At 37.6% G+C, this 66,959-nt stretch overlaps 3 protein-coding genes across 16 annotated transcripts in view; all 3 read right to left on the minus strand.

The window, feature by feature from the left end:
• wnt2ba (wingless-type MMTV integration site family, member 2Ba) overlaps positions 1-2,698 on the minus strand; it is a 7,406-nt gene extending 4,708 nt beyond the window's left edge. The window contains exon 1 of one of the 2 annotated variants that reach the window (XM_083528632.1): positions 2,289-2,698. In XM_083528632.1, the coding sequence (XP_083384758.1) occupies positions 2,289-2,410 (122 nt within the window). In that variant the 5' untranslated portion in view covers positions 2,411-2,698. The remainder of the gene's footprint in view (positions 1-2,288) is intronic. The other variant, XM_083528631.1, reaches the window with a different exon arrangement.
• A 6,056-nt stretch (positions 2,699-8,754) lies between these two features.
• cttnbp2nla (CTTNBP2 N-terminal like a) lies at positions 8,755-29,188 on the minus strand. 3 transcript variants are annotated; one of them, XM_083530205.1, is made up of 5 exons: positions 29,057-29,188; positions 23,910-24,017; positions 15,644-15,907; positions 15,354-15,461; positions 8,755-11,147 (listed from the first exon to the last, which is right to left on the minus strand). In XM_083530205.1, the coding sequence occupies exons 1-5, from the start codon at positions 29,069-29,071 to the stop codon at positions 9,978-9,980; spliced, it is 1,665 nt and encodes a 554-aa protein (XP_083386331.1). In that variant the 5' UTR covers positions 29,072-29,188; the 3' UTR covers positions 8,755-9,977. The 3 variants fall into 3 exon arrangements, with proteins under 3 accessions (XP_083386331.1, XP_083386330.1, XP_083386332.1); XM_083530204.1 differs by lacking the exon at positions 29,057-29,188 and adding an exon at positions 27,970-28,141; XM_083530206.1 differs by lacking the exon at positions 29,057-29,188 and adding an exon at positions 27,943-28,036.
• A 2,975-nt stretch (positions 29,189-32,163) lies between these two features.
• phc2b (polyhomeotic homolog 2b) lies at positions 32,164-60,014 on the minus strand. 11 transcript variants are annotated; one of them, XM_083529433.1, is made up of 17 exons: positions 59,855-59,987; positions 59,651-59,726; positions 49,561-49,852; positions 46,173-46,331; positions 45,972-46,049; positions 45,662-45,823; positions 44,363-44,503; positions 43,242-43,521; positions 41,290-41,316; positions 40,645-40,988; positions 40,101-40,275; positions 38,424-38,581; positions 35,051-35,192; positions 34,669-34,795; positions 34,446-34,566; positions 33,322-33,598; positions 32,164-33,215 (listed from the first exon to the last, which is right to left on the minus strand). In XM_083529433.1, the coding sequence occupies exons 3-17, from the start codon at positions 49,789-49,791 to the stop codon at positions 33,061-33,063; spliced, it is 2,577 nt and encodes an 858-aa protein (XP_083385559.1). In that variant the 5' UTR covers positions 49,792-49,852; positions 59,651-59,726; positions 59,855-59,987; the 3' UTR covers positions 32,164-33,060. The 11 variants fall into 11 exon arrangements, with proteins under 11 accessions (XP_083385559.1, XP_083385561.1, XP_083385560.1 ...); XM_083529435.1 differs by having other exon boundaries at positions 59,861-59,971; XM_083529434.1 differs by having other exon boundaries at positions 59,851-59,963.
• Between the last annotated feature and the right edge of the window lie 6,945 nt (positions 60,015-66,959).

Raw genomic sequence — 66,959 nt, forward strand, 5'->3', positions numbered from 1 at the left:
AAAATCATAATTCAATTATTGTTGTGTTATTCTTTTTAAATAATTACTACAGAGTATTTGGTAGCCATTACCAGCTGTTAAAGACAATATACTAGCTTAAACCGCCTAGCTTTGTTTTGGTAGTTGGTCAGTCTTGCTACTGCTACTGCTAACCAACAACAAGCAATGGATTTATGGTTTATTTACCTTATCATTTTAGGTAGATTTGTTTTTAGTTTAATAAACCAAATTGAGAAAAGTAATGAAAAAGGATGATCTATCTCTCTAGTGTTGATAGCTTACTTAAGAAACAGTTTATGGGGTATGGATTATATAGAGCAGCTTTTAGTTTGACACCACTAATATAAAATAAAGGCACTTGTTCATCATACAAAAAGACTATTCTTTTAACAACTTGTCAAAGATAAAATCCTCCTGAATAAATAAAGATTCTGCCACAAAATCAAGCAAACTGCATTATATCACACACATCAAGACCTAAATGTTCAAAGAGTTTATCCTTTCATTCATTAACTCATTCATTCATCAATTCATTCATCAATTCATCAATTCATTCATTCATTCATTCATTCATTCATTCATTCATTCATTCATTCATCCATCCTTTTAATAACTGCTTTATCCTGGTCTGAGTCATGGAGGATATGGAGCCTATCCTGGGCGCATGGTGAGAATACACCCTGGAAAGACTACCAGTCCAACAAACATAGTAAGTTTGATAGGTTATACAGTGCTAAATTGCCCAGAGGTGTAAATGAGTGTACAGTTTTTTTTTTTTTTTAAGTAAGTGGAAGGAAACCCACACAGATGAGTGTAGAACATTCCTCAACTGCATCCAGTACACACACAGTAACTTGAGCTCGAAATCAAACTAGGGACCCACAACCCGCACAGCAGGATCTTTAACCACTGCACCAGTGTGCCAGCCAAACACTGTATTTTTCAACTTTGAATTATATTACTGCCTTCACATGATACTACCAAAAAGCCTGCTTTGACAGAATAAATATATAGTGTTAGTGACTTTATTAGTTTAAAAAAGATCATATTTAACATTTATATCAAAACCCCACAAGACCGTTTCTGTGTATAACATAACACCATGTCGCACCATCACCGGACATTGTAATTTCAAGACCATAGTCACGTATATATTAACATCCAGTTTTTTGCTTTAGTAAAGGTTATAAATTAATATGAAACTCGTGGTTATTAATGTATTATTAATGTAGAGGAGCGTAAGTAAGTTGCTTTGTTAAAAGACTTTCCAAACTTGATCAAATCAGATTTCATGCACTATGTTTGATCATTTTTTTAATCTTAGCAATTTTTTAAGCATTTTGAGAGTCACAGTAGTGTATTAAATTCTCCAATTTAAGAAAATGTACTTCTATCTGACACAAATTCATGTGCAGCACATTACAGTGAGAACAACCTTCTGATCACTGATATGATCTGATATATGATATGATACGCTCTAACATGATAACTTAATATTGAGATTATATATATATATATATATATATATATATATATATATATATATATATATACACATACATATATATATATATATATATATATATATATATATATATATATATATATATATATATATATATATATATATATATACATACAATATATACAGTATATATATATATATATATATATATATATATATATATATATATATATATATATATATATATATATATATATGTATATATATATATTATTGATGTGTATTTTTTTTTTTTTTACAGATGTTTTATTGGATATATATCCTGTACATTACACTATATGTCCCTATATATTCACCCTTTCATAAATAAAGGTATTAAAATATATTTGATAATAAATTGTTTGGATCTTTAATAGATTTAGTTTTTTTTATCTCCTTAAAATATAATTAAGCTATGTAAGTAAACTACGTACCTTAATAACCACGTATAATTAAATGCACACCACATGCATCTCAGCAGACAAAGAATCTATACAGTTACAAAAGATTTACCTACTTTTATTTTTGACAGCATATTTATTGTCTATTCGGTTCTAATCGTTTACACTATATTTAACGATGTATTTCTGTTTTCTAGTTAAATACACTTTCATACTTTTTATTTTTTTTAGATTGCTGTTTTGTTAAACAATTTCGATACTCTGAAACTTTTTTCTGAGTGACCTCATGGGTACTTCCACACGACAGAAACCCCTCTATAGCAAGTGCACTGACCTCTGTCTCTTGCTCAGATTTGGTGGATTGGAAATGAAAACGCGCTCACCACCAGGACGAATCCACTCTCGGAGTGAACATGAGCAGCAGGAGGATGAAGGGCAGGCAGATCCCCTGCGCTCTCTCAGGTCCGCTTCCTCCAGACCTCCCGAGTTTTCGCAGTTGCAGCATCTTAAGACAAACGGTTTTCCCTTGTCTCTTTGCAAAACACTAGTTCAGCAGTCCTGCGGTGGACTTTATCATATCTACTTTTCCATTCGTCGTGCGCTGTACCTACTCTTTATATCTGTTAGAGAGGAAATGAAGCGATCAAGCACCTAGATTTCAATCCAAAACTCGCAGTTACAGTCAATTTATCGTATTAATTGATATAATTCTGAGCTGAAAGTTGAAGCAGAGCAGCTCAGCTGTGGGAAGTGCAGTGTATCAGCTTCAGCATCCGATTGTCAGGGATAATAAGTGGATGTGGGCGGTGGGCGAGAGATCCACTCTGCTCCCACTCTCTCCCTTATTGGACGGGAGCAGTGGTTAGTGTCGATACTGATATTGCGTGCGTGCGTGTTTGTCTGTCTCTGTGTGAGGGAAACATTGACTTCAGCACATTTTAATTCATAATATCTTAATTATCATTCCACTAACACGCCGGTCCTCGCTACTTTGGACTGAAGACATGAACTGAGTTAAATAAGAACCTGTCGCGAGACCACGCTGGAAACCCCCCGCAGTTCTCGCGAGAGTTTGTGAGGCGTTCGCTTACCGAGTACCTGTAACAATAACAAACTCTCCACAAAAATTTATGATGTGTAGAACAATGAAATATTACATTATAAATCATTAATTAAACTTTTGATATTGAAGAACATTCAAAGTACTTTGTACTTTTACTCAAGTAGAAATGTAAAAAGGGGTTTGTACTCTTACTGTAATAAAATATTAGTAAATGGTCATATTTAAGCAGGATAGCCAGTGGTGTGTGTGTGTGTGTGTGTGTGTGTGTGTGTGTGTGTGTGTGTGTGCGCTTAACAAATTCTAATCACAAATAGGAATTTGTTTTCAATGACTATCTATTTTTCTATCTATCTATCTATCTATCTATCTATCTATCTATCTATCTATCTATCTATCTATCTATCTATCTATCTATCTATCTATCTATCTATCTATCTATTATGTGTTTTTAGCAACATTAGTTAATTCTTTTGAGTCAATAAACATGCAGTGTGTAACCTACATAGTATGGCTGCTCACATTACAAGCAAAACAATTTGTTTATGGGGTTAGACACATTTGAACCACCTTAAAAACCAACAAACAAAAAAACCCAATGAATCACCTCAATGCTCACATCAGCTCTGTCACAAACAAAAAACAAGCAAACAAATAACTACAAATAACAATAACAACATGATCAGCTTTACTGTGTTAGTAGTGAAAGCTTAGGAGTTCAGAATGTTATGTATTTATATCTGTCTGTCTGTCTGTCTGTCTGTCTGTCTGTCTGTCTGTCTTTAGGTCTGTATCTATGTATGTATCTATTTATTTAAAGAATCAATTAATATTAAAAAAAATTGCAAGCATTGAAGAAGTAAGGTCGCATAAGAGAAAAACTGCAAGTAACTCGTGCTAAACATAAAAACCTACGAGACATATTTCCATATATTATTTTTCATGCATGCAAATTAAATAAATGAAATATACATATTATGAAATGGACTAGCCTACATGTCCAGTCGTTGTAGTTTTAACATATTAACGTTAACAAAAAAAGGGAACAACAAAAAAAGAAAATTGATTTTTCTTCTTCAGATAGATAGATAGATAGCTATACTTTTATCAGTATGGGGGTGTCTTGATGGCATGATTTATGTTCCTTTTTACTCTATAGGGGAACAATAACCTGCAAAAAGATATAAAGTTTTTCTTACTGATCACCTTTATCCTATGTTAAAACATTTCTATCCTGGTGGGAGTTTCCTCTTCCAGGGTAATAATATTGTCATCCACAGGGCTTACTGAATGTGTACAGTTTATTTTTAAAGACCTGTATAATCTATACCAATGTCTTTTTCTGTAGTACAGTTTGTCAAGGTAGCAGCATCAGGCAGCTTATTCATGTCTATATTTAGTGCAGTGAACATATTCTCTAAAGAAGATGGTTGCCATTGCTCATTTATTTCAGGATGTGACTTGTTATGTCTGCCGGCGGAGTTCCTGTGTGCTTGTTAGCGTGTGACCCACTCTTATTTTGTCCGCATGTTAGGTTGTAGATTTTACTATGACATCTCAATGACAGCAACCTGGACTGGAACACGTTGGCTTATTAAAACCACGGTGGACTGTCCGCTATAGAAGTAACTACTGTTCTAGTGATTAAATTTTTTTGTTGTTGCTAATAATCAAAATGTCTTTTCTTTTTATATTTCGAACTGTTCGCATTAAGAATTCTGACCTCTCTTATTTTCCTTTGCTATGCCTAAAGGGCCAGTTTGTTTTAGTGGTTTGATGTGGTTGTGTCGTTGCCTTTAAACATGCCCAGACACGATTTCTGCATTATAATGTAGAGCTCAGTTATTTGGCTTTGTAATCACACTAATATAATTGTTCTCTCCTGGGATGGGGCAGAAACGAACAGACTGGCAGGCTTGTACTCTTCAAACAGCTCATTGGAGATCTGGGGTTTGTGGCTGGGACCAGTTTCAAATTATTTGCAGAATAATGACTGCTATGCTTGTCCACTGAGGCTGTGGTCTTGTTATTAGTGCAGCATTGCAAAAATGCTACTCCGGATCAATGGTGAGCCCTGCGAGATTTTGGTTTGATGATTGATAAACCCATTGGAAACCTTACTGTTTTGGATGAATATGTGCATGTTAGCCAAAGAAAGATTATATGGGAAAAGGGAACCCCAACTGGCAATTAGTATCATTCTGCATGTCTAGTAGCTTTGATTTCCAGGCAATGAAATTGCCCGGACAGGCAGCTCACTGCGGTGCAATATAAGGGAATAGGCAGCATTTTATCTACTTGTGACATGACTACGTTTGTAATAATTCAGTGTTGTGCCAGCTGGTTCAGATGTTGTTTCAAAAATTATGATCACGTCTAAGCTGGTCTTCATCACGTTATTCACATTGACGGTCTGTTCTTTTTAATTTGATGACCTTATCTTCCTCACTCATGCACAAACTGGTGTGTATAACAAGGGATTCCTGGAGGCCATGCACATGTCTTTGCTGGCCTATTAACCCCCAAACTTGTGTGCTTAACAGGAATGTTAATTGGTCATATCCAGCAGAGGTGTGATCACATGGAGAAAATCTATAACCTTATTTTCTCTTATTAACAATGGATGACCATTGGGCAGGCCATTTCTCCTCATTTCATAGCAATGCTCAATATATGCAGTCAGCTTTAGAATAATTATTCATGGTAAAATAAAATTAAATGATGAAATAAACGTGTGGTTAATTAGCCTTAATGAACATATAAAACATGAATTTGAACTTTATTTAATGTGTTCTAATTGAATTTTTTCAAAAAAATACGAAGCATCTACATATGAGACTGCACCTCAATTCAAATCTCTCCAAATGCTCCAGGTCATCGATGCACTCTTCTCTTCAGTTCTCCCTGCAGGATTACAGTCAGCTTTAACCCACAGCCTGGATGACCATGTCGATACGCTTGATTCTAAGGTCACTGAACCCTTCGGTGATTGGAATTAAACATATGTTTTAAATTGTTATCCTGCTGGCGGATCAAGTTGTAGCTTCTTGACTGATGCTGCCAGATTAGCATTTTAATCCCTTGGTACATCATGGAGTCCATGATGGCAAAGTTTGAAGGCCTTTGGAGGAAAACCAGCTACCATAGATCCTTCATCAGACTGAACATTGGGGATTCATCTGTCTTCTGTGTAACCATACTTCTTTCAATGTCAAGCCCACCTCAAATGTTTGTTGGCAAAACAGTTGTTTTGGTCTCATCTGTCCTTAAAACAGGCTTACAGTCATAGTTTGTGTAATGGCTAGCAAACTACCGGTGCTATGCATTTGTGGTTAGATGAAGGAAAGGGCTTTTTTTTGTGTACAACTTCCAAATAGTTTGTTGGCATTGAGATGACATTTTAAATTCAATTAGATTTAAATTCGATTCCATTTTATTTGCACTTTTAACTATATATAAAATTATCATTACAGAAATCCAGAATGCCATCATGTTGTGCAGATCTCCACCTCTGATCCATGGAGTGTTGTGTGCCTTTCTAACCACCTTCTTAACCATAAGCGGGGGGCAAAAAAAATTTCCTTTCAGGTTCAAACCAGCGCTAGCTGTTCTCAACAATAAATTAAGGCAATTAAAAGTTTTCTCAGTATCCAGTGATTTATATATAGGGCATACTGTCTCTCCTTATTTAGTATTCTCCGATATTCTGCATTGTAATGAATGACTGTGTAGATTGGGCATAGATCTTATTTTATACCCCAATGATATGGGAAGTGATGGATGAGTGCTTAAAGAGGTCCTTAACATTTATACTGTATTTTACTTCTTAAAATATCTACAGGTGCAAATAATGATAACTTTTGTAAGGAGTAGTTTTTCCATTTTCTTAGAATACATGTACTTTAATTATTTCTCTCACATCATTTTGAAATTGTGAATAAAAAAGGTTTTTACTCATCCTTACCAAAAGTTGCCAATAATTCTGGAGGTGACCTCTTTTTCTAATATCTACGAAGATTGAAAAACATGATGGATCTTATTTGTACTTCTTTCTGCAGAACATTGTTGAGCTCCTTTATATGTTTAGGCTTGTGCATGTGACTTCCCGCTTCAATTCGGACCACATGTTTTCAACAGGGTTCAAATCCAGGGACTGATTGTTGCATAACCTTGTTTTCTTGTGTCCCACAACCATTTCCATGTTGATCTGGATGCAATCAATAGGCCCAAACCAGATTTTCGGGTAAAATATCATGATGATTAGTGGAATCAATAATACCATAAATCTTCCCAAAAGCTTGTGAATCACTAAGAAAAACACTAATAAAAGATTTGTGGCTGTGGGTCCGGATCATATCCCAGGAACACAGAGCTTGAAGTGGCAGTTCACTCTGAACGGAACACCCATCCATTGTAGGGTCCCCTGTGCGCACACACACAACACACACACATATTCACACTAAGGGATAACTGAGCACAGCCAATCAATCTCCACATTTTTTGGAAAACCCAGAGGGAAACCATATGGACATGGGGAAAACATGCACAGACAGTAACTCCCAACTGGATCAACAGAACAGCGTTTGTCCTGTCATTGGGAGATTGCGAGTTAGAATCCCGATTCTAATAAAAGGCCACCGCCATTTGTAAACAAGAATAAAGAGACATGAGCCAATAGGAAGAACGCAGATAAGCACTCTCCTTCGAGTGTGTTACGCTACCCTCTGATGCAGCCCATGCAACAGTTTGCAAACATGTGATAAGTGTTACTGAGCAGTTAGTAATTGGGTGGGATTTTAAAAAACATTTTCAGATAGATAAAAATGAAAGAAAAATCCCTAAAATGTATAAATAATATTAATCCTAAAAAATTATTGAAGTGGGGACCCTGGAGTTGTGTGGCAACAGTGCTGCCCGCTGTGCTGCTCAGAAAACCAAGCAGGCTTAGTAAAAATGTCTTCGTGGAAATATTTATTTTTTACAATCATTTCTGCCCGTTTGCTGCTGTTAACTGTAGACCAGTCATTTTTTACACCTAGACATCATCTCTGTAATATAAATACTATTAACAAAAGTGATTTTTAAGTGAAAACAGAAACTGAGCCAGGCACATGAAGTTTTGTGCTGTAAAATTAATTCATGGTTTCGGTATTGTTCCACTCTCATATAAAAGAAATATATAATGGGTTTAGTCCTGAACAGAACATTAAAATAAAAAGGACAGTGCTGCATCTAAAAGCGAATACTTCATGGAAATATCTTCCATCTGTGGTATTTGGTTGTAAAAAGTTCTTCAGTTTAATTCCAAACTAAATACTGAGGGAGGTTTACACACGATTGGTCATTAGCAAGAGCTGTACAGCAGGGCAGCAGAGCAGCGCATACTTCATGCATGTTTGCTTCTCTGTCTCCCATGTCACACTCGCACATAGAGATATAACGAGGGGATTATGGATTTAGGGAGAGGCTCCTACTCTGTTAGTGTCACATGAATGCCTGTGAAGTTCACACAATTTTCACACACTTAGTTAGTTAATGGTGCCGCTTAAAATGTTTTTTTTAAGCCAATATTAAAATAGTTATTATAATAATAATAGGAATAATAATAACTACAAATATTACTGTAAAAATCCGTTGTTTTCTAAATGAATTTAGTCCGAATATGGATAAAATACAAATACAATATGTTGCACATTTCTCACTAGGAAAGAAATGAGTAAAGGACCGTTATGAGCTAATCAGTGACTTCCCTGATATCTTGATTCAAGAAAACACGATTAAAGGAACGATGTGTTTGATGCTATGACCATGCATATATTTAATACGCAAAGGAATACTATCCAAAATCATAGACAATAATAGTACATTATGTTATATAATACTGTTATGGAACACATATTGGATTGGGTAACTAACCAACGTAAAGAACAACATTTATTACACGTGTGTGACATAAAAATAATAAAACATGAACAAAATAAAGATGTTTTATGGTTGTGCTACTTCGTGTGATTTCTCACAGTTATAGCATTAAAGCAGAACTTTTAAAGTTAATAACTAATATAGAATATTTTATATACATATGAACACATTTCAAAAGCAACTCAAAACATGTTCGTCTGCTGCATACGAACTGTGACATACATACATTACAGTGTATAAACTAGAACATATCAGATACAAATATATGACAAACATCTGCATCAGAAGTGTAAAAATATAAAAACCTGGCTACTCAAAGAGGATTCATATATGAAAATTACATGCAATGATCCATCATAAACTGTAGTTGTACAAATTCCCAACTTGCTTCTGACAGAACTTTCTAAAAGTCCAAAAAACCCTTCAGTGTCTTTTTTGGAAAAAAAATTTTTTTAAATAATTTACAAACGATAATTTCAACAGCTCAATTGTGTTTTAATGCAGGAAGCATATGTATGAGTTACATATTTCTTGTTTCAAGATAAATGCTTACTTTTTTTTTGAGTAATATCACATTGCTTTAAAACTTATTCCGTATTTACAATGTGTATTGTTGGACAGGCAACAGAGCCTTAAACTATAAAACACTATTAAAACTATTGTTAGATACTGATTACTACTGAACATAATTCGAAAGCTCGAACATAAATGAGTTATGGTTTATATTAATAGTCTGAATCCATTGCTCATCCACTGAGAGTTACACTATAGGGGCAACGTTTATATGTTTTTTGCTGCTATACATGAAAACTCATTTGAAAGGGGAATCGAAATGTTATACCAACCAGGCTTTGGATTACTTTTGTATGAGAGCATGACCCACCTGGTGTGATTCTTGACGTATAGTATAACTATATACTATATAGTATAACTATATACTATATTACTTCGTATAATAACAGTGGTGATTAACGGTATTAATTAATAGCAGGTATAAACTTGATGATTTGGCAGCAAGAGATCTGGAATAATGAAAAAATAATAATCTAGCAATGACAGAACCCATGGCCAGTGGATTAAAATGTGCTTGTTAGCTACTAGAAGACAAGAGTAGATCTGTTTCTTTGCTGTTTTCTGTGCTTTTACGCCCAAATCCGGCTAAAATCTGCGCCACGTGGGCAGCTCGGAGGGTGGCGGGGGACGGAGGGGTTTCAGCCAGGCCCGGTTTCTTAGGGGGAATGGGTGGAGGGATGCCTCTATCAACCCTGGGGACAGTGGGAGAGCGAATACCAGGAGACAGAGCTCCTGAAGGAGACAAGGCATGGAAGTCTGTGCCATTAGGTGAACCGTGAGGTGTTGATGCCGTTTTGGTGTTGAAGCGGCTGAGAGCCTGAGTCGCTGAGCTGTGAGCCGCCTGTTTGGTGTTGCTGCCCTCTGCTGGAGGATGTGTGGTGGCACAGGGTGAAAGGTCACAAGGGGAATGAGAGACAGGTGAGACCAGATGCGAGTCATGCTCAGCGACAGACTGGAATTTGTGACGTGCTGCATGGAAACGCTGCTGGATCCCAGCCTGGTAGGCAGCCTGTAGGCTAGAGGAGGACCTTGTCTCAGGAGAGGATTCTGTGCCACAGGCTGATGGACTCTCGTTTTTCAGATTAGCAGGTGACACATTCCCATTAGTCAGTTCATTATGGTCAGGGCTTAAAGTGGAATAAAAAACTCCATTTTCATTCCTCACACCACTCCCTCCTTCCTCCACTGGAGTCTCATGACTGTTAATCTTTTGCTGGATCATGTCCGATTTTTCTGCTTCACCATCCACCACCCCAAACTCACTCCCAGGCTCTTCCTTGTCCTCCTCTACCCTGAGCTGTTGCACTTCTCTCCTCAGCCTCTCCACCTCCTCCTGTAGAGCACTGCTGCATGCCTCTTCTCTTCTCAGCCGCAGAGCCAGCAGCTCCCTTTCGGTATCGAACTCTGCCAGTAGCTCCTCCCTCCTTGCCTCCATCTGCATGGCAAGCTTCTTCTCCTCCTCAAGCTCTGCCCTCAGGCTTTGATTGGTGGCACGTTGGCGCTCCAGGCGGCGACTAAGCTCACTAGAACGCTGTCCCTCCTCGTGGGCACGCAAGTTTGATCGCTTGCACTCGCACCCCAGCGCAGACATAAGCTGCTTGTGCTGGACGCGTTCATCCTCCAGCTGAGCCTGCAATCGCTTGTTCTCCTTCTCCATGCGGGAGAACTTTCTCTTCTCAAACTCCAACTAAAACCACACAAAACCAATTGTTATAAGGTGAAGAATAAATACATACTTTCGAAATGACATTCGGCAGATTTGCGAATTTTGCGTCAAACATTTTTCCGATCCTAATCTCTACATACAAGCCAAGAACGCTCAGTTAACAAAATAATCAACAAAAGATGCTGAAAGAAGTGAATTCCCCTTTTTTTTCAAAAAGGGCACTGGCACTGTTAATAAAAAATTAAAATGAAAAGTATATACACACTACTCATCCATAATTTTTTTAAAAGCATAACATGGGCATTTCCAGCATGACAAAGATACCACAGGCAACATAAAGATTGGACCAAACTTCTAGGTATGCAGTCATGGCCAGCCTCATGAATATGTTCCAACACACACACACACACACACACACACACACACACACACACACACACACACACACCGAAATCCAACACACAAAATAAAAAAAGGAAGAGTGAGCTGTTCTCAGCTCATGAATAAATACCCGATTTTGTATGAATATGATCCATTTGAAATGTCCATTTTTCTACAGATTACTGTGTAATTAATAAAATATTTGCATTTTATATCTGTATTTCTCTTCTCTCTTTCTTTTTAAGAAGGACTTTAAAGCTTTCACTTCCTAAACTAACTGTAATGTTTGATACTTTTAGTTTAGTTTTCTCTTCAGCTTTAAATGAAAGTCTAGTGTATTTTGAACTCACAAAATAATCTTGTAATGCAATGTTGTATAATTGTAAAAACGATGCATGATTAAAGTTCAGACAGTCTGAATTCAAGTAAAAGTCACAGTAAAAATCTACTGCGCCAAAATAAATCTGGACATTTAGACTGCATTGTCCTTTAAAGTGAATTTGACTAGCAGGTGGTCACATGACTGTGTAGTTTGCCAGTGAATATCTCTCACACACTGCACGCTATTCTGCATACAACTTCTTCTTCTTCTTCTTCTTCTTTCGGCTGCTCACATTAGGGGTCGCCACAGCGGATCATCCGTCTCCATACCACCCTGTCCTCTACATCTGCCTCTTTCACACCAACTACCTGCATGTCTTCCCTCACCACATCCATGAACCTCCTCCTTGGCCTTCCTCTTTTCCTCCTTCCTGGTGGCTCCATCCTCAGCATTCTTCTACCAATATAATTCATGTCCCTCCTTTGCACATGTCCAAACCATCTCAATCTCGCCTCCCTCACCTTGTCACCAAAACATCCTACATGCGCTGTCCCTCTAATAAACTCATTTCTAATCTTGTCCATCTTTGTCACTCCCAACGAAAACCTTAACATCTTCAGCTCTGCCACCTTCAGCTCCATCTCCTGTCTTTTACTCTATGCCACTGTCTCTAATCCATACAACATCACAGGTCTCACCACAGTCCTATAAACTTTCCCTTTCATTCTTGCAGATACCCTACTATCACAAATCACTCCTGTCACTCTTCTCCACCCACTTCACCCTGCCTGCACTCTTTTCTTTACTTCCCTAACACACTCTCAATTACATTGCACTGTTGTCCCCAGGTACCTGAACTCCTCCACCTTCTCCACCTCTTCTCCCTGCAACCGCATCACTCCACTGCCCTCCCTCTCATTCACACACATGTACTCTGTCTTACTCCTACTGACTCTCATTCCCCTTCTCTCCAACGCATATCTCCACCTCTCCAGGCTCTTCTCAACCTGCTCCCTACTCTCACCACAAATGACAATATCATCCGCAAACATCATAGTCCAGGGAGACTCCTGTCTGACCTCGTCCGTCAACCTGTCCATCACCACTGCAAACAGGAAAGGGTTTAGGGCCGATCCTTGATGCAGTCCAACCTTCACCCTGAACCAGTCTGTCGTACCTACTGCACACTTCACTGCCGTCACACTGTCCTCATACATGTCCTGCACCACCCTCACATACTTCTCTGACACACCTGACTTCCTCATACAATACCACAACTCCTCTCTTGGCACCCTGTCTTACGCTTTCTCTAAATCCACAAATACAAAATGCAATTCCTTCTGTCCTTCTCTATACTTCTCCATCAACATCCTCAAAGCAAATAAGGCATCTGTGGTGCTCTTCCTCGGCATGAAACCATACTGTTGCTCACAGATTGTCACCTCTTCTCTCAGCCTGGCTTCCACTACTCTTTCCCATAACTTCATGGTGTGACTGATCAACTTAATTCCCCTGTAGTTACTGCAAGACTGCACATCTCCTTTATGCTTGAAGATCGGTACCAGCACACTTCTTCTCCATTCCTTAGGCATCTTCTCACCTTCCAAAATCCTGTTAAACAACCTGGTCAAAAACTCCACTGCCATCTCTCCTAAACATCTCCACGCTTCTACCGGTATGTCATCTGGTCCAACCGACTTTCCACTCTTCATCCTCTTAATCACTGCTCTCACTTCCTCCTTACTAATCCTATCTACATCCTGCTTCACCAACTCCACATCGTCCAACCTTCTCTCTCTCTGATTTTCCTCATTCATCAGCTGCTCAAAATACTCCCTCCACCTTCTCAACACACTCTCCTCACTAGTCAACACATATCCCTCTCCATCCTTTACTGCTCTAACTTGCAGTACATCCTTCCCAGCTCGGTCCCTCTGCTTGGCCAATCGGTATAAATCCTTTTCTCCTTCCTTAGTGTCCAACCTCTCATACAGCTCCTCATATGCTTTTTCCTTGGCTTTCGCCACATCCCTCTTTACCTGCTGCCGCATCTCCTTGTACTCCTGCCTACTTTTCTCATCACTCTGTCTATCCCACTTTTGTTTTGCCAACCCCTTTCTCCTTATGCTCTCCTGCACTTCCTCATTCCACCACCACGTCTCCTTGTCTTGCTTTCTATTTCCAGATGTCACTCCAAGTACTTTTCTAGCTGCCTCCCTCATCACTCCTGCAGTAGTTGCCCAATCATCCAACACCTCTTCAACACCACCGAGGCCCTGTCTGACCTCTTCCCTGAACCTCACACTACACTCTTCCTCCTTCAGTTTCCACCATCTTATTCTTCTTTCAAACCTTACTTTCCTCCTCTTCTTCTTCGCCTCCAAAACCATCCTACAGACCACCATCCGATGCTGTCTAGCTACACTGTCCCCCGCCAACACCTTACAGTCTCCAATCTCCTTCAGGTTGCATCTCCTGCATAGCACATAGTCCACCTGTGTGCACCTTCCTCCACTCTTATACGTCACCCTATGATCCTCCTTCTTCTTAAAATAAGTATTCACCACTGCCATTTCCATCCTTTTAGCAAAATCTACCACCATCTGCCCTTCCACATTCCTCTCCTTAAAACCATACCTACCTATCGCCTCCTCATCACCTCTGTTCCCTTCACCTACATGCCCATTAAAGTCTGCCCCAATCACCAATCGTTCTTTCCTAGGTACACCATCTACCACTTCATCTAATTCACTCCAGAATTTTTCCTTCTCCTCCATCTCACAGCCAACTTGTGGAGCATAGGCACTGATGACATTCATCATCATCCCTTCAACTTCCACCTTCACGATCATCACCCTATCAGAAACTCTCTTCACCTCCACTACACTCTTACTGTACTCTTCCTTCATAATCACCCCTACACCGTTTCTCTTTCCATCCACACCATGATAAAACAGTTTAAACCCACCTCCAATGTTCCTGGCCTTACTCCCTTTCCACTTGGTCTCCTGAACACACAACACATCTACCTTTCTCCTCTCCATCATATCAGCTATCTCTCTCCCTTTACCCGTCATAGTACCAACATTTAAAGTACCAACCCGGACCTCCACTCTCCTACACTGCTCCTTTCCCTGCCGTCTCCGTAGACGTCTTCCTCCTCTCTCCCTCCTCCTTCGGCCAACAGTAGCCCAATTTCCACCAGGACCCTGTCGGCTAACGATACCTGTGGCGGTCGTTGTTAACCCGGGCCTCGACCGATCTGGTATGAAATTCTCATTTGTGATCCGCATATTTGATTTGGCACATGTTTTACGCTGGATGCCCTTCCTAACGCAACCCTCCCCATTTACCCTGGCTTGGGACCGGCACTAAGAGTACACTGGCTTGTGCATCCATAATGGCTGGGTTCTATTCTGCATACAACAAGAAGTAATATGTGTCATAGAGCATTTACTGAAACGGTATTCAGTATGCTAGTATTCCTTTTCAAACCTGGCCAAAAGTGGTGCAATGTTCTGTACCTGCTGTAGGAGGCGCTCTCGTTCTTTCTCTAAAATGCATGTGACATCATCTCCCTCAGCTGTGTCCTCAGCATGCCGCTTCTTCTCCTCCTCTAAGTCTGCAATGACCTAAAACCACCACATTGGGGCGCAAAAGATGCAAACAGTAATAACCTATTAACCCTCAAAACAGAAGTATCCAATTATAGTGAGAAAAGGAAAAGTGTGCTTACAAATGCAGACAAATGTAAAATTAAAATCTATTTAGTATTTGTAACCAAAATGTACAAATGGCCCATCATCTGGCTCACCCTTCTGTGCCTGCTTTCAGCAGCTGCAAGCTGTTTCAGCATCTTCTCCTGCATTCTCCTGCAGTGTCCCACCACCAGCCTGAGCATGCTCAGTGGATCAGAGTGCCTGACGTCTCTCTCTCGTCTTTGAGGAAAACCCGTGCCATTTCCTGTGCCCCGGGCAGAGCTCTGAAGAGCCTCGTTGTCCCTCTGAAGGGCCAGGAAGGGATCGCTCAGATCATACTTCCCATAGCGCTCCCATATATATGTTTCCCTGCGCTGTCCCTACACAATAGACAAGAAATTCAAAATGAATAGGGAAAGGAAAATTAAAAGCACACAGCACTCAGGTATGAGAGATTTGATTTGTCTGGATCACAATTTTTATATAAGTAATTTTCTATATTACATACAGGACGTGTGCGAAAATGTAACTAAAGTTAGAAAAAATAAGAATTTTGCAGAAGAGTATTGTAAGTGTGCTTCGATCCCCTCTCTCCATTCCACACATGTTCTCTTTAAAAACAGGAAACACAGTGATACAGAGCTCATGACCCTGCTGTGAATAACATTTTCCCTTCTCTGAAGTTCACTGTGTATGTGCATGATACACTTAATCTATGGCCTTTCACGTTCATGTATTTTGTGCAGAGAAGATGCGGGATGTCCATGAAGGCAAAGAGGAAACTCTGCCTGCAGTAGGTCAATGCTAGATGAGAGTCTTAAGCAACTGGAGAAGTCATTTTATGCTGCTTGTGTCAGCAGGCAACAAGGACACAGCTGTATAGTTTGGAAAGGAGTTACACAAACTAGAAAGAGAGTCTAAAGAACTTCTATAGAAATAATATGCTTATGTCTTCTCATGTCTACATGCTAAGAAAGAAAAAATTGAGAGAAGAACAGTAAGAGAGCACAGTTTTAGAGACAGAAACCTGAAGAACCAAGTGCTTAGTGTGTGTGTGTGTGTGTGTGTGTGTGTGTGTGTGTGTGTGTGTGTGTGTGTGTGCGCGTATGTGTGTGTTTTGACCTATTTATGTCTCTATATCCTGACTTTAATTTAGCATGTGCATGCTAAAGTGGGAAATTATGGGAACATATGGGAAAATGTTTCCCATGAATCATAAACTGCCAGGATGGTAAAAACCCAAACGGAACATTTTTACATTATATCGTGACTGTCTGAAATCCTACGGCGATGTTCTACAGGTCTTTCGTCCAGCCAATGAAATCAGTAAATGCTTGACTACAGTTGACTACAAAAAACTGCCCCACATACACACAAAATCTAAACAGCTATGAATCATCAATCTCTTTAATTCTTGGTGGTCTAGCTAGTGGGCTTTGTGACCTCTATGCCACTGATTCTGGGACTCATGGCAGAAGACAGTAAAAGAAAACAGTCCTACATTGCACATAGAGAGAGAAAGAGAGAGAGAGAGAGAGAGAGAGAGAGAGAGAGAGAGAGAGAGAGAGAGAGAGAGAGAGAGAGAGAGAGAGAGAGAGAGAGAGAGAACGAGAAATAAAGACAGAGGGCTTACCTTGCCTATTAATAGAGGCAATATTCCTACAATAAATATGTCTTAAGAACACACACAAAATATGGAAAATATGGCGGAAGCTTAGTGTGCGTATGCGTACGACAACGAATAAAACCCATTATAAACACAAGAGATTTTGGTTTATATTTTTCCAACCTAATGCTACTCACTGAAGACAAACAACAACCTTTCATTACAAAAATCCCTGAGCCTCAAGAACATCTCTTCAAATTAAATCCTAAGAGAGAAATGTACCAGGAAAACAAAGTAAAAGAGTTTTTTCCAAATTAAAAAAAAAAAAAAAAGGAGGGTCATGTTTATGTTTGAAGATGATGAACAACTGGCTTGACGATAATTGCCTCTGTTAAGCAAAAGCTCTCCTTCTACATTCTTTAGTGAACAACGCCGACCCCCCACTTCACTCCCTTAACTTCACATGGAAGAGAAACAAAGTCCACAGCAGATCTGGGCATTAGGCTTGTACAATGGAGCAGCAGAATCTGAATTTTATCATACAAATTTAGAGACGAGTTGCCATTTCCTCTCTCCTCTCTTCTTCTCCGGCTAATCACTTAATCCCTTGGTAATAACTACAGTGGATATTAACATACACCCTGGATGGATCACCAGTTCTTTCTAGATTTGATATTTAATCCCAGTACCAGTTTCAGTAATCATTTTTTAATTCCAAACCTATTTAATGCTGCGGAAAGTTTAACCAAACCTGTTTGCTCCCACAGTTGTTTCCTTTGTGATATTTTCTAATAAACATATTTGGTTCAGTTTCCCAAAAATATAAACAAACTCATCATTTAAACCATAACAAGATAAAGGAATAACTAAATATGAACAAAAGTAAATAATTTCCATTTATATGAAATATAAATTTCTTTTTAAACAATATTATCTAAAATCCTAAAAGAATCTATTTTGTTGTCTTTTTATTTCACTCATCTTAGTACATGTTTTGAAGCTGTCTGTTCAAATAATTTGCTCTAAATTTAATCAATGATAAGATTTATTTCTGATTTTGTCTCACTGCAATTATAACTAAATTACAAATCTGTAACAAGTGGAACTCAATGTCAACCAAGTCAAGTTCTACTTGTAACTAATTTGTATTCCAGAAATCTCCTGAAATTATACTTAAAACCGTACCTTAACAAGGTAACTATTGATGAAAATGTATTTTACATTACACTGTTATGAACCTGGATCTGGATTTGGGAAGAGGAATAATCTAATCTGTTTATGTGCTTTCTAAAATGATAATTCACCACAAATCCTACAAAACATTTAAGTAGGGGTGCAGCTATCAATTATTTTAGTAATCGAGTATTCTACAAATTAATCGAGTAATCAGATAAGTCGTTTTTCTTTATTAAAAAGCAACACTAAATATAACCTGAGAACATAAGACAGATCTCTTAAAACGAAGGAGTAATTTGTTTCCTTTTTTAGAAAAAATTACATATTATTGCTTAAATTAAATTATATACAAGAATATCTGTCAAAACAAAACTTATTTCATGCATTTAACTGCCCTTTTAAATCAAACTGCAAATACAAATATATAAATAAAAAAATTATAAATAAAAATATAAAAATTTTAAATATATAAAAATAAAAAGTCAACCCACTGTACAGTGTTTTCTTCCTTTCCCTTTTTTTTTGGGGCCTCAATCTTTTCCTCACCCCTCGCTGCTTTCTCTCTGTTCCTCCATTTTTTTCATTCTGCAATGTCTTCTGTGTTACCTGTCCAGAGCACTTTAGTGGGTGGTGCATCAGTAATAATGGTCCGTGGGGAAACACAATGATCCGTGTGTAGTTAAATGGACTAAACGAAGCATTGAGGCAATAAATTTGCCTAGATGTTTTTTTTTGTATTTAAATTTTTGTTACTCCAAGAATCGTTTCAAACCTACATTAAGCAGGCATTAAAAACGACTCCGTTACACTTATAAAAAAAATTATTTGCCCCACAGTTACTTTGATTTAATGCTGCAATTTTTTTTGTAATCTTTAATTGTTATATTCTGTAATTCACAAAAAAATTTATTTTGGCTGCTCAAACAAGTATTTATACGATTACAAAAACTTTTCACAGGTTATGTATTGTTTACTGAAATAGTTCTTGACTTAAAAACAAACTTCTTTACTATTAATATCTTGCTGAGGAAGCTGTAGATAAACTGTAGATAAAGAGCAGATTTGCTCCTGTCACTGATGGCCTGCATTTCTGCTGTAAGAAGATACAAGTTTAATCAGGAAGTTACTAAAAAAGTAGCCCCTGGATCAATAAGAATTTGTAACATGACTTTTTCTGCATAGAAAATAGGCTATATTGAAAAAAAAAAAGAAACCACACTATAAACCACTTTCTTCTTTTGGCTTCTCCCATTAGGGGTCGCCACAGTGGATCATCCGTCTCCATACCCCCCTGTCCTCTACATCTGCCTCTTTCAAACCAACTACCTGCATGTCTTCCCTCACCACATCCATAAACCTCCTCCTTGGTCTTCCTCTTTTATTTTTTCCTGGCGTCTCCATCCTCAGCACTGATATACCCCATGTCCCTCCTCTGCACATGTCCAAAGCATCTCAATCTCGCCTCCCTCCCCTTGTCCCAAAACGTCCTACTTGCGCTGTCCCTCAAATAAACTAATTTCTAATCCTGTCCATCCTCCTCACTCCCAACGAAAACCTCAGACGTCTTCAGCTCTGCTACCTCCAGCTCCGCCTCCTGTTTTTTACTCAATGCCACTGTCTCTAAACCATACAACATCGCAGGTCTCACCATTTATATATGTATTTTATATATATTTATATCCATATTTTATATATTGCTATAAAGCTGCTATAGGACAATGTGTACTTTAAAAGCACTACAAATAACCTTGCATTGAATTTATTTTATTTGAACACACTGTTAGCAAACCACTGATTCTTGCTTTAATTAACGTCTCCCCCTTTAAACCCAAATAAAGTGAATGCTATTCTACTGGTGTACTAAACACTTTACGAAAATGTTCCTCTTTTTTGAACAGAAGCATCTTACAAATAGGTTTCTTTGCTTCACTTTTTGCTAACAAAAGACATGGAAAACACGATTTTGACGTTGGTTGGTCCTACTTCCTTATTTCTTGACAGGACGTTAAAAAAATGGATCACTTTCACAATTTGGATTAAACATAGACTCTGTCCTCGAGAACTTTGACTTTACTGCAGGAAGTAGGAGGCAAAACAATCTTAGTGTAATTAGAGATAATGCACTAGGGTCTATAAACAACATAAAATAAAAACATTTCAGTGTGTTGCCAGACCCTTGCACAATACAACAATGTCTCTGTGTTGTTTTTCCACACAAAAAGCCAGTGACATATACTGACTAAGCGTCAATGGATGAGTGTGAAGGAGATGACAAGATAAACCCATTTAACACCGCTGAAAGATTGCTATTGTTAACCAAAGAAAACTCACAGAAAAGAAAAAAACTAAATCCCAAAAGCTACTTGGTGAAAAAATAAATCCAAACACATGAATCGAGTTTCATATATCATTAATAACAGCCTTAACATCACAATGCAGACAAACATGCACACTAAACTATTGTACATCTGCTGACACACAACAATTAGTTGTTTAAATAATCAGATTTCTTTCTCCAAACACATTCGCATAATTTACTGGAATATCAAATATTTAAAAGTAAACTCACAGAAACTGTTACCCTGTAAAAAATATATATTACTCTTAAGTATACAGAGGTTCTGACTATCATGGCAGTGTCAAATCTGTGTAGAATTATGGTGTTGTTCACTTATAAAACACCTTCACATGTAAGTGTTTTTAACTAAAAGAGAAAGACTGGGTAGCCAGGTAGTGGATAAAAAATTACATAAACTGTAAAAATGATAATTTTTACAAAAATAAATACTGGGTAAAAATAAAATGTGGGGGCATGTACATACTGACCTTATGTTCTAAAATCAGCTATTAGACACAACCTAGTTTAGGGAATAATTTATGCATTATCAAATTACAATTATTTAAACAAAGAATTGTTATTGTGTGTCAGCAGATGTACAATAATTTTGTGTGCATGTTTGTCAACACTGTGCAGTTAAGGGTTTTATTGTGATTAAAATCAAATCAAATGTTCCTCAGCTCAAGCTCTGGAAGGAAAATGAAAAATCACAACAAAAACCCCCCCCCCAGCAAAAATCACTTTTTGGTAAAATTGTCTATATCAGCCTATGCACTATACAAAAGCTTACTCAAATCCAGGGTCATCTCTAATAAGGAATTTGTGAGAGCCCATCTGTAACAGCTACATTTAAGTGCCACAAAGCAAATACCACAAGTTAAAGATGACCTAACAAAAAGGTTAAGGGTCTAAGAAAATCATTTTCAATGCAAAACCCATAGCAAGGCTTCATGGATTTTTTATACTTTACTGGCCTTAAAAAAAAGGAAGACAAAAGTCAGAGTTGCTTTAATAAGAAGCAGACGTGGCTGTTATGTGTTTTAACTGAAAACAGTGTAGGTTTTAGCTGTGCTCACAAGTGTGGCTCCAGGGCCATCAAGGAAGTTGGAGTACACTACATGTCTCTGTAAATAAAAAGGCATGAGAAAAACACATTGGTCTGATTAGAGGAGACATGCCACATGCACATTTGAATTTTACTGACTGGTACAAGTGGAGTATGTCTCTGGGGCATCCTGCATGCCACCTGTTTGGTCAGAGAGAGGCAGACTTCTCACAGTCTGAAGCTAAGACCAGGTTTAATTCTGAACCCAGGTTCCAATGACTGTATAAGACTGTAGAAAGGACATTACTCATAATCACACATTCCGGTGCTCATGCTAGCTCTCTCTCTCCAGTGTTCTGTATTGTTTAAATATTTATAATCACACTCTTGATGTCACCCAAATGAGGATGGGTTCCTCTTTTGAGTCTGGTTTCTCTCAAGGTTTCTTCCTTATAATATCTAAGGGAGTTTTTCCTTGTCACAGTCACCCCAGGCTGCTCATCGGGGATAAATACACACCGTTCACCTTAACTCTTAAATTTTGTAAAGCTGCTTTAAAACAATGTCCGTTGTGAAAAGCGCTAAAGAAATAAACTTCACTTGACGACTTTGAATATAATCATGAACGGTCATGGAAATATGGGAATATCTAAACCTGAACCTAATGTGTCCTAAGAACCAGGTAAAACACTGAAACTAACGGATCCTGAACTGCAATTAAAACATCTCCCTTCCACTTACAAGGCATGGTTTTGTGTGTGCTTAGTTTTAGAAATGCTTTGGAAATGCTGTGCTTGTGGTCTGATTATATTTTGAATAGTTTTATGCCAGGGCTCAATATTGAAGTATGTATGAATATCATTCGTTGTTTATTATTCATTAGTGTGAAAGTGTAGCAAATAACATTTATGTCTCACCAACAGTCACATTTGCTATATTTAGTCATTCAGTTTGTCTGTCTCTTTGTCTTTTTGTCTATCTGTCTTTGTTTGTTAATTTATTCATTTAAAGTCGGTGGTTTTATCCAATGACATAAATAAAGGAATTTACAGATTGGATTAAATTAACAGAATGCCAATATATTTAATGATAATAAACAGCATGTGTTATATACTGGAACATAAATGATGGAAGTGTTAGATGTCAGGCATAAACATTTAAGTTTATTTTGAATTTTTTATATCTTTTTTTTTTTAGTTTTTGAGTTTTTGCAATTCAGATATCTGCACTATTGAATTTTTTAAGACCTATACAAGCACTTAACATTCTGTATTCAAGTGTAATCATAAACTGTATTTCCACTTGAGTGACAGCACACACATAAATCTTTTTTAATATAAAAGTTTATATAAAAACATTTGGCCTTGTTGGTATTTTCACGGTTTTAACTTCTGTACTGCTCAATACTCATATTATTAACAAAGTTAATGATAGTTGAAAGTTGAGGCACTTCACATAACACGTTATAATATACCATAAATGGGCTGATTTGCTCATGAAAGTGTGAATGAATAGCCTTGTGTTTTCAAAATCGTGTTTTGCGTGGATAAAATACACTGTGGTGTATGCTACATGAATCCATAGTTACTGAAGAGAGCAGAAAGTGTGTTTTGCTTTCCTGTCACCCAGCATGGTGGCTTCATGTTTCTTGAAAGAACCACTTCCTAACCTTAATCGTCCCAGGCTGGTAACGTTAGTATGATACAGTAAAGCTGGCTTGTGGATGGAAAATTTCCAGGGGAGAAAACAAATCAGAGGAGTGTTTTCAAAACTATATCTATGCCTGCAGACAGTGAGTTAGTGGTAACCCTAGCCTTAGTGTTGTTTGTTCGCCGATCTGCATGGACCAGCCCTGATGAATGATTCCACGTAGGCGGCAGAAAATTCCACTGGTTACTCAATAGGCAAGCGAGGACTTGAACTGGATGCAGGCAGCTACAGGGAGCCAGTAAAATGAGGTGAAGAAGGGCAATTAACAATGCAGTCACTGATGCATGCTTTAGTTGTTCTCTAAATTATTTGTGGAGCAGGGGAAATGGTGTTTTAACTATTCTCAAATGGGGACTCAAAATGGAAATTTCCCACTAAGACATCGAGTCTCTCAGGACTCATGCAGCTTTTGGTCATATGCCAGTATCTGTGTGCATTAAGGGGAAAGAATAGCAGCACCATTTACAGTAAAGATCTAAAGAGCAGAACTCACTATTACTCACTCACCCTGAGTGCCTGGATGACGAGGTCTCGGGCCTCCAGTTCTCCCTCCAGCACACTGAAGAGCAGCAGCACATCTTTCTTACTCAGAGCATCAACATTCAGCCTGGACTCCTGCATGCAAAACACAAGAAAGAGCATGAGTTCAGGACTTATGAACTCTTTAGTGATGTGAGGAAGTAAACTTCAGCCTCATTGGTGATAAAAAAAAAAAGTGTGGCAATGAAAAAAACTTTAATGTTTTTATCACATTATAATTACATTTAATACTGTAAAACTTCCAAAACACAAGTCAGTTTTTCTTATTACTTCTGCTGCACTTGCCATAATCAGTTGCTCCTTAACAGCTTCCTTTTTTTTTGATGCTATGACCAAAAATGTAGAGAAACCACAAAAAGACCTTCATCCTCAGAAAACTCCTGACTGCTAGTGCTCACTCTGAAGACTTCTTCTGAAAACCTCAAATAAATGAATCACTTAAGAACGATTGCCACTTATATAAGTAATGTAGCCCTGTACATATTATCTTTTATTAGAAAACGGACATCATATATGATAAGATACAGTGGTGTCTCCATACAAAGACATTTTTATTATTTATCCACTGCAAAATATGCAGTGCTTGAACATGTGTCTTGGGTAAAACATTTGGCATTATGCAACTGAAATATAATAAGAGTGTTTACATAATTTCATCTCTTGAATGCATAAAACAAAACAAAAGCTCCATCATAGAATGTAATAAAATGATATATTGGCTAGCTCTCTGTCCTACTGACATCCCCCTCCATGCACCTGGTGTCCCTACATTCACCATCTACCCATTTACAACTGGGCAACTGCATGTGGAGAAATATTAACATGTTAATGCAATAACTTTCTTTGATCAATGTGTTCAATAAATGTTATGTGAAGTGCGAATGTATGATTTTAACATGTCTACTTTTGTAATTTTTTTTTACTATTTCTAAAATTGCTATACTACTACCACCATCAGTGTAGTGTATGTTTGTTGTACTGCTAAGCATTGACAAAAAATAAGTATTCTTTTCTATTTTTTCCCTTATGTGACTCTGGGTTGTGTGTCTAAACATTAGTTTTATTGCTCTGTGTTTATCCTGCATTCTACACTACCAAATTTAAACTCTTCATTTGCTGCTTTAATATTTTAACCCAACACTCACTGCATTGTACCTTACTAGAAAAACCAAGTGCACGCTTACACTACGCCTTGAAGACTTGCAGGAGACGGAAGAATCCTGCCTGCTTTAGATATGCACAGATATGCGAGTGTGATGGCTCGTGAAAATGGCACGCTTATAAGTAGTGTTTTATTTTTTTTTTAAACCCTCAAAGCCTCTCCTGATTCGAGATAAAGACAAAGCTATTTCTTTCAAAGTAGTGAGTATGACAAGTCTATATTATACAATCTGTAAAACTTTTTACAGATTGTATAATATAGGATTTACATGATTTATTTTACTTTTTGATGGTATTCCTCCACACATAGTACATCATAAATATGCAAATGTTAAAAACAGGAAAATTTTAATAAGCTATTTGTTAAAAATCAAGTATTAAGACTTCTGGCTAGGGCACTCTAAAATAATTGAGTTCAGTTGAATTATCTTAAGCTGTCTCGAGAACATGAGTGGAGTCCACAATTGATTCAACATGATGCAAAAAGGCACAGACCAAATAAACCAAAATGAATGTCAGACCAAAATAAATCATCCTGTCAAGGAAACTCTCTGCAGGCCTCTGCTATTAAAGTATTTTGAGACAGAGATCCAGGTGAGGATATAAAACCATTCCTAAAGACTTGAATGTTCCCAGAACCACAGTAGTCTTCATTACTATGACCTGAAAGGTGTTGAAAGATGATGGAAGACCAACTATGGCTACTCTTAGAGCTCCCTGGCAAAGGGCCTTGTTAAGGGAGGTCATCAATAAATCAATGGCCATTCTAAAAGAGGTTTAAAAGTTTGCACAAAAGCCACCCCCTTGTTAAAGGACTCTCCAAGTGCTACATATGGTGAAAAATGGGTACTGCTCATCAACTAGCAATATCATTCCTATGGTGAAGCATGGTCATGGTCACATGTTAAGAGAATGCTTTCCAGTGGTAGAGACACAGCGACTGGTCAGAACTGAAAGAGAGATGAATAGAGCCAAATACAGAGAGGTCGTTGAAGAAAGCCTGCTCCAGAGTACACACTACGGAGGTTCATCTGTCAGCACAACCTGGAGCTTTTAGCAAAGACAATGCCACTGGATTTGGGACACCTCTCTGAATGTCCCTGAGTAGCCAAACCAAAGCCCAGACCTAAACACCGTCCAAACACAGGTGTGCAAACCTTGTGCAAGACTAGTCGAGAGTGACATGCAAATTTTATGGAAGTATTTCTGCTGTTTTGATGTTAAAACAGTAGTGTTTTGGATAGAATATAATCAACATAAATATATTTGAATATTAGAAGCATTATGAACCTTTTTTTTTTTCATGTCAAGTTGATATACTCAACTTCTACAGAGTACGATTCTTATTGCACCAGAATGCTATTTTGTAAAATGGTTAGTCCCCCTGATCATTCAGACCATTCCAAACATTCAGGACACAAAAACAGAAGTGTTCCTGAAGGTATCTAGGGTAGGGATAAAAATAGGGAAGGCATATGGGAATAATTAACCCAGGTAGAGGCCTGAGTAGGTGCACTGTTTGGAGAGTAGAGGAATTACCCGATATAGCTCAGTCAATGCCTGGGGAAAAAAAACACTCAGGTTGAGACAAAGGGAGTCGAAGGAAATCTGATGCTTACTTGGGAGCTTGTTCATACAAACCACAATGCTGGGAATCCCTTGTGCTTAAACACTGCACACTATTTAACACTATTTGTGCAGTTCTACTCAATCTCTGTAACATCCAGATCATTTCTTAGCAGAATGTATTATTTTAATACTGACAGAAAAACACATAAAATATGCAGCAAGCTTGGAGAAGAGAGAAGTTCTCACAGATGTTCAAAGATCTACAATATATATGCATGTATATGCATGCACATCTGGATGGTACATCTACTTTTCAGTCAAGGGTCATGAGAAAAAAACATCAAAAACCGAGGGTCATCTATTTTCTCCATGTGTGCCAAAGCTTCATTGCATACAACCAGTGCTATTTTGTCTCAGTAATCCTCAGAACATCAGAATTGTTCAATTAATTGTAACTCAACTAAGGCAAAATGAATAGAATTGACTGAAAATGATTAAAGTCACACATTCAACTAGTCTCTCATTGAACCCATTTAACAACGAAGAAGAAAAAAAGGCATAAAGATCTATTTAAAATGAGCACTCGCACCTCTCCAGGCACAGCCAGTACTTTTGCTTTCTCACACTGAGATTACTCTGGTCAGCCAAAGTTTCCACATCATGAAGTGATGAGTATTAAGTTACATAACACACTCTGAAACCACTATTTGGGCTACTGTACTAGATCAAGAATTCAGACTGCAACGAAGTACAGTTTTCTCCCTCATCAAACTGTTACCACTAATCTCAGCATGGCTGTGTTAACACTTTCATGTTTGCATTAACTTGTCAAGTTTTCCCATAAATGCTGTTTGTGTTTTATAGACTTAATTGGTACCAAGAAGCTATGTGGACTTTAGTGGCGTTGAGAGCTTTCATGGTTTGTGTCCAACCACACTAGTAATGAAAGAAAAATATTGGAAAAGAAAATTATTCCTCTGCCAAGATATATACATTCAAAGCATCCTACAGCGTAGAAGAGAAGATCTGCATCATAAGTATTTCATACAGGTTGATAAAATATGTACACAGGGCCAATTTATTATTTATTCAAGGTGATATTAAAGGTGTTAGCTAACTGTTAGGATGATGATCATTTGTCTCCTGCCTCTACAGTCATTACAGAATCACATCCTGTACTAATACATTTAAACAGCACAATACCATAAAGCTATCACTGCTATATTAATCCTATATATGTAATTTTGCGTTACAATGGTACTGGCCAGACCTTATCCATGTCCCTTTAAGATCTCACCAGCTGTTCAGCCTGCAGTTTGAAAAGTTCTCCACCTCTACAAATCATTTCTCGACTTTACGTCTTTAATCCAAAATCCAGAGTTCCAAATTGCTCTCTATACAGGGGACAAAATGACTTATTCCTCATTCAGTGAAGTGCACTGAATGTTCATTTGGGATTTAGCCCAGTCTTGCATTGCTCCTTATATGGATCAGTAATATGGCATTTCCTCTCTGGCCCTGAGCGTTCAGCAGGACTACGGTGTTAAACATGTCCAACCACTTCAGAAAGTGTGCCGACATTCCTTTAGGCTCCACAGCAGACAGCCCTTGACTGAATTCCAAGTGCTTTTCCTATTGGATATAGCATTCGTGATTTCCTTTCTCTCTTTTCTGCAGTGGACTTAAATGCAGAAGCGGCCTTTTGGACTCAGATTTTGAGTCTGTTCTTCTCAATAAATATTATAAGAGGATCATAATTAAGAAGGCTGTAGAAAGTGCATGACCTTCTAGTACAAAATGATCTTGATTATGTGTCTAGTTATTCGTAGCTCAATTTATTTTGTTATGTCTATCTTTTTTTTGTATTAAACATGGATCTTTACACTTTGCTCCACTTTTATATTTCTTAGTGCCTGTAAAATATTTGTTTGCATGAATGAGCTATGAGCAAGTCTTTCTTTTTTCCTGAAAGTTACATGATTACAGCAGGAATAGTGGTGCAAGGCTTCAAGTATTGCAAGTCCTGTGTGTAGGATGTGTGAGTGTGTTAGGCTGCTCGTGACAGGAATCCTGTGGTTATTTGATATCTGACTCCTGCACTGCAAAGTAACAAAGAGCAGGCTGTCCAGTTTATTTACACAAAACGTTCTCCACCAGATCTCCCAAAATGTCCCAGAATAGCGTTTTAGCCATTAAAAGCCATTAGATCAGGGTTTTTTTTTGCATGCTGCTAGACGCCTGGACACTAACCTGATTTGAACCAAGTTTGCAAACTGTTGCTCTGTACTTTCTTTCATCCCACGCATAGAAAAGAAAAATAATAAAGGGAGAAAAAAGTTGCATTATTGAATGTCATTGGTCAGTAATGGTATGAATCTTCTTACCGTCGTCGGCGCCATTCCAGATGTGTTCAGTTTCTAACACTGGTTAACAGATTTCGATTTACAGACGAGGAACCTACATACCGCATTTCGTGATGAAGAGACAACGGGAACGAGTTACAATGATTGATATTCCCAACCAGCCAATAAGCGGAGTCGAGTTAAAGTTGCGGACCAATAGGAAAGCGGTATAAGCAGCAGGGGGCGGGGATTTTACCCGAAGTTTGGCGACGGGATCTTGTTCTTTGTGCAGCCTCCGTCTCTCTGTCTCACTGTCCAACTGCCTGGAAAAGTGTAGAGATAATAGATCTGTTTTCTTTATAATATTTACTTTTTCTAACATTCAAAGTGCAATTTACGTTTAAGGATGTGTGAAGTGCAATTCCAACTCTCAAAGTATATCTGACTAATTATGTACCTCAAAATACCCTTTTAGACTTTATTTATGCAGAAATAGTTGCATAAAACTTTAATAAATCCTATATTGAGCACGTTTTACCCACACAAACTCCACATGCACCATGCTTAAAGACATTTTTTGTCAAGTTTTCTCATTTATAAAAGGCCTTTTCAAAAAATAAACAAGATAGGCTTATTTCTGTTTTATTAATCTAAACTGTTTTATTATTATTATTTTTGGTGAGTAAAAAAAAAAATCATACACTTTGTAGTATTTGGGCTGCATTGCCTTTTATTCGCTTGAAATGTAATTAAACGCTGGGTGTAGTCTTCCACAAGCTTCGCACAATAATTTGCTGAATTTTCCGATCATTTCTTTTAACAGAACGGCTGTGACTCAGTGAAGGTTTTGTGCCCCCATGTTGGACATGCTTTTTTTTTTACCCTGGACATTTCCATTACAAGCAAAACACCCCCACAGCTTGATGCTGCCACCATCATGCTTCACAATAGAGGTAGCACACTTTTTTAAATTATAAGATCCCCTATTTTTTGCTTAATCTGAACGACCTTTAGAACATTCCTTCAAAAGTCTGCCTTCATCTTGGTAACCACATGCAAACCAGGTTTTTTGTTTGGTTGTTTTTAGAAGCTTCTTTGTCGACCTGGAGGCTTTTACGGCCATGATGATGTAGGACTCTTTTAATGGTGGCTGCAACATATTTTTGTATCTAATGTCTCTAAGTCCTTTATCAGTTTCTTTGTAATTGTCTTTGGGTTGACTTGAATCTTTTGGACCACAGTTTGTTTATCCCCTGGGATTTTGTTTGTGACTCTTTCCTGAACAATGCATTGTGTGGTCATATGTTTGTGTTTGTTTTGTTTTTCCCACTGTTCATTTTGAAATATTAATGACTTTTTTTTTTTTTTTTTTTAGATTACTTGGTTGAATTATTTGGGTTTGCCCTTAATATATAGGGCAAAAGGGCACCTGATCTAAATGTAAACCGTTTTATAGTTTTTATGTTTACTCTCAATGTAGTTTAACTGAGCCAGTCATGAGCTTTTAAATCAGTTTCTTTATAGTGTTTAAAGAGCCAGTCAACTTGGTGCATGTAAACTTTTGACCCAATGGAATTCTGATATAGTGAATTACAGCTGGAATAAATCTGTATCTTATGGATTGTGTTAAACTTACCCTAAATACCATAAGTTATAACAGTTGCGTTAATAGTCTTAGGAAAATAAAGACCTTCTTTTTCTTCTTCTTCTTTCGTCTGCTCCCATTAGGGGTCGCCACAGCGGATCATCCGTCTCCATACCCCCCTGTCCTCTACATCTGCCTCTTTCACACCAACTACCTGCATGTCTTCCCTCACCATATCCATGAACCTCCTCTTTTGCCTTCCTCTTTTCCTCCTTCCTGGTGGCTCCATCCTCAGCATTCTTCTACCGATATACCCCATGTCCCTCCTCTGCACATGTCCAAACCATCTCAGTCAGGCATCTTTTACTTTGTCCCCAAAATGTCCTACATGCGCTGTCCCTCTAATAAACTTGTTTCTAATCCTGCCCATCACCGTCACTCCCAATAAAATCTCAACATCTTCAACTCTGCTACCTCCAGCTCCGCCTCCTGTTTTTATTGTCAATGCCACTGTCTTTAAACCATACAACATCGCAGGTCTCACCACAGTCTTATACACTTACCCTTTCACTCTTGCAGATACCCTTCTATTACAAATCACTCCTGCCACTCTTCTCCACCCACTCCACCCTGCCTGCACTCTTTTCTTCACTTCTCTAACACACTCTCCATTACTCTGCACTGTTGATCCCAGGTACCTGAACCCCTCCACCTTCTCCAGCTCTTCTCCCTGCAACCGCACCACTTCACTTCCCGCCCTCATGATAACATGAAATCTGTGGACAACTGATGTTGATTTTTCATTACAGTCTCGTTAAGTTTCTAGTTATCACTACATGGTTACATAAATTCAACTGATCTAAAATGTAGGCACGTTGAACATTCTTGTGCATAATTAATAGGTAATTAATGGTCTTAACATTAAAAGACTAATATTTTTCACGTTCTTGTGTATATATGATGCACGAGATTATGAAAAGGGTATAACTAACCATGCTTTTAGAAAACTTAGTTAGGTTTTTATTTACTATACCATGCTGCAAGGAAAAAGAACTTTAAGAACAGGACTTCACTAAAATTCAGCAAAAAGTCTGAGGGCATCCTGGCCACTTACTTATTTATGAATGCTGTTCATAAAAGTGCTGTGAAAAAAACACAATGGGCCTGTTGTAGAAAAATCAATTGGTGTAATGATGCCACCCAAAGTTGGCTATTTTCCTAAAGGCACATAATGAAGATAATTATTTTGCTGATACCAATGTAAATTTACAAAACTAAAATGTTTATGGCCCTTAGATTATTAACTGCATATTTCTTTTTGGACAGTTTTGACGCACGTGCTTAACCGTTTCTTGAAAATACACATGTATCTGTGTACCTTTTATATCTTTGTCATCTCCTATCTTTTTAAGCAGCATGTGTTCAATGAGGTCTGAAGATAGCACAGAAAACCGTACCTGACTGACTACAACAGTACACTGCCTCTGTACAAAATGACAGTTTAAATTGCCACAATTTTCCCAGAAAACTAAAATCACACGATTTCTATAAACACTGCAAAAAATGTTATGCAAAACAACTTTGTTTTTCATTTAAAAATGAAAATTACATAACCGATATAAATCCATTTGATAAATACAGGCATTTCACAAAGCATGCCCAACAAAGACACAAGACATCATTACAATTCTGTCTAGCAACACACACCGAAATCCTGCAACATGTCAAAGAGCATTTAATCGTTCCAAAGTCTCAAAAAAGAGGTCTCGCTAAGGAAGTGCTTGAGCTGATCTGATGAAAAAGGATTCCCAAAAAAAGGTATAACCCAATAACGAGGCATGTCTGGAAAGGAATATCCACAGTGCCTTTTCCATTGTAAAAGTTGTTATACTGATTTTCATACATCTGGTTTAAAGGTCTATACAACACATGTAGTGACTAATCAGTGATCGGGTTATTCCTATAATGGTGAGCACCAGATTTCTGTGACTTAACTTAGACACTCTTTCACACACATACACACATATTAATAATTTACTTGAACATAATTATATAAAAGGATCAGGCATGTACAAAAAGATAAAATAACTTCTGAAATCAACAATAATGTACAGTTGGTGTGCTCTGTTCACATACGGATATATGTATGTTAGAGGTGGAGAGTTAGACCTTGTGCCATCCATGAGCCCTGTATCAAGAGTGTCTTTAAATATCATGTACAGATGTACTGCTCTTCAGCATTCTCGAAGGTACTGTGTACTTTGTGGGCAAACATTAGTATTTGTGCCATCCTTCATAGATACTTTGTCTTTTTTTTCTTCCATGTATTGATCTTCAGGAGGTACAGTTTCTTTTAAACATTATAGTGCATTTGTTTTTGTGAGGTCACCTTTAAATGACCACCAAGAAACACATTAATCTTTTTGCACATATACACACTCTCTCACTCTGCCTTCTGAGGCTAGGAGTCTTTGAGCATATTAATGCGGGCGAAGATCTTGAGCGCTGGACCTAGTTTGATGTTCATGGCGCTCATTAAGTGGTCCTCCTTCAGTAGCAGCATGGCCTGTCCATCAATCTCTTGAGAACGGAATTCATCCGCAATCTCCTGACAACCTGCCAAGTAAAAGTAAATCACAAATTATAGCAAGTATTTACTTTAAATCTATGTCTAATTACCCTCTCACAATGATCTCCACACGTCCATTTGTAAACCACTGACCTGGCAGAGAGCGGATGAACTCAAACACCTCCTGCACATTCCACTTGGTAGGGTCACATGGCAAGAAGTGCTCGCTAAGTGTAGGAACATCTTCCGGATCGGAAGTGGAGGGCCCTCGTGGGATCCCTACAGGGCTAGAGCTGGCAGCAGATAAAGGAGATGCTGGGTCCTCATAACTGGAGATGTCTGAACAGGGACTAGACTCTCCTTGACTGGGTTGAGAAGGGAGCGGGGAGGACACAGACTCACCCTGAGACTGCTGGCACACAGATAGCCTCTGCAAAAACACACACAAAAGTGTGACAGAAGTGTGAATTACAAATGAAAACACCAAAGATAGTTTTGATCTTAAACTATAAAACTATAATAATGATTAATAATGATGTAACCAAATGTTTCTGGACACCTGATCATCCCACCCAAACGTGGATCTTCTCCAAAACTCTTGCCATAAAAGTGGAAGTAGAATTCTGTAAAGACTTTGTCTCAGTCTTTGGGTGGCTGATTACTCCCAGGCCTCCTTGTCCAACTTAAGTACCTGAACTTACTAATGCTCTTGTGACTGTATAAACAAATCCCCACAGCCAAAATCTACTAAAAAGTCATCCCAGAAGCCTGGAAGTCATTATAAGACCAATTGGGGATTAAATCTGGAATGGGAGGTTCCTTATGCACATCTTGTACATAGTATGGACTAAATAGCAAGTTACAAACATATTAACTATCACAATATTAATGTATCTGTACCTTCTAATAAATGGTAACTTGGTGAGCTGATAATGTTCAAGTTTAAGATTCGCCTGTGTTATTTCAAAATAATCCTGTTTGACAGACCATGTGAGTCGTCAAATAACTGCTGATTCGGACAATCTGAGATCAGGATGCTCATTGCACACAGTAACACATGCTGTATTAAAATACATCCCAAAATTACAGACTGCAAATCTCATGGTCTTTAGCCCATAGTATCATTCTCCTAATAAACAATGAGAAAAATTAACAAATAACGTTTAAAAATCTTTTAGATTTAATATATTTTATTTACATTAAAATATATATGCAGTAGTCAATTCATTACACTAAACTACATTTCGATTTGTGTGTTGTTTCAGGAAGATGTTAACCTGTTTCTTTGCCTCTGTACTTCTGCATCCTTGATTGTGTGACCTTCTTCTCCACCGATTGGCCGTTTTGGAACGGTCAGGATGGAAGAGTCCGATGCGTTTTGTGCACCCGACATTGTACCTGGTAAAAGCAACAAAAAGTACGATAACTAAATGAGCATGTAAATCTATTGTGTCTCTTGTATAGCTGTGTTAAGTTAAAACAAACACTCAATTGCTGTACCTTTTTGCACACACCACGGAGCAGAAGCGCTTAGAGCCTTTAAACTTGTAGGCAAAGTCGACCCAGCCGCACAGCTCACACGTCAGCTTGGGCTCTTCTGGCTCCTCCTCATCTCTTACTGCTGGATCTAAATACAGTGCAAAGCACACATACAAATTGCAACCTTAAACTCCAGCTGTTTTATTTTATTTTATTTTTTTAAAGAAGTGCTTTGAAGGTGATTAACACACACTAAAGTGTATGGAATAACTGCAGAATTGAATCTCAGAAATGTTGAGTCTATTGAAATCAGCAAACAAAAATTTGTCTTTATTCTACTTCATTTTAAATTATATTAGATTATCTGAAAACTAGATTTCCTGTTTAAGGGTTTACTTTGCACCTTGTTGTGAGGATTCCTCAGGCTCCGAGTCTGTGGTGGTGGGGGCATTGTTCAGTGGGGTTTTCTGTGACTCTGACGGCAGTGACTTCTCTGCTTTCTTAGGGCTGTCTGTCTGAACTGAAGGCCTCTCCACCTGCACACACTTCAGTAGGAACATTAGTACACTTGTACATTTATGCAATTATCCAATCAGCCCACCATGTGGCAGCAAAACATACAATTAACATTATTATTAGAAAAATGGTCACAACAAACCTCAGAAAAGAGAAAAATTTATTTAAGTGACTTTGACAGACAGTATTGGTAGCAGACTACCTGCTCTCCGATATCAGAAACTGCTAATAAACTGGGCTTGTTATGTGTAACAATCCATAGAACTTCCATACACTGAAGAGTGTGCAAATACACAAAATACATTTATTGAATTGTTCTACTACAGGAAAAAATACCTTGGCATTGCTCAAGGCACCTCATGCTGAACCTGGGGGTAGAAAACTACAGCAGAACATCAAAAAAACAAACTGTGTTTTTAATTCCTGTCAGCCAAAATATGGCATTTGAAGCTACAATGAGTACAGGCTCACCCAAACTCGAGAAGATCAAGTACACTAATCTGCTTATCTGATCATCTCACCCATATATGTATTTTCCCCAAACAGTTGCATTTAATTGTAAAGAATGACTTTTTATGCTCTAAAGATTCACCTTCAATGAGCTAAGAGACCTAAACATGTTGCAGAAATGCACTGAACTCCTTTGGAGTGAACTGGAATGCAGACAAAGCCCTAGGTCTCATTGTTCAAGATCATTGCCTGACCTCACTAATTCTCTTGTGACTGAACAACCCCAGCCACACTCCCAGATTTAGTGCAAATCTCTGTCAGTGATCAGTTACAATAATAGACCACATGAGGGCAGCATGTCACCACTTACGTCCTTTCTAAATTCTACGAAGCAGTAAATTTGGTACCGTGGACCGTGCAGGGAAAAATACACTGTACTGCAAACAGTCATGCAGATAAACAATCCAACTGACTTTGCTCCTCTTCTAATTATCATTTTTAATGAATGATAAAATGATGATTTAGCCTACTCCTTTCACATGCTGTGGTTTCCAATCTACACAGAAACAACTATTTCTTTTAACTTCATCTATTAATTTGCTGATTAAACCAGTAAACCTAAATTCATAGATATACTTTAATACTACTTCACATAATTTGTGTTTGAATTTTAAGTGTTATATTTAAATTATTATTAAGACATTTAGAAATTTGACATAGTGTTAGAATGGGAATATTGTTGAGTTGCTATTTTTATTAGTAGTGTAAGCAATGCATATCTGGCAAGCCCGTTGCCTATATTATAAAAATGCCCAAAATAATGTCCCCCATTTGAGATTTTACATAATCATTAAAAAAAACATACTTTTGGAGGTAAACCTTACCTATATAAGCATGGTTACTGGTCATTAAACCCTAAACTATTTAAATTACTAAACAAACAAACAATCGTTTAAACTATTAAAATACCGTAATTTCTGGTCCATATATAAGCCGCACCCACTGAATTTTACAAATATTTTTATTTTGAACATAAATAAGCCGCACCTGTCTATAAGCCACAGGTGTCTACACTAATGTACTTTACACAGGCTTTAACGAAAGACACGTTACACACGGTGGAACGGGTGAAATATGTTGCACTTCCTTTAGGAGCATAGCGGTATTTTGGGATTAGCCTGCCACTGCATTTTTCCAGTATCACTGCGTGTGTGCAAGACCAAGGAATATGTCCTTATTATTTTCTGATGCTTATTTCTAAGTTTCTTTGATTAACCCTTAATGCTGTTGCCAAGAAAAATAAAAAAGCACGAGTTTTGGAAACCTGTCTGTGCTTATATGATTTCTGTTGCAACTGGAGTTAGCGAGCGCTCCCTTAACCCAGACTCAACACGTTACAACGGCTTGTATCTAAACAGTAGCCGATTGTTCACTGTCTTCCTCCTTCCTTTCACAACAATTTCTCTCGGGAGTTTATCTTTTGGCATCATCGTGCGTAAAAAAACTTTTTTTCTCCCGATGCCGTGCAGCTCAGAACACAGGTGAGGTGCGTTTTTTCGTTTCCGTTCGGAAATTTCATTGGTCTAATGTTATGTCGCTCAGTTTTTTGGCTTAAAGTTTGTGAAACCAGGAAAAACACAGAAAAATTTCATAAATAAGCCGCTTCGTTGTTTAAGCCGCGGGGTTCAAAACGTGGGGAAAAAGTAGCGGCTTATAGTCCGAAAAATACGGTACTTTTTTTTTAGCGGATTAAAAGATGTACAGAGTCCTGGCAATGGTGAGAAGTTATTGATGATGACCTGGATGCCAAAACATCTGTTGTGATGGCTATACATTTCTTATTTGTACATTTAACCAATTATTTATTATTATTTATTAAATTATTTTGTCATCCTTATGTATAATGTGATCTGAAATGAAAAGCACTAGACTAGCAGAGTCCTGTAGCACAAGCAAATCTAGCTATGTTAAAAAGGAACCTGTGTATTAGACTCAGAGCATACAGTGATTCACTGTCCATTAGTTGTTTTGCATACAGGAATGCTGGGTTTATATTTGACAGAATATTCAGTTGTTGTGAAAGTGAATAAAACACACAGCAATGGAAGCAGCATATAAATGAACTCTAATGAACTCATCCTTTTTTTTTTTTAGAGGTGCTGGTTTCTGCATTAAAACTTTCTGCATAAAAAGTTCCTGAGTTGGGTAAGTAGTGATGTGACCTCTAAAAAGTTACACCACTTGTGCAGTGACTAAAGTATTGAATTAATGTCTTAGTAGACCGCTCTCTTACTTAGTTTACACTTCAGCGTGACTAGGAGGAATTAATACATCAGACTTGTTCAGCCTTGTAGCATGTTTTTGAGATTAGTTTTTTACTGGACGCAAATGACATTTCAGTGTGGAAATAATTGTATACAGTATGCCTTTGGTAATGTGAACACAGTTTAAGGCCCTCTATATCATGCCAGACATATGGTCTCATCAAGGTTGTTCTGGCTGCCAGATTTAGATGAGTGTATCCATTCCAGTGTGGTGTGTGGGCCAGATGAATTTATTCAGTGTGGAGCCAAAAACTGGCATTTAGACATTTGTTTGACTTGCAGGGGTGTCCAACAACAGCGGTTCTGTTGTCCTCTGACTGAACAGTTCTGATATAATCTTGCCTCAATTGATGATGTCACAAGTTAATCTGTGCTGTAAGTTTTACAGAGAAACGTTTCTCAAATTAGTTTCAGCTTTGTCTATATTTGTTTGTTCTGATTAGCCAGATTTTTAAAAATCCCAATGTGACAGTTCATTGTACTCACTGGAAATGGTTCAGCTCCTTCTTGGATGACAAAGCCTTCAATCACATGTGTGAGCACGTGGGGCTTCACAATGGCCTGAGGCGGTTTGTTTTCACCGTTAGCTGGTTCAGTTTCTCCTCTGGGGGTCATGGCTGCTGTGCACGGGGTCTCCACCGCACCTGCATAAAAACACCAGTGTTTTTATCTCCATAGATTTTTTTTTGCATCAGAAGCAGAAACTAAATAGTAAATCAATAATCAGAATTACTCTGCACATTCAATAACCTTTACTTCTCATTTCAGAGACTTTGCAGAAAGCTGCATCACAAAATTTCAGAATGGCCAGGATGACCTAATAATACCATGGATGATTTATTTATCTTTTAGTTATATGATATGACAATAAAACTACCAAATATTTACAAACTACACAATTTTAAAGCCTGTGTCATGTAAGCAGGTACATGTTAAGTTAAATTTCACCTGAAACTAATTTCTAAATTAAGACTGGTACAAACAATAAAAGGACAGTTTTTTTACACTGTTCTAGAAGTAAACATCCAAACACTAACTAACTAAACTGGAATGTAACAGCATGTAATGAGGCAAATTGCTCACCAAGGAAGACTAAAGCCTGCTTAGATTTAGCAGCACTCTCCAGTTCTGTGTAAAAGAATGTAAGTGCTCTCATCTCATGAGTCTATGAAGAAAAACTGCACATATAAATCTTCCAGTGCTGCTAATCGTTCAGTTTCTCTACGCTGCTCGCAGGCTCACTGAACAGTACTACACCCTGCCTTGTGTTTCATGGGAACCCTCCTGCTCTAGCTCACCGCCCCTTCAAATCACCCAAAGGAGTTGTCTCTCTTACACACACACACACACACACACACACACACACACACACACACACACACACACACACACACACATACACACAGAGTAAGAAGTCAGTTTTTTGTGTGGGAGGAATCGAAATGAAGGATATATTTTTTCAGCAGCTGTGGCTGCAACATCCTTTGAATCATCACTCCGTTTTCTGAGTAAATAATCACATGGTTTGCTTTGCTTGCATGCTGATTGCTTGCTTTGAACTAAATCTATAAGCCACATTAAGTACAATACATGTGAAATGCTGCTTATGAGAATGTGACCTTTTTATGTTTTATTCTGTCTTTACAAGCTGCATATGGGTAATAAGAGGCTGCTTGATTTTCATATCTGGATATAGATTTTTTTTGAAGCGTGTATAAAACTGCTTTATGATGGAAAAACATTTGTGGAATAGGCCAGCGCATAGTACACATAACTGAATGTTTTGATTACATTATGTTAAATATATACTGTTGCATTTGCAGTCATCAAAACCTTTTAAATGTTTTAAACCAGTTTTAGAGACTACAATATATTAAAGAACATTTAACCTGTTCTGGAAGCTACCTGAGGTCAAACACCTTACTAATACACTTAGTCTTAAAAAGTCACTAAGACACTGAGTCACTGAGACACTGAGTCGCTGTGTAAAGGTAATATTGGCATCAGGAGAACACAAGAATCCTGATCCATTAAAAACCCTACACTTTTTTCCGTTTCCCCAATCTACTGCATCTGATTCTAATTCTCAGTTATGGCCTTTATACTTCATGGGCAGCATTACAAATGATTGATGTACAGGGTAGATGTTTTAGACCATCATACCTTGAGTTTGACCTGTGTCAGTCCCAGTGTCAGCTTTAGGTGGCTCTGGAGGATTGGTCTCCGTTGACAGGGCAGACGATTGTAACTGGGCACCAAGAGGCGGGCAAGGCTGGCAAATCTCTCTTATAACCAGAGATGTGGGCTTATCCTTACTGTCCTGAGCAAGTCTGGAGGCCTGGGCAAAATAAGATTTGAAAATGTATGGGTTAAAGTCACAGAACAGGAGAGCCTTTTATGTTGTTGGTTTAAAGCTAAAAAATCATGTGCCATTCAATATATTTGTTTGGGAGTCAGCTTTTAAGGTTATGTCTGAAAGCATTTGTAGGCACCTCTGTAGATGGAGAACAGTTTATGTGAGTGATTTGTGGAACATTTATTTCATAAATTGGAAAATTGGATGATCACAAACTGTGTTCAGATTAAAGATAAAGAAAAATGAATTAAATGAATTATGTGAGGATTAGTGGTTAGGGTGCCATTCCGCACAAAGCAGTAGTCAGTAGTGGTCTGTATGATCACCAGTGAGAGTGGTGCAGTAACATACCTGACTATGTGTAGGCTGGATTTGCAAGTTGATGGCTGTAAGTTGGACAGGCTGAGATTTAGACTGGCTTAGGCCTGCATGCTGGCTCACTGTGGAATGGAAGATGGTGGCTTGTTGGCTCAGAGCTGATCCCTGGATGAGGGCCGGTGGTTTAGGCAGGACGGGGACAGGTCCTCCAGCTGAGGAGCTCTGGAGGCCAAGCGAGGCAGTCTGTGAGTGAGGCTGGATTGAGGCTGTCTGTAGTAATTGAGTCTGCATTCGTGGAGTGGGTGGAGCTTGGGGTTGAATGACAAACTGTTGTGGTTGTTGCTTGATCAGGGCTTGGGGTTGAATCTGGGCATATGCTAGACAGATCATACACATGTAAATGTATCTCAATTCATTGCACTTGTGTATCAGACACAAATGCATATGTGACGAATAAAGCTTAGAAATACTGAAAGGAAATGGCAAATAAAATTGTCTCTGCTAAGCTCAATTTATTCATGCATTCATCCTTAATTCATTTGTGTAATTCTTTTTCTTCAACAATCAAAAATAAACAAAACTTTACTCACTACCAACCTCCAAAAAACAAAATACAAGTTTATATATATATATGTATTTGTGTCCGAATTAATGTACTTACTAACCACCATAACTCACCATACTTTATTAGATGAGTCAAAGTTTCTGGACAACCAAACATGGGAATAGAGAAATACATTAGCGGATTTACCTGTTCAGTGGATAAGGTAAAAATTTATGATTTGTTCACATCCGAAAGTCTAGATGAATTCAATCATCTATTTTTGTATGACTTATGAAGTAATGACAAAATGAGTGTCTGTATATACTGTAATGTGCTATTAAGTTATGTTTTACTGAAAGCATTTGCTTTTTCTTTGGATTGTACTGTATCCAAGAAAAATGCAATGCAAATCAAAACATTTGGGGCTTTTAATAGTTATGCAATGCACAGCTTGCTGGAAATTGTGTTTAATTATATGGTGAATTCAGCTCAACTTTAAGCTCTTTCAGCAAGGAATCATTATGATACATTGCAGTGTTGACAGTCTGTTTCTGTGTGTGTCTGTTGGGAGCAGAGACACCCTACATTTACCACTGAATGCTGGATACAAGTAGCAGAACTATGGGTTACATTCTAACCTCCCTTAATAATAAACAGCATAAAAATGTAGTTAAGGAATGTAGTTCTCTCTCCTCTGGATGGCGTGGGATAGAGGATTCATATGACTCAATCCAGATAAACATACTATCTCTCTCTCTCTCTCTCTCTCTCTCTCTCTCTCTCTTTCTCTCTCTCTCTGTCTCTCTCTCTCTCTCTCTCTCTCTCTCTCTCTCTCTCTCTCTCCTGTACTCTTTTTTGCTTTTCTCCTCACACTCTTTCTCTCCCCTTTTTGTGCAGGCATAGGACTGATGAGTTAATCCCTCCAGATTGCAGAACCGGCCTTGGAAAACCCCAGACTTCCCGACCACAGTTTTCTTTTTTTCTTTTTAATGTTTTTAACCAATACCATGCATACATTTATTTCATTGCAATTTTATGCTAATGTCCAAAAATTGCACTCAAATCAAATGAAAAACAGTGCTATCTTTTTCTTCAAATAATAAAAAAAATATATTAGATAATATAGCAGATAAACAGACATTCCCTTGATATAGGTTTTCTCTGTAGACATTTCTGCCATAGTAACTACACCTGTACCCAACATTCAGGGTGTGTCTGCTAAATCACTTGTACATAGACTGCAATCAATTCGCAATAAATTATATGGCTGACATTACTAAAGTGAGCAAATAGAAAAGTAAGTGAAAAGTCATTAAAAAGCAATTAATGAAGCAATAATACTGTTTCACAAAAAACCTGATGATCATTGATGACAAAGGGATATAGGATTTGAGTCAGGTCTTGTACTGAAATCCAGTCTCAAGACATTATCATTCATCAATTAACATTATCATTATCATAAAAAAAAAATCACAGGCACAATACCGATTTTACCTGTAACCTACAGCAACGACATCATCATTTACATAAAAATCTTGGTAAATAATTAAACCTGTTTCACTCATTTTTGCATAATTAATAGACCAACCCCAGGAAAACTCCAAATAGTGTTTTGCTAACACAGTGACTAAACTGCACAATGTAAGCATCATTCATTCTAAATGCAGACAGGACTTATTTAAAGTTAAGGTCACAAAATATTTGTGCATGTGTTTTAAGACCAGAGATGGGACCGCATACCATTAAATAGAAGCTGCAAGTCTTGTCACTGACACAAAAGGCAGCACAACAAAGAGTCAGAATCTTTGACAGTTTTCACACAGGCATTCAGCTAGTATTTCAGAATCAGAAAAAACTGCCAAGTGACCGTGATATTTGTGGTGTTTGTCAGGGTTTCATAGAGGTTTGAGTGGCATATAAGGTAAAAAGGGGGACGCATTTATACTCAGAAACTAAGTCCTGCAACTGAACTGGGAATAGGTTATGTTAAGTTCGAATTGGCTAGAGCTAGACCTTCTTTCGTATTTCGATGCTTTGTTTTAGCCAGTAAATGTCTTGTAGTTTTTCTCAATCATATGTTTCTTACTTGGTGTGATAAGGGGCTGAGAGGATGTCACACTGCGGCTCATATTCACTGCCTTTGCCTCAATCTCTGTGTTCTCTGGTTTCTTCCCTCCATCTGTGGTCACCACAGAGAGCCCACCCTTTCCTGTGATGGTCCCTGAGTTGGAAGCACTCTGGCTAGTGGTCTTGATAAGTGGAGTGGGCTGGATGGAGACTGGAGTCTGCTTAAGGCTCAGGGCCTGCAGACCAGTGGACTGAGAGGATGTCGCCCCCTGATGACTCCGAATGGCGAGATTCTGGACCTGGGACATTTAATGAATGACTTGTCTGAAATGAGCAGTAGGTTGTACAGAAGAAAAGTACTGTACAATGTAAAGCAAAAAACTAAAACACATTTACAGTAATGTACTGTAATATCTTACATAGTATAAAATAAACAAACCAACACATTTGCTCGTTTGACTGTTGCTTATAAAAACTTACATCTGATACAGAAAGCCTATGAGCTGAGGATCCAGGACCTAATCATGGCAGTCTGATGGTGGTAAAAATTGACCACATGACCTTGTTATCTGTAACCACTGAACCACTACAACTAGCTTACACTGATTGCAAACCTACTGCCATCAAATTTTTCCAAAATGTAGACTTAAAATGTTAAAAATGGTAAGATATCATACTGCAGCACTGTTCAATTCTAAAATCTGTATCATGAGCATCTGTTGAGTCATTTCCATTAACAGTTCTTACTGCTGTTCTGGCTGCAAGGTTATATATTTATGTACCTACTCACATATAATACATTATTGTTACAGAATCTATACCATTTCACTCTGATGCATTTTAAAACCTAATAAAATAGTGTTTTTTTATTAATTAAACAGAATTGCCAAGTTGCTGTGGTTTAATACAAAACTTCAGAAAGTGTTGGTATAGGAAACTCAAGGTTGGTAACAGTACCTCAGCCTCATCATACCACTGTGTTGATCAGTATTTTCCTATAACAACATGCCCTGTTTGTTTTGCATATATGACACTAAAAGTACTAAAATGAGCATTTTGTTTCCGGAAATTACTGAGTGTGTGTATGTGTGTGTGTGTGTGTGTGTGTGTGTGTGTGTGTGTGTGTGTGTGTGTGTGTACCTGTGCAGGTGCAGACTGAGTGTTGCTGCTGTCAGATTGAAGAGCCGTCACGGTAGCTGTGGGAGCGAGGATAAGCTGGGAGGAGAGAGGAACAGCTCGGCCAAGACTCCTAGCTACATGCACCAGGTTACTTTGCTGAGCCTGCAAACACCAACACCACCACACACACACACACAAACACACACACACACACACACACACACACACACACACACACACACACACACACACACACACAAACTTAACCAATGTAAAGCATTAGGCAATATAAGAATATATACTTCATATATAGTATATACTTCACAAAGAAATATTCAAATTAAAATATACAATTGTTTATTACAGTACACAATAGATTCTGTAGCTTCCTTCGTTCATTTTTTTTATAACATTCAATTAACTGTAACTCGGGGGAGATACAGTATATAATTTTTTACATATATATATATATATATATATATATATATATATATATATATATATATATATATATATATATATATATATATACATACTAATGTGGCACCAGTGATTGTCACTCTGTTAGCAAACCTGAATAATAATGATATACACTATATTGCCAAAAGTATTGGGTCACCTGGTCATAAGTTTGGTATGTGATTTTTGCTCTTACAATTCCCTCCACTCTACTGGGAAACTGTTCCACCATTTTAGAGTGTGCTTATAGATATTTGTGTTCATCAGCCATAAGGGTGTTATGAAAGGCAGGTATTGATGTAGGTGTGGAGGTCTGGGGTGCAGTCAGCGTTCCAATTCATCCCAAAGGTGTTTAGTAGGGATGAGATCAGAGCTCTATAGCAGGCCACTCAGGAGCTTCCTCTCCAAAGCATGTAAACCAGATGTTTAAAGACCACACTTTGTACACAGGGGCATTGCCATGCTGGAACAGGTTTGGGTTTCCAAGTTAAAGTGAATGCAAAGTGTATTATAGCGTATCTAAAGAAGTCCTATACAAATGAGTCCCTCAAGTTTTGTGGTAACAGTTTGGAAAAGGAGCACATATAGCATGAAAGGTCAGGTGAACCAATACTTTAGTATTTACAATATAGTGTATAATATCATGATTACATGAACCACTGAACGGTTCTAATAAACTTTATAGCTATGTTTTTCCATCATTTTAATTCATGAAATATGAAACAAACATTTTGTCATTAAGTTCCCGATGTGGAATGTTAATATATAAAAGGTAGATGTTAACAGACATTAAAAGAGATAATGAGAACATGTCATTATTTGTTAACATTTGTACTGCATGTACTGAGTGTGCCATCTCACCATCTGTGCACGTAGGTACATCTGCGCCTGGGTGGCTGTAAGGGTGGGACTTGAGGCGTTGCCTAGCAGCACTGCCTGCTGAGAGATGGCAGAAGTGGAGGAGTTTACACTCTGGGCACGGCTTATTAACTGAGCAGTGGCAGGAGACGTCGTTAAATTAATCTGAATGGGAGAAAAGAGTGTCAGTATGTCAAACACAGTGTTTCATATTCAATCATACATTATATCTGTGGTCATTTAGAGAACACTTCTGCTTTTGATATCAGATTTATGCAGACAAGTAATGTGTATAGATTCTGTGCAGACTCACTGTAGTTTGTGAGGATCCACTCTGGGTGGATGAGGTGCCATTTTGAGTAGAGCTCTGCCTACCAGCAGCTATACTGGCCTAAAAGAGAGAAAAAAACAAACTGAGAAATGCAAGGAGAGGGGAAAGGAAATAATGTGATGGGGGGATGATCATCATTCTGTGTAGTCTTTGTGAACAGTGTTTTGCAGCATCCTAGCCCACCTGCTGCACGGCTGCCAAACTCTGGAGCTGAGCTGTGCTGAGGTGCTGCTGCTGCAGGGCTGCTGTCTGAAGCATAAGATGCTGCTGCTGTGCCGCATACATCTGTTGCAGGTACTGTGCAGCTGTGCTCGGCTGCCTGTGCAGAGCCTGCTGAATCACCTAAACACACACACACACACACACACACACACACACACACACACACACACACACACACACACACACACACACACACACACAGTACTAGTTAGTGCAAATTGCATGGAGAACACAAGATAAACCAAAGTACAGACCTGTAATGAGTGAGTGAATGTGCTGAATTGAGCCTGAAATGCCCTTGTAAAATTATCGCTTTATTTTGTTGCAAGCGTTTGAATCAGAATTCTCTTTGTCTTTGTCTCCCTCTTTTGGCGAAAAAAGGAACTTAAAATGTAAAAGCTTCCAGAAAATAACCACCATAATCAAGATGGTTACTTTATATAATTGTAATATTTTCTAGATTTCTAGTGCATTCTACTGTACCGAAAAACTAAGTAAAAAAATAATAAATAAACAAATAAATAACAAAAGTAAGATGATGGTTCTCCAGAACCAGATGCATGTGATCTCTAAAGTGTTACATAAATATGTGTACAAAAACAATAGAGTACAATCATGTAGAAAAGACATTCTGAGACAAAAAATACTAAATAGTTGTAAAACGAAGCTAATAAAATTTCAGTGCTTTTTAATATACTTCATGATCCAGATGGAGCCAAAAGTTGGAAAAGTACCTGAAAGATTTATTAGAAGAATATCTACATAAATGCGCTGGTAAATTCAAAACAGTGAATTTATTTAAATGTAAATTATTTAAACCCACAAGAGATTGCAAAATCACAATGATCACTTTTTGAATATAGAAACCAACGAATGTGTAAAAACATTTGCTAAAGCCAACTAACAACAACGTTATTGCGAACCCCTCAAATGGCAGTGTGAAACTGTAATATTCTTATGAATAATTTACAAGTATTTTCTCTACGTTACTGTTTTCAAGTACGTTTTTAATTAATTTTACTGTTCACTCCACTGCTTCCTAGAAAAAAAAAATATTCTATTTGCAGAAAAACATGCCTCACAACATAGAAGTGAAAACAAAAATGTAGATAAATGAGAACCTGTCACGAGACCACAACAGTAACCATACTGTCATCATGTAAGTTTGTATGGAGTAAGCATTCTCTCATTGTGTACCTGCAATAATAGAAAACTCTTTCCTTAAAAATGTTAGATGTGCATGAGAATTTAACATTGAATTTCATAATTTGTTTAAATATTGCTTTCATACTTTCTTTTTCTTTTTATACTTCATCCACCACACCTGACTGCTAAATGCCAGCTTTTACAAAATAAACTTGACTAATGCAAAGTGTGAATAGCAGCTGATTACACTGACAGATGGATCATTCTTGCTGTTAAGTCGCTGTTATGAAGTCACTGATATGAATACAGAGGTGTAGTGATGTCCTGTTTAAAACGTAGGAGACTGATAGTATGAGATCTTTTCTTTTAAAAGTATTAGGTATTTAGGTTCACCTGGCAGAGAACCTTAACTGGTCCCTCAATACCAGGTGTATAATAGGAGAATATTATAGCTGAAGACCCAGCTCCCACCACACATCCTCACAAAGTTTTACAGTTGGACCATTGAGCTCATCCTGAGCAGCTGCATCACTGTGTGGTTTGGGTTCATATAGTGGATAGTGAGGATGGCTGAGAAGATCACTCGGGTTCCTTTTTACCCTCTAACATGGACATTTTCATAACATGATGCATCTGCAAAGCCACCAGCATTGTGGCTGGTCTCACACACACCCCTCACAGATACTCTTCTCTCTCCTGCCATCTGGAAAAAGGTACCGAGGCATTCGGCCCCTTAAGTCCAGACTTTCTAACAGTCTATATACACAAGCCATTTGACTACTTAATACAAAGGGACTAGGCTGACACACACACACACACACACACACACACACACACACACACACACACACACACACACACACACACACACACATACACTCAGAGAGAAATTAACAAACTCATTATCTGTTTGCACAAACTAGCTATTTTTCACAAATTTGCACACAAACTATTTTAAGATGGACAATTATATATTATTATATGGACAATTCATTTGCACATCTTCTGTACGTGTTGGTGCTGCAGTGCCACTCTCTCTACTGTCTCACTGTCTTGTGCTTTTTCGCACTAAATGTCACACACATGCACTTTATGTTATGTCCTGTGTAGTTTTGTATAGTTCTGTGTTTTGTGATACTTTTGTTAATTTATATAGTCTCATGTAGCACCTTGATCATGAGGGAAACATTGTTTCATTTCACTGTGCACTTTATTGTATATAGTTTTAATGACAATAAAAGGCTACTTAACTTGACAGCTTGAAGTGGAAGAAAAACACAAATCAAGTACTTCAAAACCTGACTGATCTACAGTAACACAAATGCACAGTGTAAAGTACTGTGTAACAATACACTCAGTAAAACACAATCAGGCAGCAACAGCTCATTTCAGTTTTTTACTCAGGCCTCTGCCTGGCTCCTCCCCCCCTGGCTGTCCCGTACAGTTGCTAAGCAACAGCAAAAGAAACCTCTGACCCCTGCACTTGGTAGGAGCATGGTGGAGCGTAACCTGAACACCACACAGGCTTTTGTGAATAGCTAATGCACATGCTGCGTGCAGCTGAGTATATAATGTACTGTACTGAAGCACTGACTAGTTAAATCAAATATTACTGCAACTTATAAACATGAATATGAAACAATATTAAACAATGCCCATATGGTAGCAACTCCAAGGCAGATAATAGCAGCAAATTCTATGAAAACTTAAACTAATAGGAATGGCTTGTCTGTGAGGTCAAAGGTCGAGGATGATCCAGGATTAACAAGAAGGCATGTTAAGCAGATAAAGTTAATGCCTGTGATAGGCTTAATAGAGTGGCCCATCTAAGCTTCTCACACAACATACTGTGCATCTAGGTATTTTGAATGCAACATTCAGTTCTCATAGTTGTCCAGTAGATAGCAGTATAGTCAAGTTAATGTGAGGAGCTCACAGGCCTCTTGACATGACTTCAACACTCAAAAAGGTGTGAATGAGAACTTGTGAAGCTGAGGCTGCAAATGTGATTAGGTGTGTAAGTGTTTGAACGAGTGCCAGAGTTTCTGTGTTATATTTCTCAGTGTGTTTGGACGTTTTACAATTTATTAGTCAAATGAGCAGCATAATATTATGGCAAGCCTGTTTACGTCACATGAATGGCCGCGAGTTGTGTAGAAGTAAATTATGTGTGGCTGTGTGTAAATGTGTGTGTGTGTTTTACCTGTACAGTTTGTCGGTCTGGTATCCCGCTGTATACTGATATCTGGGAAACAGTTTGTCTGCTGCTGCTAGTGCTGCAGCTTGAGTTGGCACTGCTGCTGCTGGGGACAGTGGACGTGTTGGTGATGTTCTGGCTGCTGGTGCTGGTTGTAGAGGTTGTAGAGTTAGTGGAGGAGCTGGAGGTGCTTGCCATGCTGACACTGGAAGCAGCAGGACCCTGCTCTCCCTCCATCGTGCCACGCTGACGTCTCAGCTTTGACCCACGACTGCTCCGCTGGCACAGTCTTTGCAAGCTAAATAAAACAGAGTCACAATGAGCAAATGCATTTTAAGCTAGCAAACAAGTCACTATGTCACTTATTCAGCATCTTATTATTTAGTATTGCATCAACATGCCCATTAACACAGCCTTTTACTTATATTATCATATTTCCACTTTAAGTTTTTAAATTCGCCTAATAAAGATTTGGTGGGAAAAAAGAACTGATAGAAGTTGTAGTGGTTTTCGATTTTCATTGTTCAACCTACTGACCAGAGTTTTGTGTTTGCAAAAGTGCCCTGTATGTTTAGGTTTGCAGGAAATCGTGTTAATTAATCACCACTGTTGACACATTTTGGTTATATTGAACTCCTTATGATCTTTCCCAGAAACTGGTTTTAACAAATACTAGTGGTTCTGAGAACCGCTACTAAAACACGCTTTCCGAAATTTTCTCTGTAGTTGCAGATGTGTTTTGCAGAAGCAGGATCCCATGCTGGAAAAAAAAACTAGAGTGCTGATAGAACAACAAAATGCCTTTACTCTTTGATTATAAAGAATTTTCTTTCTCTAAATCAGGGGGAAAACTGATTATATTTGTTATATTGCAATGCAACATATTACAATTATTTAAAAACAATTAAATGTAAAAGTTCTGTAGGATTTTATGTAATGGTAGGTAACTAGTAATTAATACAAAAGCATGTAATAAATAGCTAGTGAGCTATTAATAATAAGTAAATGTGTGGGTAATATACAGTATGTTACATATATGTGTATTGTAACTGGCTTGTATTTAATATTGTATTCTGTAGCAGGTAGAAGGTAGAAATTATCCAGTAAAGACAATGTTCTGGTACACACCAAATAGAACTTATATTAAAATGATCCAGTTTCCATAATCGTACTTGTGCCATAAGGAAATAATTACCCCTAAATTATAATGCAATATTTACTGGTTAATTAACATGTACAAAATACATTTTTATTTTACAGTCACATTCAATTTGCAGTACAATTAACTAGTTCATGTACCTATTAAACTTGTCTAAATTTGGACAGATTTAATTTGTCCATGTCTGGTTATGATCTGAAAACCATAAATACAGGAATGGTTATTAATTATTTATCATGCACAAAATTTACTGTATTTACAAGTCCACTGTTACAGAGACCCTACAGACAAAATCCACAAATCAGAAGGAAATAATAACTAGTATTAAAGTGTAAAGTGCTTTCTAAAATTAAGAGTAGAAAGGAGTAAAGAACGTACTTTACTATTTTTCATGAATATTGTAAAGACCTTCTAAATTAGCTTGGTACTAATATTTAGGGTTGTTTTTACTTGTTCTTAACTTTTACTTGCAAATAATGCAAACTTTTTTTTTGTACTATATTGCTTTCAATTGCTTAGTTGAATATACAAAGTGCTATCTTGTACAATTTATTGTATAGTATTTCACAGTAGTATTGTTTAGTAAAAGAAATACTAGTAAATAAAACATATTTACCTACAACATGCTAGCTACCTAGCACATGTGTATATATTAAAAAAATAAACGAATGACTACACATTACATAACAACTACGTACCATGTATTTGGTACGTAGTTATATATTAGGTATAAAATGTGCTTAACAGTGATACAAATTTAAAACAAATGAATCTGTTGTTACTGCTTTATCATGGTTAGAGGCACAAAGGACCTAAAACTGACGTAGAATAATGAGCATGAGACAGAAACACAATCTGGATGAAACTGCAGTCCATCAGGCACACATTTTATGCACTGATTCACAGTTAGTGGTGTAGCCAAGTGACCTACTGGCATATTTTATAAGGTACTAGGAAACTGGAGAAGGTGAAGCAAACCCACAAAACATGCAAAAGTCCATACAGAGAGTAAACTGAGCTCAGGATTGAACCAAGAACCCTTGTGAAGTGATGAAGCAGCAATGATATCTACTATACTATTGTGTAAAATAAATACAAACATTAACCTGAACAAGTAAAAATAAGTTAAAAAGCTATTATATTATGAGCGCTTACAGAATTGTGAAAAGATCAGAGACCACCCTTTAGTTTTAAGTCAAACAGCCATTCAGTAATAATGTTTCTTTCTTTTTTTTTTTTTTTGGCAAGCTATAATGAAAGGAATATTTATTTAGCAGAAAATCAACACAAAATGTAAAAAATAAGTACTGTCTATTTAAATAAAAACAGATTTAATGAACTCGAATAAAATTTGCCATCATTATTGTTTCTGACTACAAATGTAACAAGAACTGAATGCCATAATATTTAAACCAATGATCTAATCTCTGACTTTTGGCCTTTCACAGTACTGTACATGTTTCAAAAAGAAACACTAACTAGGCTACTAAGCTCAGACTAAAAAAGGGCAAGGTTTATGTTTGAAACCTATTCTACATTCCAGGCTTAGATGTTATTTTTATAATGACATCAAAAATGTAACAATAATAAATTAATAATAATTCTAATTATTTCCAGACAGAGCTCATTTTTGAGAACTGTGTTTCAATAAGCATTTCCCCCTCAGATGTCTCATGTTACAACAACAAACCTGAAAACTCTGCGTTTAATTCAGGGCATTTGGCTTGCTCATCAGGGTCAAGGTGCAAGCCTTACAGCTGTTCAAGTCTGACAACAGAATATTGTGGACTTGCAAGTCGTTTTTGGCGAAAATTGCCCTTTTCTTGGTCCTTGGTCATTATCCTCTTAAGCAGTTAGCTGTATGTGCTGTGCTTGAAGCATGATGAACAGAGCTATCACACAATCAGACAGAGATGGCTGTCTTGATGGGAAGAGATTTCAAAGTCACTCTTACCACACCAACAATAGCTATATAATCATAGCTAATCAGGGATAATGGATGGGAAGTGGCCACTTGGACTGAAGCACCATCTATCTTCCCCAAAGTCTCTCTGCACACGCACACACGCACACACACAAACACACACACGCACACGCACACAGAGTGTTAACTTCAGTCTTCTATTAATAGAACTGTGCATGCCCCTACCTCTTAGTGAAGCCCAGAGGTCAGAATAAGGAAACGGGGGAAGGAAGAGATATGGGGTTGTTTAGAGAACTCTGAATGACTTCAGTTATCTTTGCCTCATTTGCTCACCTCTCTCTCTCTCTCTCTCTCTCTCTCTCTCTCTCTCTCTCTCTCTCTCTCTCTCTCTCTCACACACACACACACACACACTCACACACACACACACACACACACACACACACACACACACACACCACACACACACACACACTCTCTCTCTTAAAGGCTAAGCCTGCACACTGCTTATCATATTTCCCTCCCCAGCACCGAGACATCATCCAAACCCCTTTCCTCCACACTCTCAATCTGTCAATCATTCCCTCTTTTTCAGCTCAAACGAATGATCCATCTATCTCAACTGTTTAATTTGAATGTCACAAGAGAAATAGTTTCCATGTGCATATGTCCCTGCAGACAATTTTCTCCACCATGAGGAGTTAATGAATTATAGTCATGCTAATTAGATATTCTAAATATAAAAACAGGGTCTCATTATTGCATGTGGTTGAACATACACAAGGGAAATAAAACTCGAGGGACGAGCTGAATAGAGTTATTGTGATATTGAGAGTGGAAATCTGTTTATACGGAAGATTTCTCGATTTCATTCAAACACTGAAACACCAAAGATAGCCAGTTTAGTAATGAGATTTTGCTTGTAATTGAAAGGAATTAATTTCTCATCAGTATTATCACAAGACAAAAGGAAATTTGGCATTATTGCTGCCAGTATAGTTCTGTGAAGTCATTTTACATTTCCTTTCAAAATTTCAGTACCTTCAGAGAAGACAAATCTAACCGAGAGGCAAGGAGATAAATAAATAAAATCACACATGCTGAAGTGCTATTAGACATCAAAACATATTCTGTCATTCACAATGAAAATCAGAGCAGCCAAATCAATAAATATCTTCACACAAAATAGTGCAAAACTGATGGGTTTATGTACTGTGTTTCTGCAGATCTGCTGGTGTGAAGGGAGCTGTCATGATGAGTTAAGATCTTCTTCCTCCAGGTGAAAAATCAGACAGCCCACCCAAATGCTCGCATCTCAGCGCATGCAACTCCAGCTCGAGCACGCCGATCCTGCATCAAGCCAAGTCTACAATCTGTGCTTTCATCCTCCTAACAGTGAATGTACTGGGGTGATTTAAGAACATGATGCAGACGTCTTGATTTCAGCCAATTTGAAGATACAGATTAACTCAGATGTGCAATCTACTTTAGCTACTACTGCTCAAATTTAACTGGATGACTGGGAAATAAGAGGAGTATGTGGAAAGTTTGAAGGATGTGATGGTGTGAGGAGAGATGAATAATGCCATAAATCAGCAGCAAAAAAAGACCATAATGAGACGTCCAGGTGATGAGAGAAGAATCACGTCTCGGAGACAAAGCTCGGTTCCTACCTCCTCTGTGGGCCAGCACGCGCGCCTGTGGTGAGCCCCATCCCCCGGGAGCCTGTCGCTTCTTTGTCTGACGCGCGTGTGTGTGTGCGTGCATGTGTGAGTATTCCAGTCCTGCCTCCTCGAAACGAGCATCCGCCGTCCCAGCCAACTCGCGTTCTCCTTCTCACATGCTTGCATGCATGCAAGCCCTCTGCCTCTTTCCACCCTGATTATGTGGTTTCCTAGCGACAGCCAACGGGGGGTGCCTTTTGGAATTCCGGACACAGAGCTGCATTTTGATTGGCCGATTGGATCTCCTCTAATGAAGATGAGGATAATGATTTTTTTATCCTTTTCCATAAGTATCACCAACCCCCTTAACAGAACTGATGCTGCGGACTATGGTGCTGCCAAAATCTCTGGACAGAGCAAATTCCAGCTGAGAGCTCACGGTAAATGTGGTCCTTGGATAAATTTTAATGTCTGGTGTTCAGGTTTCACTCTGGATGTCCCCAATGTTTAAATCATTAATTCAGTAGGGAATGTTCAAGGGGCTGTGGCTAAATAAAAAAAATTGAAGATTAAACTATTTCTAGAGAGACAAGAAAATCCACAAGGTTGCGATTAAATAAATTTTCTGCTTAATGAGATCTCCTCTTGCTAATCAGCACTGCTTAGCTGAATCAGGTTTACAGAACCTGTGGTGCAATTATAGACATGTTAGTCCATGAAGGAAGGCCTGGCACGAGTGCAGCGAACTGTTTTGAACTGACAGGTCAATGTGATTTTTTGAGGGGTCAAGGGTTATCACCTCAACATCGTTTTCACCCAGATAAGGACGGGTTCCCCCTTGACTCTGGTTCTTCTCAAGGTTTCTTTTTTATGCCATCTCAGGGAGTTTTTCCTTGCCACATCTGCCACCAGCTTACAAACTTACACTTATAAATAACAATCTTATTTAATCCTTATTACCACATTAAGTGTGTAAAGCTGCTTTGAGACAATGTCCATTGTTAAAAGCATTATACAAATCAAAATGAATTTAATTAAATGGTATTGAAAAAAAGGGTTCAACCTGTGCTGCACATCAACCCTCAATGTTCTAATGGTTGTGTAAAAAGGTGGCTTAAAAAATAAATACACTAGGTACTCCTGGCTTAAGAAAAGATGATCTTATTATCAGGAATTGTAAATTGTAGCAGTTATTCTTTCCAAACTGTATCTGCCAGTGTCACTGTGAATTTTTCATCATGTGTGAGTAAAATATCGTATTGATTGCAGTCATGCAGACTTATACGTCATTGATTGCAGTCTGCTAATTAGCATATAGATTAGCTGCTGGAGGAGGGAGATAAATTTGAACCATAGAGTGTGGAAAGGATGATGCACACACACAGAGAGAGAGAGAGAGAGAGAGAGAGAGAGAGAGAGAGAGAGAGAGAGAGAGAGAGAGAGAGAGAGAGAGAGAAGAGAGAGAGAGAGAGAGAAAGAGAGAGAGAGAGATTGAGAGAGAATAAGTATATGGAGAGAATCGACAACGAAGATAGAAATTAACCTAGAGGAACAGAAGAAAGGAAGAGGTGAAAAAAAAAAGGGAGAACTGAAATAAGTAATTAATAATGTGATCAACTAAAATCAAATGAATGTGAGCAGTAGAGGGTAAAGGAAAATTATAAACCAGGTATGGAAGGTGAAAGAAATCAGGGGAACAATTTATCTAAATGTGTACAGAGAGAGAGAGAGAGAGAGAGAGAGAGAGAGAGAGAGAGAGAGAGAGAGAGAGAGAGAGAGAGAGAGAGAGAGAGAGAGAGAGAGTAGCAGAAGTGGAAAGGAATGAGAAAAATATAAAGACAAAAAAGCAATCTAAAGAGAGTGAACGAGGGATGAAGAGAGGATGAGAGAAGGCATAGAGACAGAGAGATGAGGCTGCAGGATGAGATGGGAAGGGGGGAGTGCTCTCTGTCTGCTCTGGGTTTGATCCACATTAGTTACCCACTCAGCCAGTCAGTGCACGAGTGTGTGGGGGAAGGGAGAACAGTATGGTAGACAAAACACAGAGACATGGAGAAATAGCCAGTTTTGCCATCCTTAGACTAGCTATCAAAGTACACTTAGTAAGTTATTGAAATTATACTGAAGGTACAAGAAATACCCTAAATCTCCTTATTAGAGTTTGTGGTGATTGTGTCATATTTGTTACTGGTGATGGAGCAGGCTGATGATCTGGTCTTAAGTGGTGCTAATTCATCCTAATGAACGCTGGTACAGAGCTCTTTAGTCAGGTCACTGCAACATTTCACACACTGTGTGTGCAGTTCAACTCGGCCCAGGGTTTTCGGCAGATATAAAAAGATTGTTATTGGAATAAAAGCAAAATCAGAATGATTTATTGCTTTGTTCTTTTATCATTTATTGTACATAAGGAAAATAATAATGGGGCATTCTGCTACAGAAAAATAATCCATGGCAGAGTGGTATGATCAAGCTCAACCTCCCGACAGCACAAGTATATTATTCCTCTTATAACATGTCATGCCTTTTAATTTAACATGTTTTATTAATGAATGACATATCATTTATTTTAAACATTCATAATAATTTCAATGTTGTGAATTTAAAGTCACATCCTGTTACCTGTTACTTTATGGCAGCTGTAAATAATCTTTCCCCTATCCGTCTTTTTTTTGCTTCCTCTTGAAGATAATATGAGAGAAAAATAAATGCAGCTTGTTTTGTTACTGAGAAACCAGAATGTGCAGTCTGGTTCCTCTGTCATTAGGACCCTCTTATGGAGGAAACCTTATTGGCTGATACCAAACGCTGAGACTCATGACTTCTTCTCATGACTCATGACTTCTTTTTTACTGTGCTAACAACTATACAAATGATTGTCTTAGAACAAGTACAGCTATATAAATCATTTGAATGACAGCCAGAACTATTGTCAGAGATGTGCTGTTATAGAACAGTAATAAACACTTTTTGACCAATTCTATTCAAAAATAAAAAAATGCTGTGGTATAAACTAGTATAATGGACCAGTAAAAGTTTTATATTAAATATTCCAAAAAACTGTTCTATAATCCTTATTATTATATTATATATAACAGCTAAAGACCCTTCATTGCACAACTTTTTATTGGGCAAAAGTAAATGTAGTTGGATCTATGTAAAGAGCCCCCATGCCTCACTTTGCCCCAGGGCCCCTTGAGTATTTGTTAATTGCTATCCCTCTGCTTCCTCACTCAGTAAGAATTGGAGCTTATACAGTCAGAGAAATGTATTCTCAAGCGACATTGTGCATCTCATGGGAGCCTAAGATCAATGCATGGGAGCTTGATGGAGTCTGGATGAGAAAGCCATGAATAAAGTATACCCTGACATGGGTTACCAGACGCCTCCTCATTTTTATTAATGCTGACTTGATTATAAAAGGCACTAACAAGATCCTGTGGGCCGTAAAACTTGATGGAAGGACTACTAGGGTAGACATTTTTTAGCCATATTCATGGTTTATAATGATGGCACATTCCAAAGTGAACAGTATCTTCATGCATGTGTATTAAACATTAAAAATATATATATTGCAGATTTGTGCAGATTGATTATTCTTCTCTTCCAACCTGTGACGAAATCAGATTCTCCATTATCTATGCCGTACATTATAATTTTCAAACAACATTAGACTAAAAATGTACTCCTGACGTTTCTGCTGTCCACATAAAAAGCTTAGATATTTGAATTCCTTCTAAGTACCGTACATCTCATGGCCAACAAAGCAGCAATGCTGCTAGCCTTTACGAATATCCATTTTCCAGGACAGCAGCACACATTTAACAAATGCTGGCTGATACAAGCACTTGTGCTGGCTGCAATACATTGGAAAATGTATTCTCAGTGTTCTTTAAATGTGAAGCCTCCGTTGTTAATGTCAATGTGCTGGGATGCATGAAGAGCAGAACACTGCTGTAGGGCAATAAGAAAAAGTAAACACTGGACCAGGAAGATCCTGCCCGCTCAACAGCAGCCTGGGGACACCAGGTGTAGACACAACTGATTGGTCTACTGCTGGGAATGTGTGACATTTGCACTTTTCTTTTGATTCCCTGTTGTCAGAGATCTTACTTTTACAGTTCTGATCTCTCTCTCTCTCTCTCTCTCTCTCTCTCTCTCTCTCTCTCTCTCTCTCTCTCTCTCTCTCTCTCTCTCTCTCTCTCCCCTCTCTCTCTCTCTCTTTCTCTCTCTCTCTCTCTCTCTCTCTCTCCCTCTTTTGCTCTCACATTGATTTAATCTTTGACCCCAGGTTAAAAGATAGACATTTGAACTCCTAATTCCTTCATGTAGTCTACAGTTAGTGCACAATGCCCGAGTCCCTCTGCAATTAACCTTCAGTCTTGCTCACTGAGCTTCTCGCCCATGACGCCACAAACTCAGTGAGATTATTAGATAAAAGCACTTTCAGTGCTTTCAGAACTGCACTGGAAAAAAATGGCAAAAAGCCTAACTACATTCAGCATTAATCAGTGATTTAAAATACAATTTTGTATGTAAGGTGTGCTGCAGTGCCTGAGCAATCAGCAGATCAGCTGAAATATTTTTGTATAAGAAATCAATATGACAGAAAAAGAAGAAGTCTAAGATTCGGTCTCAATGATTGTCTTCTAGGTTCCTGCATATAACTTAAAAAGAACCTGTTGATCTATGTACAAAATGTCTGCTTTAATAAAATGCAGTTGTTTTTCGGTGGATTGGCATGCTTTAGACATACTTCTAATTCTTTTCATGCTGAGCTGTAATTTGGCTTCAAACTCACCTAGTTTATCCTGAAGATGGAATGGACGTTTTGGCATTCAAGCTGCCACTGTTGAGCCCTTAAGCAAGGCCCTTCACCCTGTCTGCTCCAGGGGTGCTATATAGTTACTGACCCTGCATTTTGACCCCTGCTTCCTAACAAACTGGGGCAAATGAAGAAAAGAATTTCAACTTTGCTGTAATGTTTATGTGACAAAATAGAGGTTCCTTCTTTAAATTTTGCAATGGTGTCAACTTGGCATACTGCACTTTTCCTGGGCCATATGCATGACGGAACCCCGATGCAAGACATGTGGCTGTCTCAGACATAGGATTTAAATAATTCCAACTTTTAAATAACTTAGCATCAGCCTCATGGATCAACCTGGAAATGTTCTCACTGTCACATTCGCTCTCTATTTCTCTATATACAGAAGTGCAAAGCATGATCTAGAAACCTCATGCATGAAGAAGCAAGAGCATATACCATGGTCTGATCTGAGCTCTAGGAACTAACAGAGAAACATCTACTATCCACCAAACGTGACTTTCCCGGAGTGGGTCACTTACATCACAGCTTCGATGCCATCCGTCAAACTGTCAGATTTGGTGAGCTCGGCTTGTTTCAAAAGAGCCTGGAAGCATTCTGGTACTCGTCGAGAAAACAAACACACATACACACACATATAGATATGTACACGGTCACACACACTCCATGAGTACCCTAGAGCCAGTTTTATGGAAATAAAAAGCCATAAACTAAGACTGACCTACCTTTACCTTAACCCTTAGGCCTTGTCTGTCCCTCCCTGGGTTTGATTTCTTCTTCCTTTCCTGCTCTCCTACACCATTTCTGGGCTGTGCTCTTGCTGTACACTCGCTACAAACCAGAGACAGCAGCAGGAGGGGGTTGGTGAGGGGAATCCAGGCATTAGCATTCCTAAGGTCACATGGGACCTCGTTCCAGCCAATCAACGGGCATAATGTAGCACTACGGTCCACCCATTCCTCCAAAAACCCTTCCTCCTTCCTCCTGTCCTCTGTGCCTGTCAGTCCAGCAGCACTGCTAGTCTGTGGAAGTCACCATAGCAACACAAAGAGATTTAACCCTTGCATGGTGCGTTTTATGGCGCCTTGCTTGAAATGCGTGAGCATTCATGGGCCATGCAAATGCTCTGAGGACATGCAAAATAAACACTTCTCTTCTGGAGAATCTGAAAAATATTCACTGGATCTTTTATCTTTTAGTGGGCTGTTTCTATGGATATATTTTATGCTTAAGCAATCAGCCTTAGTCTATATATATATATATATATATATATATATATATATATATATATATATATATATATATATATATATATATATATATATATATATATATATATATATATATATATAATTTAACAGTAGAAAACAAGTCTATTGTGAAAACACACTCTGGGACAAATAACGATTCAACTGCAATGTAGCCAGGATGAGCACATGTAAAAAAAAATGTAAAATAGAAGCTTTACCACTGTCACACAGCCATTTTGTACACATTTTTGCACACTTTAAGCTGCTTGAAAATCACTGGTAAATGGTCTGTGGCATGACTGTCTAATATTGTCACATAGATAAATGCCACAATGCAATTTCAGAAAATGATTATAGAAACTTCTTCTTACAGAAATAAGTTGCTCACTGAACATTCACATACATTTTTGTGTTCACTTCTACATGTCTATGTTGTCTCTTTATATAGAGGTTAAATAATTATTATTGTATGGATAATTCTATGATTATAATTAGAATTTAGTGTGTTGGCACTTTTAATTTATTTACATTGTAAAATTATATTATGTCACATCTGCTATTTATTTAAAATGTGTGCTTATTTATCTGTCTGTCTGTCAGTCTGTCTGTTTGTTTGTCTGTCGATTTCTTCATTTATTTTATATGTTTAAAATCTGTAAAGCCTAAGAACTTGTTTGACAAGGACCTCACAACAAAAAAGATTTGAGGATAATGAAGACAATATTAATACAGTTGCCATCATTCATTTACAATTTGATAATTTGTTGTTTCTTCTGCATTATTATAGTCTTTGACATATGATATAAGGGAGTGTGGGTTTGGGGGAGTGGGGCTGCTTGTACTGAGTGTACTCAATGTATGCAAATGTATTCAAATAATGGGGTAAAAAGATCTCAATAAAATACAGGCTATGGGGTCTGAGGGTTAAGCTGATTGGTTGAGGGGCTAATTTGATCTTTTTTTGATTGGTCCTAAGGGTGATGGCCCTGTGTGTCTGTGTTTATGTGTATGAGGGGGAGGTGTTAGACATTTAAAAAATCTTGACTATGACCTAATGTCTGTCTGTGTCAGTGTGTGTGAGTGTGAGAGCGTGTGTGTGAGTGTGAGAGCGTGTGTGTGTGTGTGTGTGTGTGTGTGTGTGTGTGTGTGTGTGTGTGTGTGTGTGTGTGTGTGTGCATGTTACAGGAGGTTTTTTGGTAAGCGTATTACTTTCTTGAGGCATTTTTGTGACCTAACCAAAAGAAAAAAAAACAGGTATTAAAACATTATTTTCAGTATTATTTTTTCAAATAATTTTCAAATAAAAATCACACGAGCAAGTGTCATATAAATCTTACAGCATTTATATATATATATATATATATATATATATATATATATATATATATATATATATATATATATATATATATATATATATATATATGATAGTTTTCCCTGAGCTATTTAAGCAGCATGATGATAAGGATAAGGGCATCTTCCAAATGTGATAAAATGTAAGTGCATTGTTTTCACAATTCAAATTACACCCCAAGAGTGTAACAGCTGAATTCTGCAACAGTACAAAAGTCCATATCTCTCTCCATATACTAAATCTAATACATAAAAAGGAAATAAATGACTGCAGTCATCACTATGGTAATGCTGAATAATTCATCTGTAATATTCTGTTTGACCAGTACTTAATTATATAGTCCCCAACAGCTCCCCAGATACTGGGCTTCCGGACACAGTGATCTGCTGCCTTAACCTCCTTTCCAGTAAGGGAGTAATTCCCATAAGCCCTGTGGTGAGAGGCTGGGGGCATTTGCCACAGGATCACATGTCACCTGCATGGTAGATTTGATAGTCACCAACCGGAGGAGCAATGGGCCTCCAAATTGACGTGAGCATCGTATTATGTGGGGATGTAATAGAGTATGCATAATTCATAGAAAATCAGATGAAATATTTATAGGGGTGAGGGGTCTCTGTGCACTATGCTCATCCCACTGGTACAGTCACGCTGCTGAGAAATGTCTTCTGGATGCTGAGGGTCTTTACTTTATATGCTTAATATCTTTTGATAACAGGACACAGGATAACAGTTTGAATCTAACATTATCATTTTAACATGAGGGACTGATGCTGATTAAAATTTTTATTAAAAAAAAACAAGCTTGGATTGTGTAAACCACTTGAATGCAAAGCATTACTCAGCTTAAAAAAAAAATAGCATTACTCATGTAAACAAATCAGATGGCTCCATGCTAAAGGTAGGTACTGTATTACCTGCACTTTCTCAGGATCTGAACAGTAGTGTGAGTGGGAGGACCAAAAGTAGGTCAGTGGCTCTAAACTATGTATACAGACTGCCATCTAACGGCCAGGAAAAGCAAGTTCATTTCATATAAAGTGTAAATTTTTTAAGATTTCCTGAACGACGAAGTTCCTCACAGTTCCATTGTTGTTGTTTTTTACATTATTAATTATGTATTCATTATAATTATTTATTTATTATAACATTTTTGTTGTCTTTTGTTTTACAACTTCAATGTCCTTCTGATGTCCTTCTTGTACTTTTCCATTTCCTTTTCAAGAACTTTTAAACAATAGCAGCTGAAGAACATTTTCACAGTGGTTTTATGCAAGCTCATGTTGTTGCCAAAGACCTAAGGAGTTGAGAATAGATATCCTATTCAGCTTGTGTACATGTAGAGAAGTTGTTTGCTTATTTCTCACTAAAGCAAATGTGTTCAAAAAGATTATATTTGATCAGTGCAAGGGGTCGTGTGTGTGTGTGTGTGTGTGTGTGTGTGTGTGTGTGTGGGGGGGGGGTGTTGGAGAGAACAGCATTACTTAGCAAAAACACATATAGGCCACTCTTCTTCAGTGTCAATTTAATCACATTATTACCTGTAAAACAGTGCTGTTTTAACTTTCGTCTTTTAGCCGACATGCGCATTGTTAATTGTTTTTATCAATCATTGTTCAAGATTTCATTGTTAGATCAAGAAAGAAATTTAATAGTGTTCAGAGCCTGTTCATTTCAATTAAACGCATCACACCACATGCACTTTTGTACATATTTGTTATATTTATATGTATTTATGTGGCTAAATAACTGATCTAGTGAGAGTTTATGAGTATGTTTATAAAATTGTTCTCTTATTGATGCTTTTTGGTTTATGTTTATTAGGGAATTTACAGTAATTATTAATTGATCTTTACAATTTATACATTTTAATTATACATTTTATACCTCGGTTACAGCTAATATAATAAAAGAAAAGAAAAGGAAATACGACTATACCCTGTAGATGGGACAGGAGTATTTCTGGCTTAGTTACATCACAGCTTTGTTCAGCTTTGTCCTATTAATCTTTGCAGTCTTATGTGGGTCCAAACTGTTACCACAAAGTCATGAAAATATTTACATTTAATTTTACATAAACTAGGAGACCTAAAACTGTTGTAGAATGATAATACCCCTGTCAAATCTTTTTTTTTTTTACAATTCATGGTTTGTATTGTCTGCTACTGAGCTCTGACCTCTACCCTATGGAACACCTTGGATGAACTGGAACACTGACCTCACCCCAGTCCTCCTCATACTACATCAGTACCTAAATGAGCACAAACCTCCACAACCATACCCCAAACATAAAATTGAACATCTTTCCAGAAGCATGGAGGTAAGTAATTATATTATATTTAATTATACATGGAAGATGTTTGGTTTTGATCGGCTATAAGACATTATTTTTGAACATACCTATTTTTTATGTGATACAAAATATTGGAATATGTAACTGATGTTTCTTATTGCTCAGGTGTGTTCTGTTTTCTACTGGTTTAAAGTCCTGTATTTCACCTGTAAAGTTTGCGTGGACTAACGAATGGACAGAAGAGCAGTCAATAGGGGAAAAGCCATTTTGAATATAAAAAGAGAGGAAAAAGCAATGAAAGTCATTGCACAAGTATTGGGCATAGATAGTATAACTATTTATTGTTGTCCATTTGATGTCCATAAAACGAAAAAAAAAAAAAAAACACATAAAATTGACTAATAATCAGAAATCAATAAGGTCAGTTAAAGAGAACAACAGCAGTTAAAAAAACATACTGAAAGCTGTGAAGAAAACCAACAAAAATGTTTTTTTTTTTTCCCACAGAACATCCACAAGGCAGAGGTTATTAGTGAGTAGTAAAACATTCTATATATTTTCTATTTCTCAAGTTCTTTTCATAACAAAAGTTGCAGAAGCTCACTAAAAATATTTATTTATTTTATCTGAAACCTTGTTTTTCTGAAAATTTACATGAAGTCAACTCTGTAGTGAAATTTAAAACAGACAGAAACTGTCCCTGGCAGCCAACAACACTACTACTGTACTACAGAGGTCGCCCAAGTGCAATGAATCAAATGGAAACCAAGTTGTCCTGCGTATTTATAAAATAGTGGGGAGTAAGAAGTAAGGTACAGTTACAGGCAAATTACGACCACAATCGCTAGCCGCGGTGTATGACAGTGCGTACCAGCTTCCGGCACCATTTCACAGTACTGTACATATAGCCTACTCTACTTATGACCAAATCTGTTTCCGGTCTGTCGGTCCCAATCGTGGTCGTAGACGACTACCTGTATAACACACTAGGCAAAAGGGCATCTACATTTTTAAAGGTCAAAAAGTGTAAGGCTTTAAGACCTGCCTGGGTCTATTTATAGATTCATATAGTGTTTTCTTCAATATTTTGTAAAGCTGTTAATCTACAAGCTAGCCTGTACTGATAGCAATTAATAACTAATTATTTGCCCAAAATAGTGGACTTTTAAGTGTGATAGATTTCCGGAATAGTATAACACTTTGGAGGATACTTTTGCTTATCTCCCAGAAACATACCTGTAGGACATGATCTCATGTCTCAAGAACCAGTCAGGGGGGCCCATGGGAAAAGTCATGTCCCCAACACCAGTGGGACGACATAGAAATGGCACTGCACAAGTGCCTGGACAGCGCATTGATTGATTGATGGAGGTGGCAAAAGTACACACATCATACAGATACTCATGCTTTAAAATACTCTGGTAAAAGCTGAAGTACTGACTATCCTTTTTTACTCAAGTTAAAGTAAAAAAGTTTGGTTTCTAACATGTACAAGTAAAAAGTAGTCTAATTACTACTACCTTATTTAGTGTTATGCTGGTAACTGTACATCACATTACACCATATTAATATTAGGGTTGTCAATCGACTAAAATATTTCATTGCAATTAATTGTATGATTGTCAAGGATTAACTTACAATTATTTTTACAGCTTAATCGCACATTTTTGTCTGTACTGAATACACCTTAAATTAATACTCTTAAATGTTTTTATACTCTTATCAACATAGGTATGGACAAACATGGATTATTATCAGTGAAACCAAACACAACATAGAGCATTAAGACAAAATACTTTTGTAAATGCTTTAAAAAAATTATGGTGGTTTTACGTAAATCATCAGGACACCAGATGTGACCTTTGCTATGTTTCCACACAGACAGTTAATGAGGTGATCCCGGAGAAACTGTACCTCTAACTACCCTTCTAACTTCTATACGGATTAAACAATCAGAGAATATTTATATTAATTGTGAATTAATTTATTTAAAAGAAGACATATCAAGCTTTCTATTTATATTTTTTATGTCTGTGTTGCATGAATTCACTGAGATTCAGGTTGTTTTATTTGTGTGTCTGTGAAGAGAGATGACAGATTTCTTTATTTTGCAAAAGGTAAATGATGTAGGACGATGTGCAGTCAGCATTCCATTGTCATGCTGGAACATGTTGGGGCCTTCTAGTTTAAGTGAAGAGAAATTAAACACAAATAAAGACATCCTATACAATCGTGTGCCTTCAACTTTGTGGTAACATTTTGGGGAAGAACTACATACTGTAAATCTGAAAATGTCAAATGTCCTAATACATGTCCACAGTGCATCTCCAAAATGGATTAGCAGGTCATGAAGTCTCAAGACAATTTTATTTCAATAAATAAAATTTTTATTTTATACACATTTAAAGCAAGGACAAAAAGAAAGCAGCATTTATGCTTTATTTTTCATAAATATAATTTTTGTAAATTTTATTTTTAAGCTTTTGTTGTCCAAATATTTTTCTTTGGCAGTATTTCTTTTCACAGGCAATATATCCTATTCTCTGTTATTCTGTTTAGACAAATTGAGAGTGTAGCTTATATATTATGCTCAGGTTCTCTCAGGTTCATATTTTATGCATGAATACATAAAATTGGAAGGCCTGTCATGTTGAATATGCTGTATCATGACTCCACTGTTGTCAGACTACAATAAATAGAGCAACACTACATCAAAATGATAGCACTACAGATTACATAATACCTTACATAACTATTTACAATTTTACAATTTACTCTTCTCTCACACCATTTCATCCAGTTTAATGTGGTATTTTCTGTACATATAATCTTCACACCTCATTTCTAAACTGTACTGTTTAACAAAATAATTAGTTATTGATTAAAGGTATCTATTAAATATGTTCTGCTGAAAAGTTTTCCCACATCTGTAA

The sequence above is a fragment of the Silurus aristotelis genome (genome assembly GCF_946808225.1).
Source record: "Silurus aristotelis genome assembly, chromosome: 2".
Taxonomy (NCBI): Eukaryota; Metazoa; Chordata; class Actinopteri; order Siluriformes; family Siluridae; genus Silurus; species Silurus aristotelis.

Bases quoted from the DNA above. Each gene is read 5' to 3' on its own strand.
- cttnbp2nla (XM_083530204.1), bottom strand. From the start codon at position 28,017: ATGATTTGTAGAGGTGGAGAACTTTTCAAACTGCAGGCTGAACAGCTG. The intron at 15,462-15,643 runs GTGAGCCAGATG...TGGTGGTTTTAG, and splicing joins CTGAAAGCAGGCACAGAAGG to GTCATTGCAGACTTAGAGGA. The intron at 11,148-15,353 runs GTACAGAACATT...GTGTGGTTTTAG, and splicing joins GAGAGCGCCTCCTACAGCAG to TTGGAGTTTGAGAAGAGAAA.
- phc2b (XM_083529429.1), bottom strand. From the start codon at position 54,351: ATGGGGCTCACCACAGGCGCGCGTGCTGGCCCACAGAGGAG. The intron at 43,522-44,362 runs GTACACACACAC...TAAATGTCCCAG, and splicing joins CTCAGTCTGCACCTGCACAG to GTCCAGAATCTCGCCATTCG. The intron at 34,567-34,668 runs GTACAGCAATTG...TGCTTTTACCAG, and splicing joins TCCGTGGTGTGTGCAAAAAG to GTACAATGTCGGGTGCACAA.